At 43.1% G+C, this 72,089-nt stretch overlaps 3 protein-coding genes and 1 long non-coding RNA gene across 4 annotated transcripts; 3 read left to right on the forward strand and 1 right to left on the reverse strand.

Moving 5' to 3' along the window:
* Positions 1–10,092: 10,092 nt before the first annotated feature.
* LOC112554488 lies at positions 10,093–29,722 on the forward strand. Its single transcript, XM_025222270.1, has 3 exons — positions 10,093–10,365; positions 28,985–29,151; positions 29,689–29,722. Exons 1-3 carry the CDS (start codon positions 10,144–10,146, stop codon positions 29,720–29,722), a joined length of 423 nt encoding a protein of 140 aa, XP_025078055.1. The 5' UTR covers positions 10,093–10,143.
* Positions 29,723–34,606: 4,884 nt separating this feature from the next.
* Positions 34,607–35,774, forward strand: LOC112554671. The gene is made up of 3 exons (XR_003097283.1): positions 34,607–34,674; positions 35,127–35,306; positions 35,711–35,774. It is a non-coding gene; the product is annotated as an uncharacterized LOC112554671 (long non-coding RNA).
* Positions 35,775–36,591: 817 nt separating this feature from the next.
* Positions 36,592–41,480, forward strand: LOC112554672 (protein madd-4-like). Its single transcript, XM_025222614.1, has 6 exons — positions 36,592–36,742; positions 37,025–37,198; positions 37,612–37,732; positions 39,115–39,297; positions 39,792–39,951; positions 40,299–41,480. Exons 1-6 carry the CDS (start codon positions 36,645–36,647, stop codon positions 40,418–40,420), a joined length of 858 nt encoding a protein of 285 aa, XP_025078399.1. The 5' UTR covers positions 36,592–36,644; the 3' UTR covers positions 40,421–41,480.
* Positions 41,481–42,453: 973 nt separating this feature from the next.
* Positions 42,454–65,271, reverse strand: LOC112553968 (acetylcholine receptor subunit alpha-like 1). The gene is given in 10 exon segments (XM_025221513.1): positions 42,454–43,553; positions 44,616–45,284; positions 45,368–45,549; positions 45,552–45,682; positions 45,949–46,058; positions 47,424–47,468; positions 47,916–47,926; positions 60,129–60,502; positions 61,166–61,428; positions 63,823–65,271. Coding segments are annotated over 8 exon segments (1,662 nt in total). The 5' UTR covers positions 60,472–60,502; positions 61,166–61,428; positions 63,823–65,271; the 3' UTR covers positions 42,454–43,382.
* Between the last annotated feature and the right edge of the window lie 6,818 nt (positions 65,272–72,089).

Raw genomic sequence — 72,089 nt, forward strand, 5'->3', positions numbered from 1 at the left:
TAATTTGACAAGTTTCCCTGTTTCTCTCTCTTTCTTTCTCTTTCTCACGCACTTACCTGTGTCGAGCCAAGCTCTAGATCACTGAAATAGAAGAAAAGAAATATAAAAAGACCAAATACACGCAAAGTTTCTTTTAAAATGAAGAAATGTATAGCCCAAATAATTTTTCGTGACAGGTTGGAGATTGGCTGACAAGACTGCGCATTGTCGATCTGCCATACTGAACCGTGGGTGTTCGGTTTTTCAAGGGGACCACCAGCGGCGAATATATTCGGGTTAAAGAGAAGCAAAAGGGAAATGTTTGTCATCACACTACAGCAGAGACCAGCTGGAACTCTACAGTCTTTGAGGTTTAAAGATGAATACGCACTCGAACATCTCGTCTGGGCCACACAACTTGCCTTTCTTTTACTTAATTTTTCTTTATAAAATGTCCTCAACCTTTTTGGATTGCAAGTTCAGAGCCACCGAGGTTTTCACGGGATAACCTGGTTCAGCTTTTCATCTTTGACCGACTCAAATGAATCATCTAGTGCGGTGTACGACATTTTATTTATGTTCTAAGCCGCTAATACAATTTCACTTTTTAGGGTTCGTTTCAGTTAAACAATGCACTGTTTGTCAGCATTGTTTTTAATAATAGGAGAACCGATAAAAATTGAAATATAATGTTTCATCGAGTCAACGCTACGATATATCAGAAGCCAACATTTACCTTTTACCTAGCCAGCTATCTCAGGTAACCAGCATTGCCAAATACACAGAGATCATGGTGCCATTCAAGCAGAGCGTGGAGACGCTTGCATGTCTCTTATTGCTATGTACAAAAGCGTTAGTTGTTTCTGGCTAAAGCATACATCACTGGTTTCCAACGCCACAAATCATCTGTCACAAGTAATTTGTCTTCAAAGACAAAATCATTCAAGTTGTCCAAACCAACACATTTTTTTTAGTTGTGTGTGTGTCCTGATCCACAAAATGTCTGCGATCTCCAAAATCAGAAGCCCTTTATAAAGGTGTCCAAGTCCACAAAAAGGTCATTGATTTCCATAGTTACAAGCCATTTGTAGTTTCCAAAGTTACAAGCTCTTTGTGATTTCGAAAGCCATAAAACGATGGTTTTCAAAGTCATGTCATGTACGATGTCTCAAGCTACAGGTCACTTTTATGTCCCAAACACGTGCTATTTGTCCAAAGCCATAAGGCGTTTGAGTGCCAAAATCTTTTATCCATTTGTATCCAATGCCAGAGATCATTATCGGCAAAAACTTTTGTTTAAATTGACATTAAGTCATTTGTGCACAAAGCCAGAAGAATTGTTTTCTTCTTCAGTCACATGTCATTTGTGTCCACACTTACCCGGTTGATATATTTCATAACCCACACATCTCACATTTATTATAATCCTTGTCTATCAACACCTTTTACGCAGTTCTTTTGGATAAAAAAACTTGGGGGAATGGAGGACCGAAGTATTAGAAAGTGATTTGAGACGCAAGAGAAATAATCAAACGAGTGGCCATGCGCGGGAAAGGAGAGCGACCCTTTTCAAGCTGAAGAGCGCTGTTGGTGGTAAACATGTTGTGGAATGTAAAAGAAAAAGAGAACTGCTATTAGATTAACGGCCGGCAGTAAACAAGCTCTCCCTTGAAAAAGATACGATGGGCGACATTTATTTTGCGCACTCCACTTGCTGGTCTTGCCTCGGCACTTTGATACGTCGGCAGCTTGTTATTCCGAGTGACTCGGTGCTTTGGTGGGGAAAAAACAGTCGTGTAGCGTTTCCCTCCTGTTTTTTTTTCTGTTCTTTTTGTCTAAAGACGTCTCACACCACAGTCCCACCTTTGTATGCTTGGCTAATCAGTACTTTCCTTTGTCAGAATGCACAACGAACCGACCTGTAGGTCAGGTTTGAATATACAGTGATTGCGTGTTTTTCTACGTGCAAGAACAGGGCCTTGGAATTAGTTGTACTTTGAAGCAGCAATGCCTGTACATTTGTATATATGCGTACGCCTTTTTTAGATAATAGTTCTGAGATCAGTACAAATAAAGAAGTCCAAATCGCGACGCGCTTACTGTCGATAGATGCGCCTGATTAACAAAGTTTCCAATTTCCCATTATCTGAAGAACTGAGGACTTATGCTTATTATTGTTGATGTGTTTAGACTCGAAACTCAAGATCGAAAGAGGTCCCTACTTCAGACTGTACCTTGTACTGAGATTATTATTTGATATTTGATAAAGCAAATCCAAATAACAATGGTCTTGTAGGGCTGTAAATACATAGAATATGACGGTTGTCGTGAAAGGCAATAATGTTGTGACTTGCGTTGTGTGAACAGCTACTTTGTTATTTATTGTGCCACATTAAAAAGTAATATTTATATTATAATGTATATTTTAATAAAAAATATGTTTGTTTGGTACTATGTGTCTGTATATATTGTGTAGCACTTCATATTTGATGACGACGATGACGATGATGTGATGATGACGGCTACGACTTAGCGGTACATGGAGCTTTACTCTTCGGTAATACAGTAATAGGCCTCACCAGCCTAGCTCTGTCCCTTACATCAACAAAAAAAAACGCGAAGGACAGTTACCATTAACCCTTAACCCTACAATCATGTGTCAAGTTCCAGGTTCAAAGAGTGCAGTCGACACGTGGTCTGTAACCATCATCCGTCGTCTGATTGATGTTTACCTTTAAACACTCCTCGCCGCGCCGCCCACACAAAGGTCGCCACCACACCCGGTCCGGGCCGTGCAAGATGGATTGTCGGGTGCAGCGAGATTATCGGGCATCTCCCGACCACACGCTCAACCCCATCGCACGAATTGAAATCTTAGCACGTGCAATACTGCTTTGGCACACTTACCTTCCCTCACCTCCCCTCTCCCCACCAACCATCACCCACACAGCCTTTCTGTCTCCTCCTCCATGCACCTACCTGCCCCACTCCCATCTGCGCCTTTTTTTTTAATCGCCGAAACCTTGAGTTCATCCACGATCTAAATATACGTCCGTGGTTCATCTTACCCCGACACACGTGCGCTCGCAATTAGTTAGATCGAGGCAGTGAAACTCGCCGGCAGACGGCCATAGACTTTGCTGTAATTATTCTCATGAAAATGACGTGAAAAATATTGTACACTGGTCTCTAAAACAGGGACTTTTGGTTGCTAATTTAATTTATTTCTTCATAAAACTGTTTCCAAGAGAACTTAATTTCACTGCTTCCAGATATAAGAGAGAGTGATGTCCCTTCGCCTAACTGGCAAGAGAGATTAGCTCTCTCAGTCGCTTTTCATCTTTTTCTGCTAATCTGAGTGAAGTCTTGTGTGCATAATTAATCTGTGCATCTATAAAACAATGTCATATATTCCTGGTTAATTTGTGTCTGCCGCCATATTTCTTCTTTTCTACGCTATTTTATTTCTGCTGCCACGTCAGCGCCATCTTGCCTGACATTGTAGATCTGTACATCAGCAGTGTCAACGTCAGGCTGATTCCTTTTCTACAATTGCTCCAGAAAGTTTTGATGGTGAGCTATCACAGCAAGCTTCGTGCACAGTAAACGCAGGCTAACATTGTGCTCAGACTAGTTTGTGACCGTGAGACTTGTCATTATGGGACCATATATTTCTTTCTGCAAAAGTTAAGCCACTCCGCCAAAGATTAACAGTTGAGTTTCCATTAAAAAAAATCGTTCTTACTCTCAACTTCTTTTTAAAAGCAGAACTTTATTTAACTTACCGAAGATTTCATGCAACGGTAAGGCTGCAGACCGCGTATGTATTTGACAATTATTTTTCGTTGTTTTCCCGATACTCTTTACTTTCCTTCTTTCATTTTCGTTCTTCCTTTTTTTTTTTCTTCCTACCCAGATCGACTTTTCTCACCATTTTTTTGCCTCGTCAATTTTTGTTCGTTTTTTCAGATTACTTTCTTCACACGGCCTCAGGGTACATCGTGATCTGACGGAGCAAACTAAAACAATGTGTTGCATACTTACGGATTTTTCCCAGTTTGCGTGTTGTGTACAGCTGCCCATCTTGATAAGCAGCCATCAGTTATCAAGTGGGGAAAAGGTAAGCTGTGTGAGCCAGGTTCGACAATGACGACCTCTGTAGCTTTGTTTGCTAAACGTGCTATCAGTCGGTTGGTCCATCAGCCAGTCAGATGGCAGGTGACAGCAAGGAAACACTCGGCGCTAGGTCAGGTAGTACTGGAGGAAACTAATTCCTTTTATCCTTGCCAAAAGTTTATGCTCTGACTACTCAGAGGTATGAGTTCCACTGCTAGAGATGGATCTGAGGATCTCTGTACATCCGGTGTTACCATCAGTCATCACTGAGGATGTAACCTATTTGTAGACCTTACCTGGCATTCACGCGATTGCAGTAACAACGTACTTTCTCTCGTACTCTGTTTATCAGCCCAACTTTTGGCCTCGTTTGTAAAATGTTATGTAAGGAAATTATGGAGGTTGGCCTTTTTATAGTTATGATTCTGAAAAAGGAGGTTGCCATTTACTGGCTGGTATGCCTTGCTGGCCTATGGCTGCAAAGAGTTTTTAAGAGTTCTAAGGTGTGTGTTTTATCATTTGTTTCATCGCATATGCTGTTGATAGATGTGATGGATGTATACGTAACTAGTATAACTAGTCTTTCTCATAACTGGATTATGTTTATTGCAATTTGACGCTGTTGAGAAATTACTTCCTCAAATGTTCACACCCTTGCTGGAGCTATGATCTTAAAACAATAAAGAATATATATATATACACACACAAACAAATGACACAATCTGTTGCTACTGGACGTGTTCCGATAGCGCATACAGACTGACTGATCTTTCAAACTTCAGCAAACAGTAGCTCAGATTTTGTTGTCAACAGAATTAATTTCCCAAAATGTTTTGTTAGAAAATTTCATGCAGAATTCCGTATGGATATAGATAAGCCCTTAAAAATAACGAGAAAAAATATTTTTGTCTTTTCTCTCTATATGTGTTCGTATATATATATAGAAAGAGAGTTTATATGGTGCTCTATTGCCGATCCCAAGACAGCTGTAGTTGAGACAGCACATCTTGGTAGTTCACGCCGAGTTAAGAAGGTAACCATTCTATAATGAATTCGCCGTCCCGGTAATTCTTCAAAACCTATACAGCAAAGGACAGGTTGAGGAGCCTGAACAAATATCACTCACTTTAGACTTTTGCTTTCTCTTCTATTATTGCATCTTTAATTGATGATTTTACTAACTTTTTTGGGAGAGGGTGAAGGTACACAATGTTACTTTTCATTAGCTCATGTTTATAAACATGTCTATATTATATATGCATGCAATAGCAATATAAATCAGCGGCGTTGTTTATAAAAGAGCCCTCCACCCTCAAATGTCTTCCACTACGAAGTCTTCAAACGCCTACACGGACAAAAAAATCCAGATTTTTAACGTGAAGCACTCTTGTTTTAAAAAAAGAAGTCGCTTATGATCTGACGAGTGATAACGTGCAGGGGAGAGCACTAGTGCGGCGCTGTTGATATATAATTTATCAGGCATGACAGCAAGGGAGGAAACCCGTCACCCTGAGCCGGCGAATGGAGAATATACAGTGACGCTCCTAGTGCAAAACAATTTCACCTTTTATATTTTAAAAAATCTTTTGGTGTGTCTACGGGTTTTGCTCACATGTATTGCCAGAACGGATTGAGGTAATGCCGAGGCACCACCTATGTGCATGTGTGCGCGTCTGTGTTTGTGCGTGCGTGCGTGTGTGGGTGGTAGGTGAGTGTGTTTGTGTGTGTTTATGCGAGAGAGAGAGAGAGCTGGTGATGGATTGAATGTTTTATTTGCTTGCTTGCATATTTTACTCACGTGCACGTGCTTTGTGCGTTGACCAACCTGAACGGTTTGCGTGGTTTTTTTTTTTCAGATATCAGTAGATAAAGGCGATAGAAAACTAACCTCTAAATTTTAGCCTCTATATTTGTTTTCGTCTTCTAAATTTCACCCAGCTATCCACACCAAATTATCTTCGTTACAACTTTGGAAATACGGAACATCATTAGACCATACATGAAAGTTGTCGTCTCTTCAGACCAAACGTTTGTGCCGTACTATTAGCAAAACTGTCTAAACAGCTTCTTCTTATGGTAGTAAATATCCAAAGCTTAGGAATTTTTCAACATTAAAATCAAAGTCATTTGTCAACATTTAGCTCCATAAAATGTGATCAAGAACTCATATAATGACTAAAGGCCATCCTTGAACGGACAAATGTTTAACCACGTTCAGCAAAGATTTCGCATAACGATTCTACAAAAACTTTACCAAACCTTCGTCAAACATTCATCCTTATTTACCCAGTTAGGAAAGGACTTAACAATCAAAAAAGAAAAACTCTGTAATTATTTTTTTGTGCCGTGATATCGCGATAACATCAATACAACACTTTGGCCATACTTCCGCAAGGAAGTTGAAAAACAAAGCGAACATTACGTTATCCGACCCGAGATCAGAACCACGTGTTTCACTTTCCTCGCGCCGGTTGTCAGACCCGCCCGTTTCCAAGTGTTTTTTAGCGAGAAAGCGATGAACAGGTCTCTTCGACATCTACCCCGCCCACCTCTTAATCATGACGGTTTTACCCGCATGCGCACACGCCATGGTTCCTGTCACGCATGCTCTGGTCCTCGGAGGGTTAGCGAGTGTCTGCAAGTTTAGCAGCAATGGAAGTGACGCAAGAAAAGGGAGGAAAAAAACCAGAAGAGATTGTGGCAGTGTTTATGTGTTTACGCAGGCGTGGAGTGTCCGCCCCACCGCTTGGGGGCTCATCTTCTTTGTATATCTCCCTGGGAAATGGGATCCGGAAGAAGAGGGAGGCTGCTCGTGATAAGTTATTGTTAGCGATACTAAGTGCCGTGTATTTTAGTACTAAAGTCTTGATTTTCAAGTTTGAAAACATGGACAAACTAAACTCAATTGTTTCACTGAGCATTGAGGGGGCGGGAGACACGCAAACAGAGAGAAAGAAACTGAGGGAGGGTAGAGTGATCGGTGGAAGCAATGCATGACATCTGTTTAACAACTTCCTTGGCTACTTATTTTTACACCGTTCATTTATTCATTTGAGAGAGAGAGAAAGTCGTGTGTGTGTGTGTGGTCCATAACTTTCATATAGAATGGTCACCCAGAAAATGATCTATCCATAGCATACAATTTCTTAATTGCTTGCTTTTATTTATTTCTTTCTTCATTTTATTTTTGTTGCCTGTCAATCTTTTAATCTCTTTTTATTCCTCTTCCTCAGACACACACACCATAGAATTTATTGAAAGAGGAGTTAACACGAAGGAGACTAGGAGAGAGAGAGAGAATGTGGGAGAGTGCTAAGTGTCGACCAGAGTACAAAATCAAAGAAACTTTCCATTTACATCAGACCAAGCTCTCAACCCTAGACATCAACGGCGAGTGCGAAAGTCGGCTGGACTGACGGGCGCTACCCAACGGGGCTCGGCATCAGACATAAAGGTCCGCCATTTCTTTCAACTCTGACCACACACAGACAGACATGACGTCATCACATAAATTAACCCGATTGGGTGAGTCTTTACAGTACCGGGTAGCAGAATATCCGGTGTAAGCAAATGTCGTGTATTAAATAATCTGTAATTATATATATATATAAGATAATAGTTTTTTTCTGTTTTCTCTTTATTTGATGATGATGATTGATGATGATGATGATGAGAAGAAGAATTCGCCAACGAACCTGCGTTTGAGGTGTTGTAGAGCAAAAAGCGTGTAAGCCACACCAAATACTGTGCAGGGTTACAGGGTCATTGACAGCAAACCATTTAAGAAAGAAAAATTCTCTCACAGTAGAAACTAAATCCGTGAGGCGGTGACTTTCTTGATGAATTTATCAACAGCAACCCGACTCTACCATCTCTGTGTAGAAGGGGGGAAAACGGTGTGGTTTCACATCGCTGACTGTTCATTTGTCTCTCAAATCATGCAACCAGCTGCGTTAGCAGACATATCTAGCCATATCTTTATTTTCATAACAGACACTCAATGCTAGGGTTTATCAGCAAGTGCCGGGGCTTGTACATCCAGAACACGTCTTTCATCTCGGTCTCTGCAATTGCAAAATAGAGCGTCTTTTCATCGCACCAATGGTTGTCAACATCGTTATCTTTCGAAAACCCTCAAACACTCAAAATATTCAATAGAATACTACTTATTATGGTGATATATATTGTTTACATCATACAGCATAAACCGTCTAAGAGTTTAGAAAGAAATGCAGTCGGGAGAGACTGTGACATTTGTGGAATAACAAAAAGGACAAGAGACAAGGGATAACACCTGCGAAATAAAATCGTCAGGTGTCACTGCCGGCAACCATGAAAACATTCGTAGGGTGAACCTTAGGTGTTGTTGCTAGGTGAACAGTTGAGGGGCGTGCTACCGCCGGCCCAGCGATAAACACATTCTGACGACTGAAGACCGTTGGCAGGTGCAGTGGAGGCTGATATCGTCTGTGCTTCTTTGATAAGGTCGATAGCCACCATCGAGAACGGTGGTCTTCGAGAGCTTTAGGCTAAAGGTCAAAGGACGCGAGAGCGTTGTGGCACTCTTGTTGTGTCTAATGTGCATCAAATCCCGTTGAAAGTGCTTCGATGAATGAAGGTTTGATCGCACGCTCATGCGCACAAGCACACACGTACACAAACACACAAATAGCGCATGAATATATTTAGCAAAGCATGTTAAAGCATAAGTCTTTTCATTTCTGTCCGAAGAGAAGCAGAAGCATTGACTTATGCTAAAAAAAAAAAAAACCCCACACTTTCAGTGATATTTAAATGAGCGCACAATAAATATTATTCCTGGGAGACAAGGAACCTACAATATTTTATAAAAAGTATCTAACATTTAGCAGTAACATGTCAAGAAGTGCAGAACTTGCACCTTCATGATGTCAGCACAGCCATCCTGACGTTAAGGCTACCATATTGAAACAAAGGCTACATTAAAGGTAGGTTAAAAGTGGCTGTGAAAATGCCAACCCTTTGTTCTTGAGAATAGAAGTAAAAGAATCACTTCACTTAGATCACGCCTTAAACCCAAGTTGTGTGCAAAGAGACGGATGGCTTATTATGGGGGAATGAAGCGAAGGGATGGGGGCGATGACTGCAGTGCACGGAAGGGGTGTCGTCGATCGGGGTGGGCGTTTCAAACGGACAGGTGCCCACCCTTTTTTATTCACTGGCGAAAATTTTTATTAACCTCGACCCACCCATCAGGAGGGAAGGGCTTGCGATAGCGCTGGGTTTGAAGGAGCTCGCGGTTTCAGCTGCGTAGTGTTTAAGGGATTACGTGGCAGAGGAATATGAGAGGATTATCATAATGCACCTAGCTCCCTCTAGTCCAACCCCACCTCTCTTATGCACCACCCAGCCCACCCCGCCTTTCAGTCATTCGCACCAGCGCGCATGCAGGTCCCACCCCATCCCTGCCTATGCACGAAAGCTGAAGAGATAGACCAGGGGGCATAAAATGTGGGACAAGGGGAGGCGAGCGGGGTACTGGAGGAAGTGAGGGGGTCCATACCGAATCCAGACACGGCGACTGCCTTTTATTTCTGGCCCTTATAAACACCGCTACTAGGTTCATCTGGAAAGTCTCTTAATAACACAGCCTGTCTGACGACTCTCCTTTCTCCCTCTGTCTGAGACACAAGGGAGAGAAGCACCAAGAGTGAGTAGGCTAAAACAAGATCAGGGGAGGCAACTAGTTAATAAAAAATGATGTGTGGACAACGCCTCCCTTGTTTATAAAAGCCACAAAAATAGGAAAACAGCTTCAAGTTGAGCGATCTGTTGGGAACACTTCACATCAGCAAACTGTTCTTGTCAGAATCTCGCTTTCAGCCAACAGTCCGATATTCGGACAAACATACGAAAGGATGAAAAAATAATCTACAAATATACCCTTTGTGTTCGCGAAATATTAATAAAGAGAGCTTATTGCGTTTGTGTGAAGACATTATTCGTCTGTGATTCCAGCTGCAGACATCAAGACATCAGCCACTCGTCACAAATCTGTTCAGTCAACTGATGCTGGAAGGTCTGAACGATTTAATGTTATCCACGGACATTCTATTGCCAGCATCGTCATCGAAGGCAGCAGCTGTTCGTTGCCAAGGATCCAAGGACGGTATCATGGGGAGACAGGATCGTCTGCAAGCTGTGTTTTGTCTTGGACGCTTTGCAGGAATTCTGGGACGGCGTCGCCTGACGGGATGTGCAAAGCGAGGGCTGTTGCTGCTTCTGTTTGCGGTGAGTAGAATCGTTTGTCGAGTGTTTACCGTTTGATGTCCGGAATAGCATTTTGAAAAGTTTCGACACAGCACTTTGCCTGCTGTAACTATTTACATTTATTCTTCTCCCACAAGGGAGCAGGAATATTTTTCTTGGTGGCGTAAACGGGAATCTTTTCTTATTGGCTCTGTTTGAACGATGGCTTTCAAGATGTTTAACCCCTTGTGCATGCCACAATGGAGAGAGAGAGGGTAAAATAATAAAAGACAGTACCGTGAGGTTGCGAAAGTGAAGTAATAGAGATTGCACATAACAAAGAGTGATTCTGTATGTGAAGGTTTTGCGAGTTTACGCTGCCTTTCCTTTGTTAACCCTTGGAGGAACAGCAGTGGCATAGGAATTAGGGGCAAAAGGGGAAGCCTTCCCTCTTCCAAATAGACAAGAATGAGAATGTTATCCATTGTCACCACAGAGTACCCCCACCCAATTGCCAAGCAACTTCGTTCTCCGATGTCAGGTAGCCATATTCAACAGATTTCTGACCTTCAGGCCTGACTTAGTGATCCCATTACACTGCTGAGGTTAATACGTTGATTGCCGAAAAAAAAAACCATCTGACACATTTTTGCCAATAGAGTAGAATCTTCTGTGACCTGGTATCAGGTCATGACATTCTCCCTGTAATATCATTACAAGAAAACTGATGACAAACTGCAATATTCGTCATAACTGTCACTGCAAAGGTCAAAGATAAACGCTGATCGCTGCTTGCGGTTGCAGACATTAGTGAATCAGATCCGCTAGACGGACTTCAGAGAAAGAAGTTCAGCTCGTCAAATTTTCCATGTTCCCGATATGTCACAGAGCTGGAAAGATGGAACCGCTTGTGACCTAAAGGGGGATAACTGTTAGGGACAATAGTATGATGTGTACGGGGAGCAGCTGAGGGAACAGGGAGGGGATGAGTATTTGAAGACCTCTGACAGAGACAAAGGTTTGTCAGTGGGGAAATGCTATAGGGTAGGTCGCGTTGATATTGAAAGGTGCACGACAGCGGGACATGATATTCCACTTAAGTTTCATTTTTTCAGATTTGCTTGCCATTAACTGCGAGTTTCCTGCCGGCTTTTCGAAAACGTTACGAAAAACGAAATCTAAGGGGGTCACCTCAGGTCGGAATCGACTTCCGTTTTCATGAATGGGCTTTTTTGGGAGAGAGTGAAGAGAATCGCACGAGTAAACGTAAACTCAAATCAAGCTGACAAGAAACGCAGTGTGAAGTATCCAATATGTCCCTTAGGACGATGTCTTCAATGTCTTATTAAAACAGTACATTTTTAAAAAAAAAATGAACTTAAGAAACAAATGCACGCGCAAGTTATTAGTGTGTATTCATAATAACAACACAAATAGTTTTAGCAAAATACTCACAAAAGATATGTAGAGGTCCTGACAGATTGGCAGCAAAAGGACTACACAAAATTGAACAACTGTATGGTTTTTCTGCTTGGCGTTAATTAAAAGGTAAAATAACAGAAGAGTATACACACAAGGACAACGAAGTATACATTGCTGGGACTAAACCTCAGATCACGTGACTGACTGATGATACTCGTGTAACACATCAGGAAACTAAGGATGGCTTCTTTAGAGCTGTTGGCTACATCTGTTTGCAAGCACAGTATGTTATTGTTGTCTTTCTCTGTGAGTGTGTGTGTGCGCCTGCGCATTTATTGCCATATCGCAAACTTATTATTGTATGTGTAAGGCAACTCATTGTAAAACACACACACACACACACGTGTGCATGCCCACGCATGGATGGTATCAGACTCAGACAGACTTCCGCAGACGCTCCTAAAAAGTACGTGAAGGATGATGATTAAAAATTCAGGCAACACCATTAAAAACGAAATGATATGCATCGCGTGGAAAGAAGATTGCCCATCAGTGCACACGAAACACGTTCCCTCTCAGCGTCCACTCAACATAGACTTATTTATTTTCATAGGTAAGATCAAGTTCTATCTTTTCTATATTTAACCTGTTTCCTGTTACAAGAATAACTACGTCTGTTAAAGGTGTCGACAAAAATCGGTATAACCCTGCAGCAGAGACAGAAGTCTGAGAAAATAAAACTCTCTTCAGCATCCATCTTATCTTGTGGCCGGTAAAAAGCTGTCTGTGCTCAGTGTATGACAGGAAATGTCCTTTTGACATTTAAGGCTGTTGTGATTACTCCTCACTTTATGGGAGTTCACACTGCTTTTTGAAAAAAAAAAAATTTTTGAACGGAAACTGCCGATTATTAATATTATTGGTAGGGAAAGGAAGTCGGGGATATTTTTTTCGCATTAATCTCAACCACAGTGGATTGTTTAAGCATGTATAACAAGCTGATTCTTGAGTCAATATTAAGCAAAGAGATAGGTACATAGAAAACAGTTTCATCCTGAAAGAAAAAAAAACTTAAAATGATGTAACTAATTTTAATTAAGTGATAAAAATGGTTTCAACGAATTCAACTTGTTAAGCTTTATTTCAGCAAATGTATTCAATTTTGTTTCACAAGACTTCAGACTGACATCAAAATATGTTGCATGATGTATTGATGTAAGGTTTTTATAGAAGAACATATTTTAATCAACAGCAACAGTACAATCTCAGGCAGAAGACATGCACACTCACATATTAAAGCATACAAATTCTTTCATATTTATCAGCAGTGGCTGCAACTATTGAACCCTGGAGTATTTTGTTTATCCCAGTAGCAGGACCAACAACTGGTCATGTAATGCCACCAACAATGTGGTAAACAGGGCAGGTTGAGAACATTTTGGCTGAATTCTGCAAATTGTCCAATTTCTTGAGAGAACATGCGAGAGAAATGATTTTTCTGCTGGCCATGCAAAAAGAATATTGCAGAAGTTGAGTCAAGCTTCATGTTGCTAAAGATAAACAACCTTACTGATAAGGACATGTTATCAGCTGTCTCACTCTCAGTCTCAACTGTTATACTGAAGGTAGACTTGTAGGTGGTCTACAGTCCCAGATAACCTAAAGGCTCCTTTCTGGCTCAGACAAGTTTTTAATGACTAATCTGATTTAACAGAGCTTACCTAATGTGATACATAAAATCCTACAGAATGCATCTTCTGAATCAGGCGGGAGACATTTGCACTGATAAGGCTGCCGTGTCTGCCACTTCCTTCTTGTGTTGACAACAAGTCTTGCCTTTTTCAACTGTTTCCCAGCAGCTTGGGTAGTGTAGTTTCCATCCGGTGTTTGCTATTTATTTTGCATCCAGTCATAAAATAAACCACCACCATTTGGCAGATAAAAGAGTAAACATTTTTGTCATAATGTAGTGATGTTCAAACGGCAACAACAACAGTCTACAGATGTTGTAAAGCTCACAACAGCTCCCTTAGATTGGGTACCTAGTTCAGGCATCTCATTCTAGTCAGAACTGTGAGCCCGTTGCTGTTCCAATGAGTGTGTCTTCTAAATAAATTATTGTCCATTGGTACCATCATCACCAGAGAGAACAGCTGCTCGACAAGCGGTAGTGGTGGTGGTGGTGGCGGCGGCGGCGGCGGCGTTTGAAAACAGACGCCAAGCGAAGCACATGCGATATCGTCTGCCGTCGCTTGCCGCGCCGCTCTGCCAAGCGGCAACTTCAGACCACAAGGGCAAGTAAGCGGAAGAGGTGAAGAAAGCTGGTAATGCTTATCATTGAATAAATTATCCGCTCTGCTTCCTTCAAAGCGGAACCTCTTGGGGGTAAATCGGATTTTGATTTGTTTCACGTGATCTTTGCCCCTCGTTCTACTAAACTGCAGCTGATCTATTCTCCCTGGCACAGAACTTTTATTGTTTTGTTGTTGTTTAGTTTTTTTGAAATGCCTTAAAACTTGCTGCCCAGAAATCGTTATCGCCTTTACAACAGCAGTACAGGAAGGTGTGATAAGTGCCTTTTATTTGCACTTGTTGTCTTGGGAGACTTTTTTCTCGTCTCTCCTTACAGCAAGAAAAGTTATCTCCCTTTACCCGTTACATGTAAAGCATGTTTTGTGTAATTGTTCCCCTTTCCTTTCTCACCCACACAGCCGCTACTGGACATTTTGTTGTGAATAGCCATTGAAAACGTAAGTCCATACACTATTGTATCTACACGCACATAAATTAGTTCATCATAACCTAGTTCCTTAACTGGCTAAAGCTAACAACGAAAACTCTGAGGCACGCAATTATCCCCCCTTACCCTACCCCTTCCCCTGTCTGTGGATGGACCTAAGATGTACCTGATCCAACGAAGCCCACTTTTCTTCATAACCCTCCCCTTACACGCTCGTTCATTTATCTCTCTGTCTGTCATGCACCGCGCCTGCGCGTCATTCATTATTCTGTCCGTAGCCTAAACACCATAAATAGATGTATAAATTCTCATTTAATTGGCACCCTTGCTATATTTCGTATTCATTAAAAAAACCCTTTTTAAATCTCCACCCCTCCATCCTGTTTGTAAACCTTTTAGCCTAACAGCAAGGTTAAGTAAAATTACCCGGATGTCACATTAAGGTCACGATGCTCGTGGGAACTCAAAGCTAACTTGGTTGCCCCTACTTTTTAGCCATCCACCCATCACCTTGTTATCTTCTTGCCTCAATACAGCCCCAGATTGTGCTCTTGCATCTTATCTTTTGCGAACAGACGTCTGAAGATGCCGAGCCTTGTAGCGAGCCATGCCTGTATTTCATGACTTCCTGCTACTCTCTGTCTTCCTCTCTTACAGTCAGCACTTCCAAACAAGGAGACTTCAATTAAACACGCAGTAAAGGTAAACTAAAATAGAAGGTTGGAAAATCACGCTCCGTTTCAATTTATCTACTTGAAGCATATGCACTTTATTGACTTCGTGTATCATTCCATGGAAGTGTATAGATGGACTGATGACTGTCTACCGAGACTAACGCTTAGCCTCTTGCGAAGCTATCCGCTGTTACATATCCGCGAAGACGATCAAAACAGACCGAAAATGGACCGCAACGAGACTTTTGATGTTAACAATATAATTACCGTAAGTGATTGCTGTGTCTCACTATTAACCAAGTTCTTGCCTATTTAGAACACAAAATTACTTAATTAATCAGTTTGAAATCTTACTAATGGAATTATTCATTGTTTGAAAAGAAAATTAATATGGCGATCAAAGATGTTCTCATGCATCACTCTGGTCTATCGCTTATGTGAAATCTGTTTGTATGGGTAACTTGGCTTGGCTGTCCTTGTACACCTTATTATGCTTAAAGTGAGCAAAAACAGTAAAACCATTACATTTTAATGCACTTTTCTTCAAAGTGTCTTGAAAAAATATAGGCTTTCGATGGGTTGAAGCTTTTACATTAACCGGCCCATAACATAATGACAGCTGCTCGCCACTCGTCTCTGTCGACACACCTGCCAGCAGAAGCGTAAACAACTCCAACCCTAAATCGAAACATTTGTCTCTTGCTGTGTGGCATCCTACTCGCGGAAGTAGGAGCAACCTCCTGATTGTTGTTAAATCTCGCCGACTTCTGACAGTCATTGTCGTTCACAAAGCCGCAAACTTCGTACTGACTATAGCCTCGTTCTAGTAGCCAACAGGAAAAAAATCGTCTGCAAGCAGTACAGTGATATAAGTCCGTGTTCATTCATCACATTCGTCCTTTGTGATTTTAGGGGATGATCTTTTTTTACATAGCTCTCCTTCATTCTTAACAGTCGTCTCAGTCATCACTTCAAAGGACGAATGGGGTACAACTTTTAAAAATAATTATTAGGTTTTTAAACATGAATGATAATTGTGTCTCAGTATGCCTCCTTATATAACATATATTGCAGCTCTCCCATTGGCTGTAGCCTTGACAACGTCGCCGTATTCATGCACTATCCTCACGTCTTGTTGCTTACATACTTTTGTCCATCGTGATGGTTGCAAGCGTACATTTCGAAAATGCAAGAGGAATATTCGTACTGAGCTTCACCCAGTCATTATAAATATTGCATCCCACTTTGTGTTTATATTATTGTTTACCGTGGCACTGCTACTCGTCCAGATCGTGCTCGTGGTTTCTTTTCTGTTTCAGGTATTGACTAATATTGCTTGATTTATTGATTGATTTACATAATTTACCAGTTTTGGTATTAAGCTGTCTGTCTGTCTGTCTCAATCTCTATCTTCGTGAAGCGATAGCTGTCATTGCACGTAGCACATTTTCATCTCCTGCCTGTTGTTGAAAACGAGGCTGAGGCCGGAGTCCTGACCACTCAGGTTACGATGACCTGCACACATTGATAAGGAAAACACCGCCATCTGACAACCAGTCCTCATAGCATCAGTCAGATCGCCCAGACCTTCCTCAACAGCAGAACAGCAGAAGCATCTGTCAGCAAGAAGCAACCACCACCCACCATGCACGCAATGCTGGAGGCAGGTTCCCGTTGACAGAAAAACATGCCATGCAGCCCTCCTGGCTCTCAAAGATGTCGCTTAGCCTTTTCTGCCCCTAGGCCATCTTTGGCTTTGGAATGCAGGAAGAACTTTTTATCTTGTGGTGGAGAGAGTGTTCTTTATGCGGAGTTCTTGAGCTAGAACAAAGAGGTTGAAACTGAGACTGATTTCCAGATTGGGAGTCATGTTTCAACTTCTCTCCCTCATCCCATCTTTTTCCTACATCAGTTCCCTGAATACCCTTAAATTTACATCAGTTCTCACGGTGGTCTGAGGTCAGTGACTGAAAAATGTTGCGACTGTGTCATTGAAGCCGTTGGATTGGACCCTTGCAAAACCGGAATACATAATTTGGCGAGGGCGCGGACACAGACTTCCACACACACCCACACAGGCTTACTCAGGCTTTCAAAAAGGGTGCAGTATATTATCTTTTAAAGCATTTCGTTACAAAGATATCAGGATTGAAATGTGCATTTCTTTTAAACCAAAATGTTCCAGATTATCAAGATTCATTTCTAAGTGCGCACCAGAATACGAGTATGTTTAAAAAAACAGGATTTCGTTTCTTTCCGATGAAAAAAAAAGATGTCCTGAGGGCATTTTCACGGATCTGTAACAGAAGCCATTAATGCCATTAGACTTGCTTTTCCTTTTAACAGCTTTGGGGCCAGATGCAAAAACGAGCTAAAAAAACTGTTAGCGGCTAACAGTCAAAAACAGCTAATTTGTTTAAGAACTTTTAGCTGATACTAGGCTTAGCATCCAGCTCGCATGACCACTGATTGCGAAGTCGTAAAATATCAGAAGCAACCTCTTAGTCTGGAACTGACCAAATGCAAAGAAGTTCGAAAGAGACTTTATACCTTTCTCTTGTTTCTGTAGTCCTTATTTACTTACTTTTTTTTCTTTGTTTTCTTGTTTAGCAGCCAATCACGAGCGTTCTGTATCTGCATGGACATTAAATCCCGTTTTAACTGTGACCTCTACATTTATCAAACTTTTGTCACGTAGGTGAAAAGCAGAGAATAAAAGATAGACAGGGGACCGACTGCTTAAAGATAATGGTTCGAAGTTGGCAGAGAATAATGCCGAGGCAAGGAGACAATGACCTTTTCTTGCCATCCTCAATCGTGCGACAACAACCTCGAGAGCCGCAGCAGCACACGCTTGCCCCAAGCAAACACCAACTCGTCCCGTGGCCTGTCCGGACCGAAGTTGTCAGAAAGGAGGAGGATGGGAGGGCCTGAAGATGGGGGAGCACAACGGACCTGAGTTAGGGGGTACAGTCCTGCAAAAATGCGTTCGCAAATAGCTAGGGATGACTGTACGCTCCAAACATTCGATGGCAATTGTAGCCCACCATCCACAAGAATGCTTCCTTGTTTCAGTTTCTACTTTTAACTCTACCCTGACATTAGTGCAATGCCAAGTTTAGTAGGATCTCAGCATCAATTACTGGGTGCTGACCAACATCTGGGCTTTATTTTGAAATTATTGTATACTTTAAAAAATTATTTACTGTTCTAGAGTTACCTTGAAGTATTTCGATAGGACAAAAGGAGTGAGTTAAAGTTCTTCAATAGTTAGGAATTTTTTTTTTTAATGTCGAGACTAAGAATAGAGGTGAGTACGAGATTTCCCCAAGACTAGCTGAACATCTTCCCTTCCTCTCTCTTTGGCTTTGAGGAGGATACCGAGGTATAAAAATCATTATTCAAAGAAATTTTTTAAAATCCATTTGGAACGTAAAGCCAGTAGTAAAGCTCGGATGTAATACATAGGCCACTTTGTGGGTATTCGTGACAACACAGGATACATCTTGTCATTTAAAAAAACTATCGAGAAAAGTGATGGCGTAGTGGAAAGAGGGTTGTTTACTCTCAGTTATATTATTATTAGTATATCGCACTGTGTTCAGCTTGGTGATTTGAAGACATTTTACACTCTTCTGGACCTTTAAGTCCTGGATTGGATCCGTAGACACAGGGATCACACGTAGGTCAGGGAAGCACAATCTCTTACAGAGGAGCATTCGGTGGGGTCTAGTTTGGAGGGCGAGATGAATCCCTCGTGCAGCATCAGTGACAACTGATTTAACGGAGAAGGGGGTTGGTAATGGTATGTGTGACCTCCCTTGTTCACATTCCGCGGTCTAGAGACGATGAACCTGTTACATCTGTCTCTAAGGCAGCTAGACTATGGGACTACATCCTTTGTCATGGATAGAGACGTAAATATTTCTGTTTGTTTAAAAACCTAGTATGACGGAAGTTAAAGTGACATTCATGTTTTCATCCTGTTATTATTGACTCCTTTCTAACTCAGACAGACCCGAAAGCTTGTTATATATTCGCGAAAGTTGCTGTCTTCTTCCTGTGTACACAGCCTCACAGCTGTGAACTCGGGAGCTACAGAGGGTGCGGGAGAGATCAGAAAGAGATAAGACAGTGTCTGGACTTGAAAGTGTTAAATGGCCATTAGTGACAAAGAAAGGCGGTGAAACAAGTCTTTGGGGTTTTCCAAACAGGCCGGCGTTGAACAGAGCACTGCGTGGTCTTTGTCAATGAGAGATTCTTGAGTCTTGGAGATTCCGTGTCTGTGTGAGTTTAAAGTGAGTAGAACTAGAGTGAGCGACCTTTTCCATCATTAAATGTTGGCTTGCAAATCCCCACAAACCACCTTCCCTTGATGCACAGTGGCTAAGTTGCTTTTTTTTTCCTATTAAAGACTGTGGACCTTAAACTTTGTAACTCTCAGCCAACTCACACACACAAATAAAAAAGAAATAAGGCAATAAAAAATCTAAAACAAATAAAGAAAAAAATCATAAAGGAAAAAAAGCCATAAAGAAGAAAAATAAATATCAAAGACGAAAAAAAGGAATACTCACCGAGCATGAAAACAAAAACATCAAGCAACGGGAAAAAAACATCAAACAACGAGGAAAAAACATAAAAGAAGTACAAAACTATCAATAATCAAAACAAAACAAAACAAAAAGGTGAAATGAAAGAAAACCACAAAAGAACAGGGAGAAAAATGAAAGATAGGAGTTTGAACACAGCATTACGCGCCCTCTTGGTTTGCTGGAGTGACAGGGGCTGGGTGGTAATAAAAGTGGGTGGATACAGGGCCTGTAGAGTGCCAGTTATCTCAGTGGAGCGAGGCTTTTGTGTGTCTGTGTGCTGATGGTGGGGTTTGATGTTAGTTTTAGAACAAGTCTGCTCTGCCGCGCCGGAAGTGACCTTGTTTAGTCGCGCCCTCAAAAAATGGGTGTGAGAGGGTCTCTCACCGATCTCTTATTGTGTGTGTATGCATTCGCGTGCTCGCATTTACCTTCTAGAACTACTAGATGGTGCCACAATGGATTTATTGCCTTTCTTCCCTATTTAACTCTTTTTATTTTCTGTCTCCGTTTCTTAATGAGGTTATTCTGACATCTTGTTCAAGAAACGACAATGAAGAGTTTCATAAGACGCTGTGAATGTTATCAAACAGAGCTTCCTGCTAGTCTCACATTTCCCTTCAGGAGATGCCGCCCCCGGTGAGTGTGTGTTGCATGAGGTAAATATTAATCATGGGTATGAACATTCAGGGTCTAATTGCACATCTCGAGGCGAGATCACTACAGACTTAGCTGTCACGTGATCGCCGCAATCTTGCGAGGGCTCTGGAGCCATTTTCATGAGCGTCTCCTAACACCCATGCCGGCCATGAAACACTGTGTGCAGTCTTATTTTGTGTGCATTTTACGTAGAGATGTACAGTGATGTCAACAAAGGGAGAACTATACATTTCATGTGAGTATGTTACAAAATATTTGGTATCCTCTAGTGGGGCAGAGAACCACCAAGGTTCACTGAAAGCCAGTCAATAGAAAGAGCATCTACTGACGGTGAAGCTCGCTGATTGGCTGCATCAAGTGCTTCCGGCTACAGTCGAGTTGCTGTTCGGATGAACTGATGAAACCAAGCGTGGCTGCCCAGAACACTTGCCGGCAGAACACAGCGGCTCCCATTACCACACCACGTGACGGGTTCCCAGGACAATAGACAGGACAGTCCTGGCTTGTTGCTGAGAAGACACGCGCACAATCACGTGTGAAGCTACCCAGAAGTCTGCTTGATTTGTGTAGGCTTTTATCTCGGAAATTGCACCGTGATATTCCTGTCGGGGCACATTAGTGTTTTGTAATCTGCCATAGAGGTTGTGAACCCCAGACACATGGGAGGGAACAGAAGGCAGGCACACACACACACGCACACACACGCACGTGCAGACACAACGAGAGAAAGGAAAGAGAAGGGGGTACGGGACGAAGTGAAGAGGGGCAAAGGTCAACTTTACAAAAATAAAACCTTGCAGCAGACAAAGGTAGGAATCGTACACGGAGGTTTATAGCTCATGGTGGATGCGAACCTACAAAAAAAGGGAGTGGATTGCAAAAGTGTGTATGTCGGGTGGGGGGTAGGGGGAGGCTAAGGCTTCCCCCGCCAAGAAGCGGTCTGCCACTTAGTGTTTCCTCCTTAAGTGTTTGCTTACAAGGGAAACAAAAAAGGGTTACTGAAAGGATGTTTGTGGAGAAGGCCTGGTATCGGCTAGAGCCGGACCTGTTAAAAACTAGTCTGGGAGGAGACCGGAGGCTTGGAGTGGGATGCCGTTTTTATGTTCATTACCAGGAGCATGCAAAGTCGTTACCCGACTTCACCGTGAAATCGACCTTGACTATAAAAGGTGTTGACATTCGGTCCACCCCTTTCCTTGGTAAAAGCTACCTGTCCACTCTTTTTAATTGTACCCTGACATGTACAGAAACCTTCGTACAAAACACGTGCAGGATCACGCGTGAGATGTACTCAGTCAAATGGCTATCCTGTGTGTGTTACTCATTCACAAGAAATGTTTTGTGTGCGTTAATGGTAATAATAACAATAATAACAATAATAACATAAAGTTAATTTTATAATCTCGACCCAATGGGAAGCTCATGATGCTTTTTAAGAAAGACATGAACGCAACATAACACGCGGACGTGTTGTCTATAGAAGCCGTGTGAGAGAAAATATATGTTGCCAGAAGTTCCTCCCAATTTATTTGGAAAGACTGCAATCCTTACAATAAAAATAATCATTACAATAATCAATAAACTTTAATCCATTAAACAATAACACAATGGCTATCCCGTGTGAGTTAATTATTCATACAATCTATCCCATCCTCTGTCTTGATATGTTGCTGCCGGAACTCAGAGGTTGCTGTGGAAACTGTAAGTGAGATTCTCAGATGCTAGCAGAAAGCGCCATCGTCAGTCTGAATTTCTGTAACATCTGACTGTGCACGGCTGGCAGTATTTACTATTTAGTTAGACTCCGGTACAGCGATTATGTCAGTTATGAAGCTCATGATCTCCATTGACAAAGGACTTGACTCGCAAAACCTTCGACTGAAGTAGGACCAACACACCTGCAGCAAAAGCCATCTTGGAACATACCGAAGACATGCTAAACGCGAAGCAGTTCTCCCGAAAAATAATTAAATCGTCGAAATATTTCCCCTGAACTTATATAACGAAGACTGTTTATTTCAAGCACCTCCTGGAAGTGACTAGTGTTCAGGATAGTAAACAACCAATCGTCGGTAGTTACATTTTCTAAACAACGGTCATGTAACTGCAAAGGAGACGTCGGTCGATCTTGCTCTCTCGTGAAACATTTTATGGTTTGAGTTGAAAAACGTGAGAGGACCACAGGGTTGGAGGTTGGGAGGCGTGTGGGTGCGGGTGCGGGGTGTGGTGTGGTGTTGGAGGAAAGAGAACCCGCCAGACTCAGGTGTGATCACCTGGTCCGGTATCCCGTGTCGGCGAACTTCAAAAGAGAACCAGTTTCGTCACGCGCGTGAGAGGCGACACGCGACTCCCGTTTCGTCGGCGTGTGCGTCGTGACTCGTGCGGAAGCTTGACGAGTTGTAATTCGTGACACGAAGGTGGCAGTCGGACCCCCGAGATTGGATTCCCCAGGACCAAAGAGAAGCGTTTGTTTGAGCTGCGAACAGCTCGGGATTATATCTCTTCTCCTTGTCGGCATCTGGCGTCAGCAGCCACTGGCCATCCACGGCCGCCTGCGGACGTACAGAGGACGTAGTCTACGCTGTCGGAAAAAAGATGACAGTGAAAACACATAGACAAGAGAAGAAAGCTAAGACAAGTGAACAAGGATTACAAAGAAATAAGAACAAAGGGGAAGAAGGAAAAGGAAGACTAAAATGCACGAAAAAATAATGAAGAAAACACGTCAAACAAGAAAACGAAGCACGTAACAAAGAGAAGTCTCTTTCTTCCTCCCTCTTCTCTCTCTCACTTTCGTTCACTCACTCTCCGGAAGATGGAGGTTTCAGGTTGACCTACAAAGCGGCCTGCAGCGTTGGCGATGAGGGTTAACGACCACGAGCGGCACTGCTGTTCCTTTTTGCATGCAAAGGTTACAGCTCGACACTACCTCCAGCCTCCCTGTGTGCGCCCCACTACCCTTTTGTCGGGTACGCAAGGGGAGGACCTGCATCCTAGCTGCATGGTACCCCCAGGCCATGACCTCGGTCTGCGGAAATGTGACCCTGCAGTGGGGGAAATACAAAGAGTTCGCGTCTGGCATCTCTCTGTAGCATCCTCCCTCCGGCCACGTGACTCTTGTCCGACACTTCTGCCCCCACCGCCGTTATCGTCGTTGTCTGGTCACAATAAAAGAGGATAAAACTCAGCTCATGATTAGTTTTGCTTCTGTAGAATGAAACAGTTGTATACAAATTTCTGTGATAACTAACAAGATAGATAAAGGAAAAACTAGAACACTCATACCCTTCTTCTGATCGAAGTCTTCACAAATAAAAAACCAGCTGAGAATTTTTTTAAACTTTCACACTGGTGTGCGAAATAATCAGCTGACGAGATGCACACCTGCACCATTGGGCAAACGATCACAGGTATCGAATTTAAAATCCTCAGGTGTGTCTTCATATTGTTGCGGCTCAGTGCTCCACTGGGGGTGATTAGGAACAAGAAGTATCTTCAAATGGTTATAGGTGTCCTCCTGGTATGTTAATCACTGCCTGTTGCTAATAAATATTTTTCAACTTTAAAATATACCTTCAGATTTCAATAATAATAGGGTAAACTAAACTGACGATAAGCGAAATTGCAGACTTTTGACTACCAGTATGTCTATGTGATGACAAGTCTCTACATTGTCTCTTATCTCACCGAAAGTCTTCAGGGACTGTGTAAGTTAAATACGTGTCTGCTGCTTGTTCCCATGCCAAGGTGCAGGGACTAACAAAGCAAGGGATGAGGCAAGCCTAGAGTGAAATAACACAGGCTCACCCTCCCTGGCTTTCCATCATGAATGGGTTAATCGTTTGAAACTTAATTCTTTGCGACCTGAAGGAGGTCTAGTCCCGCCCTGACGTTGATGCCCAATTATCTGATTCCCTCGCCAAAGAATGCGATGAAGAAGTGTTTATTTCAGTTTCTCATACGCCTGATCATCTGTCAGACATCGAGAACCCGAGGGAACTTGAACCGCGTCCTCCGTCGCCACCAGAATCTAACCGAAGATTTGTTTGCATTATAAGGGCGAGTGTTGCGCCTTCTGGAAGCTTTCTTCTGAATTCCTGGAGGAGTGGCGGGCGCGCACATATAATTCAGGAGGATCGAAACGATCAAGTATCTCTTGTCTTGAGTTGGACACCCACGGGGAGGTGTCTTGGGGTCATGATACTGTGGTTCGGGCAGACTCCTGAAGTGAGATACGGGAAAATGATACATAGTGAAAGAGAAAGGAAGTTTTGGAATCTGCACTTGCTCGCCCAGACATACAAGCAGACACACAGATAAAACGCACTAAGGGTGTGCACAACACATCTTGCACACTTACATCCGGGATATTTAGATGCGAGGTTTTAAGACAGACTAAGATTTGTTCTGCCTTTACACTCGACCATGCCCTCAGTCTAGTTAACTTTAATTATTTTACTAAAGCATTGTAATTAAAATTTTTTGCAGTCATTTATCTAAAGTGCTTGCCCTGCCTTTGAAAAGTTGTCTCCCTTTCTCTATGAGCCAGCGAGCGGATAGGGTGAGAACAGATGTGTTATCGCCCCTTTGGTCATTACCTCTTTTCCTAGAAGTAAAGAAGAGGGCATGCAAGGATGCTGTCTGATACTATTATTCAAGCATACAAATATAGATACAGACGTAGACATCACACATTACATTCGCCATCATAGGCATTGTATTTTTTGCATTAACAAAATTATGCAGGGTTGCGAGGTTGGGTATCTTATTTGTCTGCATTGATGTTACAGGGTGGGGGAACTATACATCTCATCCTGCTAAGTGTTGTTAGTCTATATGCTTACGCAGAATAGTTGGATGTAGGATGGCGGAGCTTTATATCTTCTCTAACCATGTATACCCGAGGGTGGTTTTATGTACCTTATTTGTTTACCCGTGGGTCTGAGAACACGGGTGGTGTACAAAGCATAGAGTCACGTGACACGCTCAAACAAGCTGTAACACCCAAGAAAACTAACGAAAATCTCCTTCGCTGCCTGGTTTTAGTCCCTAATAAAATACTTATGTGCCAGTTCCCCAGCTTCCGACGTACCCCGCTAACGGAATAGAGGAAAGAAAGATGGTGGTGGTGGGGGAGGTGTTGTAAAATGAACTCAACATCTGTGGTGCAGATGTGACAGGTTTGGTTTGTGTTTAATTAGTTTGTCGTGTGTATAAAATGCTTAACGTAAGGAGAAAAGGTGCAGTCAGTGTTAAAGTCGAGGGGAAATAATCGCGATAGAAATTGTTTGTGGCAGGCAGGGCATGCACTGATAAGCAGGGGAGGGAACTCGTAATGTGTGCGCACAGTGTATAACAGATTCTCCCGACACTCGTGGATCATTAACGCTCGTACGACGCAAACCAGGAACCTAACATCACCCACATAATCAGGGGTTAAAAAATGTCTGGAATGCTAAGAATGTAAGTAGTAAAGAGGAAGAATAGAAAGGTGACCTCTGACACCTCACTTTCTGTATCACTTCAGGAACGAGTTCAGAAAGTTCCTATCGTCGGGGGTTAAGGGTGGAGGCGTACGACACCTTCATGCATACTGCCACAGGTTCAAACGACCAGGCGGCGGGCCGGCGGTTTGCTGTATCCTGGGGCCGCCCTCCACCAGGCAGGGTAAAGGGGGCTTTGCGCTTGCCACCAGTCACTAATGGGTCGAACGAGAAGCTCCTCCCACCATCAACCCTGTTTCATTTTACATGCTTTCCTCCTCTCTCTCCCCTTGATGCTTCACTCACTCCGGTCCCTCCTCCATTGACCCCCAAGTCCTGTTCTCTTTTCTGGTGGCCACGGGTGACCATGCTACTTCACTCGCAGTGCAGACGAGCAAAACAACGGGTCCAGGGTCACTGGTAACAGAAGATTGCCAACCCACCTCTCAAACCCTGTGCTCGGGTCTCTTCACATCATCAGGATCTTTGTGTCATGGTGTAGAGTGCTCTTCAACCCGTGCAAATGCACGTGTGTTATCAGGGTAAGAGATACCTGAATGGCCTCCGAGCATCTGTGGAGCAGTGACACGCCCGCTGCCAGGCTCCGTGTCCTTACGATCTACCTTTGCATCACTGACGATTGACGAACGAGGAGGTCACCGGTGGTTTTTGTTTTGTTACTGCCCCTGTCCTGGAAACAGAAACGACGGCGGATACTGCAGCATGGATAGCACAACGACTTATGTCTTCCTAGTGGTAAGGAGAAGTTTAATTGTTTTACATGTTGTTGTCGTGTTGCAGTTGTTGGTAAGGATTTTGCGTCCACTTGTGTGGAGGACTTTACATCTTTTCAAGAGTAGTAAAGGCTCAACGCTTAGGTTTTTTTTTCACATTCTTTGTTTTGGTATTTTCTGTGTACTATTTATTATGAGAAAAAATGTATTCAAAATGCTGTCAACATCCCCGCAAACCAGTTCTGATTTTCTTTTTGCAAAATGCAAAACAGAAAAATTTTATGCTGTTCACAGAGCAGTCTTCGTTAGTTACGTGGATCAGAGTCGACAAGGAATGTTGTTGAAAAGCTGTGACTATACACACTACAAACCTCGTAGTAACGATGCCAGCTGTCTCTTGATGCACAGTTGCTATGATAAGCTACTTTTTTTCCAATTAAAGACCGTTGACCTCAAACTTCGTAATTCTCAGCTAACACACACACATACACACAACGAACACTATTACACGCGCGTGCTTTGTTTCATCGATAACTTGTAACCGTTTGGTCATCTGTGTTCTTCCCGCCTTCCTTCTGCTGTAGCAGTGGTTGCGCTTATTGCGCCTGCCCTCACCCTTTACTTGTCTTTTGAAGTCTCAGGTAACTTCCACTCCCTTTATCTTTGTCTACTTCTGGATTGAGGAGGTACGACCTGCGGGAAGATGAATGAGCAGAGGCTGGTGCTCTCTCTCTTAACAATAGGGATAGTGTGAGTCAGACTCAGCATCAAAGCACTTGGACTAGCCTCGTAAGCGATATCTCCACAACGCTCATTAAACAAAGAAAGAAATAAACTCGTAAAATAAGTGAATAAAGTTGGAGTGTCTCTTGTTATTAGCAGTTAGCCATTGTTTCCGTGGCCAAGACTATCATGCTAGTAAAAAGAATTTATGGTGACAGTTTGGAAATCGTTCGCTGCGATAGTAACAGGCGAACATCTTTTGACAAAATAAACAGAGAACTGACGAATTGCAGACTAAACCTTTGCAGCATCTTGCTGCATGGACCTTCTGGATCTCTCTCAGCTTCCAGTATACTGTCTTTAGCGACAGAGCATGGCCACCAATGTGACGTCATATGATCACGTGATGCCTGCGCATGCCAGGGATGTACTGCATGCCTTCTATAGGGCTGAACCTGTGTCGTGTCCTCTTCCGAGTCCTTCGATTATAAACACAACTTTGTCCAAGAATTAACACCATCTTGAAACTTTTCATTCCCTCATCACATTGGTTGCCGTAACGACTAATGAGGTCAGCAAGGTGCTTGATTGCCAATTTGCTTGTTGAACACCTCATTAGACGTCTTCTTTACCACAGTGTTCGACTGACGGAGGAGCTCTCCGTGTGCAAATATTTTAAATTGTCTCAATTTCTCTTGGCTTACCCCTATCCCCACCATTAGCTGAAATCGGTACTGTTATCGTTCATCGTTTTTTGCGAAAACACAAAATTAATAAATGTAGAGAAGAAACTGTAGATATAAGATGCCATGGAATTGACAAAGGTCAGCGTAAAGGAGGGCATCTAAGAAATATACTTAATGGACCTCATGAAAGTGAAAATTGTTTACAAGAATGCAGATGCTTTGACGAGGTTAACACAGCTCTGCGGTTGCTAGGCATATAAGGCTAGGTCACCGCGCCTTTATAAGACGTGAAGAAGGTGAAAAGGTCGCGAGGGTCACAAACAAATTCTGGGTCGAATCTTCGCGAACCCTTAGAACTGTAAGCTGTCCTGGCCACGTTTCCTACACTGCGAATGAAGGCAGGTCGGCATTTGTTTACAGAAGCAGCTGTGTGCTTCTCGCGGCATCAAGGGGACTAAAAGACAAATTGTTTACATCGGGATCGCTTGATAATGGAGGGAGAGTGCAGCGATAATGATGAAAAGAAAGAGGCGATAAAGCGGCCTGAAAGCCGTTAACCTGTTGGTTGATGGACTTCCTGACCTGCTCATGAACCCGCCGTCGCCTGTCTTCTGTTTGCGGTTAGGTTTTAGTAGACTTTTGTAGTCGCTAGGAATCTTGTTGCTAGGCATATATTTGATGAGGTTTGCGGCCTTTGGCTTTTACACACGCACACACATAGCTATCATAAATAATATATTTTTATTTTAAAATGGTTTGTGCTTTTATGAGTATTACTGTGTTATACTTTCTACAAAAACTCCGCAATGCATAGTTCATGGCTTTCGTGTGTTTGTGTGTGTGCACGCGTTCGCTTTGTCTTTTTACGCATGAAAAAGTTGGTCGGTCAGAACGGGGATAGTGCATGTTATCAAAAGTGTCATCGTTGAGCTTCTGTTTCATCACAGGTAGTCATGGCGACAGCAGACTCGTCCCACCCGAGGAGCAGCTGGAGTGAGTGGAGCCCGTGCAGCAGGTCATGCGGGACTGGAGTCTCTCGCCGCGTGCAGTCATGTGGACAAGATGACAGTGACTGCCACGCGAAGCTGTTCAGTACAGACTTTGCCATCCACAGGTACTATACACACTTACATGAAAAGATCCACTGTTACTATCTATATTTTGTGACTGCTAATTTCATGAAGATGTCTACTGACAATGCCTTTACAGAGCTTAGAGGGCGTCTCACGGAGAATGTAGTCTAAATGTGCCCCAATATGTACACCAATTAAAAAAAGTATCGTATACTAAAGGTACTGTCCTGTAGAAAATGTATTTGAAAGAGACAATCCAACGGACAAGGTGTTCCAGGCACGTAGAAAGGTGAACGTAGTCCCACGACCTTAAAATGTTGTCCAGGAGTAGTCCCGCGGACAATGTCAGCAACAAAAGTCAGGTGTTAGGCTGACATGAGAGGTCATAATTAAAAACAAAATGTTTTCACTTCGTCATCGTTGCTAAAATTAATTATGGACGTTTTGTGAATTTTGATTTCATAGTTTTATTTTCTGACTTGTTTGAAAGATCTTCAGGTCTTTGACAGGTAATTTTCCGGATTGTTACCCTACATGAAGGTAAAGTTACTAGACGATTTGTTCTGGATTTTATTCAGGTTTGTCCGTCACCCACTTGGACCCAAACGGTGATGCGAAAAGTGCTGCGGTGGTCCAAGGATGACTTATCCAAGTACCCGCCAGCAACATTGGTAAAGCCGGTGTGACGAAGCTTGGAAAATCCCCGCCTTGATGTGTGTTCTTCACAGAACAGACCAGCGTCCAGCACGTGCCAGCTGTCGGATACAACGGTGCCTCGAGGGAACCCTGCGTGCCAGCGAGACTCACGACCGGTCCTGATAGCATCATGTTGGTGGGGTAGCAGTCAGAACAGTGTAGCGTTGTGACACACTCAGCTGAACCTTTCTCACCTTTGCAAGTTATCAAGTTGCCACGTGCAAGATTCGGCTTTGCGATTTAGCTTCTGACGCCGCACGCAGTCTCCCATGGCAAAAGCATCGCAAATGTTTGACACGTCATTTTAAAAAATTAAAAATATGAGAACGATCAGAAGATGACCTAAATCTAAAGAAGCCACTGTTAAATAAACCTTCTATACCAAATTTCTTGTTGCATTCAGAACGATGCGACAACATTCTTGCTCTATCAGACTGTGGACTATGTGGGATGCTGGGAGGAATGGACAATCCGCTCTCCTCCCAGAGCAGGAGGATTCAGCAGTCACCAACCACGTGGAAGCTGAAAGCAAAGTGGACCCGTGTGCTCGTGTGTAGTAAGGAACACAGCTTAAGTTATCTCATCTCTAATCCACATTTAATAACTTTGAACAACAGCACCTTTCACATTTTTTTTCTTAACCAAGCTCAGAAAAATGCCAATCTAACGAATAACAGCACTTAGTATATCATTGCTTGAATACAAAATTTCTGTTTTTCTCTGCTGCAGAGTTATTGCCAATTACACTACACAATCTTTTTAACCTGTACGTCCCAAAAGTGCATGCAGGAGCTCAGCCAATGTGCGTAATCATTCTATACCTGGCTATTGTTCGTGTTGTCGCTCCGGGGTGCATGCTTGGGTGTGTGCGTGTATGCGTGTCCCGGCGTGAGCAACGAGCGTGCGAATGTCCCGGCTGGCATGCCTGTGTACACGATGTGTGTTTTTGTCGTGTGTGTGTTGGTGTGTGCGTGTGTGCGGTGTCCCGGCTTGTCTCATATTCCTGTGCCACGTGTGTGCAGCGTGTCCAAGCGTGTATGCTTGTGTGTGTGACGTATTTCCGTTTTAATTCTGTTAATCATTGTGACATACAGTCTGACACAGAAAAACCGATAACAATAAACCCAGCAGCATAACATTTCCAAAAATCGATAGGCTATGAGGGCATGTGCATGCATGTTACAGGGTTAACAGTGAAGCACGTGTATGTCGTGTACACAGTGATTAGTGACACATGTGAGAGGAAGACATATCTATGTATGTTTTTATCTACGGAGCTGTGTTTGTTGGTCTGTTTGTCAAGTAATGACATACATATTTTAGTGTAAGTGCCCGGACATTTTTAAGTTATAAAGTTAGAATAACACACGCTGGCCTCTGGCTAAAGTATAGGCTTTAGTAGAAGACAGCATGCTGGATTGAAACATGAACATTCATAATATTAGTTATTTCAACATCACAAAGGGGTTTTTGCGCAGACAAAAGACGGGGCAACCCGCCAGGTGTATCGCAAATGAAGCAACAGTGAACAGTCAGTCTGTCATTTACTGGCAAGAGTCAAGACAAACAACCTGAGATGCTCTTTTTCCCATGCTCAAATAGCGGCAGGGTGCGCACAGCTATGTCCTTAACAAACAAGAATGCGTTCACATTCACAGCTTCTTCTTTTTTCCTTTTCATTCTCCTGGACTCGACAGTCCTCTTTCTCTATAGTTTCGTCGGCTGCCTATTTTGTTTGTGTTTCCTTTGTCATCTTTTCTCTGTCTGTGTATAATTGTATTATTGCTCAGGCGATATAACAACAGTGTACTTATATTTAAGTGATTTGAAAGAAAATGTTAAGCTGTTACTACTGGTCTCTACGAGAATTTTTGACACAGCTCAATCTCATATCGTTGTCTCAATCACGAGCCCCACTTCCGGAGCTCTGGAAGGCGACTTGCGAGAAATAATGAATGACCAGATACCCGAAATTCCCACGTGAGTTGCAGTAGTTTTCTTTTATTAGTTTCATTTTTAATTCCTATTTTTCTGCTTAAATTCGCTTGTGGGTAAACAAATCTTAATTCTGTTAACATCATCTCAATGTTTCTTCACCCACTGAATGTCAGTGGTCTGATGTGGGAAAGAAAAGAATGCATTGCCTGAGTTCTATAATTATGGCACAAAATTGTTTTGTTGACGCTCTTTTTTGGTGAGATCTCTTGTTTTTACTTACATTGAGCATTTAAACGTACTACTTTTTCATTTTGCGCAGGTATTGCACATGATGCAAATGACTAAAACATAGACATTGTTCGCGAACAGTTTAAAAAAGCAGGTTTGCTTCTGCTTTCAGTTGTGCTAAAGGGGAGCAAATCTCTATAGAGTGCAATGGGTATATTATTTATTTCTAACCGACAGATAACCAGATGGTGATGGAGCCGAAGGCAAGGTCACGTGTGGCGCAACTCGGCCTTCCGCACACGTGACGTGACTCGTGCAAAGGCAAAACGAGCGGAACCAGGCGAGATGACCACGCTGCAGCACACATCAATGCTCTCGTAGACCTCTTCACCTAGGATAGTTGAACAAACGACACAATACTATTAATCGTATTTGTATGTAAGTTTATTTCCCTTAGGTTATCTCCGTTTGCGATTATACAGTGCGCAATCGAGATAATATTTACATGCACTCGCCCACCACACGTAAGAGCTACCAACAAACACCTTCCGTACAAACACTTGTACACATAATTGGTTAAATACGTCTTTTACATGTCTCTCCATCTCCGCAATACCCGGTATAAATGGAGAGTGTGTACAGCTTATCCAACTCCAGTGCTCATACAAACTTTAGGACACGAAGAGAGCTTGTGAAATGCAAGTTCAATCGACAGCTTTAGCAACATAATATAGTTTTAACTTTTCATTTTGTAGGTGGAAAGCCTACCACGCATCAGAGAAGTGGGGGGGCCCCCCCATGGCCCTTCGTTAGAGGTGACCTCCCACCTGCGAATCCCAGTGAAAACAGTCTGCAGATCTCAACTTCCGGTGGCATCAAGAAGGCTTCTCTCAGAGTAAAGCAGCCGCACTTGTGCCGGAGGTAAAACTCTTTTACTGCAGGGTTAGAAAGTGAGCAACGGGAGAGTTTACATTAACCGAGGTTTGCTTTGGCTACGTTGATATAAACAAGAAAAAAAGAAACACAACAAACAACACAACAAACCAAAGAACAAAAAAAGATCAAAAAAAGGAAACAATGTTACAAATACCATACATAATACAACAAAACACATGGATTGGAAGAGAAAAAAAAAAGCAACAAAAAGAAACAGCCAACAACAAACAAGAGAGAGTCCAAAATAATAACAACAGTTAAGCGGCGTGAAAAGTGTGGTCCGTTCACGTCATAGAGTGCTGGCATTTGCGCACGGTAAACGCAGAGCAAAATCACTGTCCCTCCGAGAAAAAACCAGGTGGTCTTCGTCCCGACGCAGTGTTCGTTCTCACCTGCGCAAAGACCCGCCGTCATCATGTTAGCAACTGCCAACAACAGTGCCCTGGTCCTCTCCCAGGCTGAAGTGAAAAAGAAATTGACAATCATTAAAGGAGTAGAAAACCTCTTGACATACACAAATTTTTTTTAAACAATGAAACAAAAAAATTTCGCACCTTGTTACCCCATTTCCTTCGGGAAGAAAAAGCGAGCGGAAAAGAAAAAGGTAAAAGACACAGAGCGACACAGTAGAGAAAACAAAAAAACCCCGCCAAATGGTTTTAACCCAGCCCTGTACAAGCAAGGCGCGGCAAAAGTACCTCTGTGTAAGACACCAGAAAGTAGGGCGCAACTTGGTCTGGACACAATCTTGTAGTTCGGTAATAAGACAGGGTTTCCCCCGTTTCCCATTTTGCCCACAGGGAAACGACTCCATAACTACGGCCCCAGAAGGTCATCTCCCTGAACATCACACAGTGAAGAGAACAACGGGGAGCCGCAACTCCCTCTCATACTCTCTCGTCTCCATCCGGGAACTTTCCTCTCTCGTCTCGCCTCCTCCTGCAAGACCCCTCTTCCCTCGTCCTAACCTCCCCCATCCACCACAGTCTACTTTCGCAGCCGAAATTTAAGGCGCTGCACGGAAGATGCGCTTGTTCAAGAAACTGGACCCTGGTTTTCAGTTATAAGGGTGTAATGACCATTTAAAATGTGTGGCTTTTTTTTTCACTTGATTCTAAAACTGGATTCTAGTATACATGCGTGAGCGACAGGTGCGTATCTGTTCACAGTTTGGCGGGTGTGTACGTTTGTCAAAAGCAACACGCAGCAGACATAAATAAAAACAAATGAGAGGGAACTGTGTTGTATTGCCACTTTCTTCTTCACTCTCCGGATTAATTTATACATACTAAAAAATCCAGACATGAACGATTTTAATTTTTGATACCTTCAACTGCTCAAGAAGTTTTCTCCTCAATTCATACTTTTATTATTAAACAACATAAAACTTTGATAGCAGCGAGAGATTAGGTCTGTGACAGATGCCCGCTTGTATGCGCTGGAAATAACTGAAGATAATCACCCATTACCTCCGCGCTTAGAGCTATTCGTGACTTTAATAAGGTCTGCCAGATCGCTCATCACATCCAGCAGTAACTTTACCAGCAGGCGCAAGTGTGACTAACGGACCCTTGCAAGCAAAGCTTGTGCGGCAGGAGTGATGCTGAGATGCGCTCGGGATGTGGTAACAGGAAGAAAGTAAGGGGGGGCGTGTGTTCGTTTGTTTTTGGATGACTTCCGGTGCCCTGACCCCCGCGGACGAAGAAAACTTTGCAAGCGCTCACTTACTGTCCAGGCCTCGCTGGGTGACCGGACCCTGGACGGAGGTCAGAGGGTGTAGCTAGCATCTGTTCATTGGTTACTAGACTGACTGAGATGAGATTAATTTTGTCTCTTTCAACAACTAATGAGTAATATTTGCGAGATGGATGTTTTGGGAGAGAAATTTACTAAGCAAGGAAATGTAGAAATTAGTTGGTGTCCGATTTCTCTGATTAAAAAAAAAAAATCATTTAATACTAACTGGTCTTGAGTAGTCTGAACTGAGTTAAAAGATAATCTAAATGATTGAGGCGGCCACTGCAGAGAGATGATAATCAAGCAACTTGCTTACCTACCATTTATGATGACGGGTATGCTGTAAATTGACAAGAGGGTAGAGTGGTAGACGATGATAGATGCTAAAGTACGGGTACGCGATTGTTTGCACGAGTATACTTACCGGTAGGAATAACCTTTTTCTCTTTTTTTTTTTTTCTTTTCCCTCTGACACCCGCAGTGCTCGAAAACCTGTGGGGTGGGTACACAGAAACGCACTGCCCGTTGTGTCAATGAACCCGTGGAGGGCAAGGAGGTCAAAGTGCCTAGAGTGGAGTGCCAGGGGCCCGAGCCTGTGACGTCACGCAAGTGCACCGTTGCGGACTGTCCTGAGAAAACGTCATCACCGCCTGTCATCAAGGTAAAGAGATTATCGGACGGACAGTCAGACGAGAAAGCAGACACAATCACATAGAGTGACCTTACTGTGCATTGCCTGTTACAATCTCTCACAGGAGAATATTTCAAGTTAAACAGTCCACCCGTATGAGGGATGGCTCTCGTGATTCACCGTCATCCGGCGGCCTTAAAATGTGCGGGCTAAACAATTGGCCGACATTCGTGCAGAGAACGCACCAGGCGCCCATTCATTCTTAATGAACAGTGGAGGCCTTACGTGAGAATGGAGTCACCTAGTAGGTGGTTACGAGAAACAAGACCGCTACCATGTTTTCCATGAATAAACGACCCCCAGACCTGACAGTTTTATAGAACCCTGGTTCACTCGGCCCAGACCTATAGCTGACGGTCAGCAACTCTGCGCAGGCGGTGAACTACACCTTCACTCAGCTGCCGACGTCTCTAAAGCGACAGGCATGCTGGTTTGGGACAGGCAAAGAGCCCAAGCCTGTTGCCAGGGTACAAGTCCTGACTACACTGGGTTCCGCATGCCGGTCAAGAGAACTACCGGACCGCGCCCACTTGAATCTACTTGGAGCAGAACTCAGAGGTGGTGCCAAATGTGCGGCAGCAATCTCCGCGCAGCCGTCCGCGTGCCGTGACATTCAACGGTAACCTGAGGGTGAGGTCGCGTAAGGTCAAGAGGATAATATGGGTGACGGTCACGGGGGGTCAAGGGAGGGAATCAGGGTAAACCATTGAACCGTCACAGGGTAAGGCCGTAGCAATATAATGCCACACTTCTGCTAAAGCCCCAGCCCCCCTGCTGCTTCACCGTTCCTCTCGCCGTGTGATCAGGAAATCTCCAGGTAGTGCCATGCGGGTGATGTTCGGCAACTGGGGATACTTTTAAAAACAGGGAGCAATACATGGTGCGACAAACGTGAGCACAGTCACTCGTCTACTGGCGTAATGCATGGTTATGTGTGTTTTGCAGGCGGTTAGAGATAGAGTTAGGGTCCAGACTTTATACCTTCTTCCTATGTTTTTTTGTCTATGTATATTTTGTTTATTAGATCTTTTGGTTGATGTATGCTCGCGGATCTTTATTTCTTTGTGTGTGTTTCTTTGTTTTGTATTATTACGAGATCCTTTTATGTCTTTCATATTTTCCCGACAATATCTTGTATTTTCATTACATCTCTAGTCAACAGGAAAATAATTACTCACGTAGTCCTGAAAACTGACCATTAGTTACAAGCTTCCTTACAGGACCTTTAAAACTGTGTCTCAGCCCACATGATCAAGACACGTGCGAATCCACAGACTGACGCAGGGACCTACACCTGCCTGGCCGGGCATGAGAGCGCTGACGTCACCATCGAGTTCTTGTCTCGCGCTGAGGTCAAGTCACATACGTCACATTCAGCACTACCTGGCCGACTCCTCCTCCACAGAGTGAGAGAAAAAAGTGCTTTTCATGCGTAAATGTATAGTACCCAACGAAAGATTTCTCGGGTAGAATGCTGCTTGTTTGTCATGCACCAGAGTTAATTGGTTCTTCTTTTCTGAAAGCAGACTGGTTAGAAGAATGTATAAAGCCTGAGGAGATGAGAAGGGGAGTGTAGAGGTGTGTAGATATGAAATGAGTTGAACAGGTAGGTGGGGTACAGCAATTGAGACACATAGTAGAGGATGGGGGTGTTATAAATCATAACAATACTTTGACATTTGTGACAGTGTCACGTCTGTGACGCCCGTCGAGCCGCAATATAAGGAGGGCGTGGCTTATGACGTGGGCTATAACGTCACGAACCAGGTGGTCTACGTCAGCGGCAACTGGTCCGCGTGCTCTGTCACATGCGGTGCTGGACACCAAACACGTCACGTGACATGTACTCGCATCACTTACAGGTACAGTGCATGATAAGTATTTGTGTTGTGCTAGGAATCGTTGGCTGAGAGTAACACCCACAGTACGAGATAGAGAGAGAGCGCGCGTGTGTATGGTGGGGGGTTGGGTTGGTTGGGAGGAAGAGAGAGGACGAGAAAATAATTATCTATAAGCGTGTGAGAGAGAAAGAGGAGACATAGAATTGGAAGAGAGAGTGTATATGCGAGATGATGATGATGATGATGATGATGATGATGATGATGATGATGATGATTATTATTGTTATTTTTATTTGTGTGTCCACCCAAATGGATGTGTTCATGTAACCATGATATTCAGGGTCATGTATTATTTATAGAGAAATTTATGTCCGTGGTATTGTCCTCTTGACCTTATATCAGAAGGTATGACACATGTCGGTTTATTTGTTCAGGTACTTGAAACATCTTCCTGACAGCGAGTGCGAAAAAACTGGTCTCGTCAAACCTCGCGAGACCCAGGAATGTTCCCAGCAGCCAGACTGCCCTCAGTGGTCGCTTGGTAACTGGGAGAAGGTCAGCAATTTTAACTTGCATTCATTTTTTTTTAATCGTAAGCATCAGCACCAGACATTTAGAGACAAATATGGGAGACAATGGTTCATTGAAGTCAACGGGAATATCGAGAACGTTAGGCTAGGTAAGACAAACCTCACAAAAGTGTACAAACTTGAGAAGAAGGAAGTGATTCTCGGAAATCTGTTCACCTTTCACCTACCAAGCTACCTTCCCTTACACAGAGGCAAACAACTGCTTTTTTCTTTGTGATAGTTCGCGCCCAAAGAATCCATTGAAGCGAAAGAGGAACAACTCTGTCAAAATGATTGAACCCTTTCTGACGCTAGTTGTCTCCCGTTACTTATTTCATTCTTCCCTCCCCCAGCCAGCACCACTTCAAATGATCACAAAAAGAGTGAAAGAAGTAGAAGAAAAAGCTAAACTAAGAGAAAAAAAGAATTAAAATCAAAACTACTCTTATGAATGGCCGTTAATTTTTCCTCCATCATTGCCACAAAGTGCAGCAGAGAAAATCGGTGCATAGACGAATTACAACTGCAAAATAGATTACGAGTCTGGCCATGATATGCAAATTCACCGGCACTACCATCCCATGAGGAGAGCAAAACACTAATTAGGGCCGCCTTTCATTTTGAGCGTTTTGAGTGAATCATCGGTATGGCTAAGAAACATCGCGTTCTGCTTGAATGATGCGGCGATAAGGGGTCTTTGGGGGGTAGGAGGGGTCGGAGTCTGCTGCAGACGCAGGCTGTTGCATGCTGACATCCTCTGTTACTGCCAATTAACAAACCGTTTGCGACAGGACCGTGTGTTGCGGAACAGCTTGGAGGCTGATGCAGGGTGGGATCGACTAACGGAATAAGAACGAACGTGTGTGCAACTTCCCTGTGATCTCCCTTTCTGATATAACCTAATGTTCGCTGTCGGTTTTACACACACTCACACACGTTTGAAGAATTTTGGATATACTGGAAATCTAAAGCTGATTTGATAAAGCTTTATATTGGTACACAAATAAATAAATTAGTGAGATGGACGTACACTTTTCAATTTGCTTCCATGAGTAAATCAACACTCTTGTCTGCCACGAACATTTTCGTCTTAAAATCAAATCTCAAATTACTTCATACGACAGTTTTTGTTATTGCTATTATTGTTATTCACTCTTCCTGTCAATATGTATTAGTTTAGGTTTGTCTTGGGTAGAACTGTAGTGTCAATGGCTCTGTGGATGCGCATAGCCCACCTCCTCCCTCAGAATAAACCAGTTACTAACATTCACCGACCTTTGACCTAGAAAACGTAATCGTAGCTTCTTTTTATTATTAATATTATTGTTGCTCTACTACCATAATCATTATGGTTTTCTGATCATGCAGTGCTCCCTCAACACATGCGTCATGGACGGTTTTGCCGAGCGACGCCGACCAGTGATGTGCATGTACACCAACGGCAGCCTGGCGCCCAGCGGAGCCTGCGACAACAAGCATCGTCCTGAGAGCGCTCGGCGCTGCGTCAACATCGACTGCGTGTCACAGTGGACCACCACAGCCTGGACTGCGGTAAGGTGGTTACTGCAGCGTCAAGACATGGTATTGTATGCGTGTTCATGTGCTGCAAGTCTGTTGTAACATCTATACCTTCATTTTCTTTTCTATTTTTATTTCCTTTCCTTGGCAAGTAAGGCAGGTGTCTGGCACCAGGGGCCGTAGTTATGAAACGATGGGGGCAACATGGGAGACAGAGTTTCCGAAGTTGTAAATGGGTCTAGACCCCGCAGAGTTGGTTTTTACCTCTGGAGCAGTACCAGACCCCGCAGTGTTTATTTTACCCCTGGAGATGTAGTTATAAGGCGGTGGCAAAGATGCCTGAGATAAAGAAAGATGAGGTAGCATCCCTGGGATCTGAGTACCGACTGCCACCTTTTCAAACAAAATATTAGTTTATTCTACATATTCACGCTAACTCTGTTGTCTAGCAATTCTACTAACCGTCATATCTAACAGTGCCGCTAACTATCACGTCTAACAATACCACTAACTGTCATGTCTAACAGTGCCAGCCAAGCTGTGGAGAGAAGGGGATACGAGCTCGCATGCTGATGTGCACATGGCAAAGGACTGGTCTCCCGGCCTGGACAGCGTGTAAACACAAGGAGCGACCCCCAGCCTCCGAGGTCTGCAAGCCGCGACCTTGTCCGGCCATCTCCATGGAAGGTAGAGAAGGAATGGGAGCTCAGTCTCAGTCACTGCCTCGTTTTATTTTTGTTTCCACGTCTTCGTAATTGTAGTCAGATGCAAATATAGAAAAGAAATCCAGGCAGATAAACGGCTTTGCGTGCATCATTCCGACAGGAATGTACCACTGTGCAGTCTACACACCATTAGAAATATTTGTCTTCATTTGCTATCGCGTTCTAAATAAAGTCAGTATTATTTATTACTAACATGTTCTGCGAGTTCTTATCACTGTTATGAATCTTCAAAGTACATACAATTTTGGAAAAAGATTTTCTTTTAGTGGGGATTGGTTGAACTAAACGACAGGTAATTATTGCTTCCAGAATGCCGTGACAAGTCCCGATACTGCAGCCTTGCGGTCATGCTCAGAATGTGTCGAGTTGAAGACTTCCGGTACAAGTGCTGCAGGTCTTGCAGAAAGATGTTAGAAAGTAACCAGTCCTGACATCGACCTAAACAACCGGACACACAGCAACATCTTGCGGTCGGTCGCTAAACCATCTCTACTGGCATCCACAAATAATGGACCCACAGTATCCTGCCTTCTAAAGAAACAGTCGGACACATAATGTCTGGAAAACTTGTATCTTTGTGAAATCTGTACGAACGATCGCAAACGTTTGCCAACGCAGTAAGCAGCGAAAGGGAGCGAAATCGTGCCAGACACAGATAACTCTGTCCCGAGCAGCATCTCGCTCACCAAGTGCGATGCTTTCTCATCCTGTTATCCCTTGGAGATTTTCTTTTACTCATCTTCTCTCGGCATACTTACAGTTGGCTTGTTCTTTTGGATTATTTTAATGTCATCCTCAATGCAATTCATTTGTAAATTTTCGTATACCTGCTATTTCGAACAATTTATTGACTTAATTCGTGTTTGTTTATATTCATTTTACTAAATATTGCCACTGTGTGTGTGAGCGGGTCATCACTTGTACCTACACTATGTTCCTTACACTTTTTTCTTACATCCGGTGAGGAAAGTCTCAGACTGGTCATTTGTTGACCATTCAAACATGTGTTCGCTGATTAATACCTCTTAAGGTGTACTAAGTACATGTAACCAGTTTACTTATACATTGGGGCTGGAGGGAAAATGGAGGGGAGTTATCCATTAGAATGTGTTGGGGCATAGAATACTAGGCCTTGAAGGCAGTGGCACAGAACATACTAGACGCAGAAACTTCTCTTTCTGTGTACAGTATGTTCACGCATCATGAAAAATTTTTGTATGTCAGCGTGGTTGAGAAGGTATATTAGACGGTAAATATCTTCGCGAATACATGTGTGTGTGTGGATGCGTGAGAGAGCTCTGGGGTAAAGGGGGCGAGAAGAAGGTGGGGAGGGATGTGTCACCTTTGACCTTTGACATGCCATGGACGTTGAACCACAAATCTAGGCATTTTTTTCACACTGCATGATTTTTCTCCGCTCAAACTGCTCTATTGTTAAAAAGTATACAACAGAGCATGTTCGTTAAAAAGATAAATATTTTCAACAGGGTTTGTTTTCGCGTTTGTACTTATATAAACTGTGAGAATATTAATATATGTGTGTGTGTGTTGGCTATTTTAAGTGTAGATTATTGCTTCTGTTACTAGACAATATTGAACACGATTCAAAGTTTATTTGTACCAAACTGCACCCTGAATGGGTAATGTTCGCAGTAAGCACAACTGGTCCTATAGTACTGAATAACTGTGTGCATTGTCTGCTGGAGCTTCTATGATGACAGTCACGCCAAAATCCAATTTTCTGGAGTCTCAATGCCAAGGAATTATACTTCAGACAAATGGGACGTGCATACATACGTGTGTGGTGTCTGTGTGTGTGTGTGACCTACGAGACTTAGGTTCCTCAACAGTGAGTTATCTACATTGTCACAAATCTGCATCCGCCTGACCTCACGCAAAGCCTCAATGAAGCATAAACTGCCTGAAAAAAAATATGAAAAAGATGTTTTTGAAAGAACTCTCTAAAAAGAAATAAATAAAAACTGACGAGGTTAGGAGACACAGTGAGGCTTGAATAATTCGCTAATGTATGGGTGCACGTCTCCTTCCACACTCAGTGCACGGTGGATGGGTGTGATGTTTTTGCAGCATGCACGCCACTCTCTCCCGATGTATTAACTTCAAAAGTGGTTGAAGCACGATGAAGTTCCTGTCAGTGACCAGGAGATGATGTGCCCTGGGCAAAGAACCAGCAGAAGGTCAAGTAGTCTGCCTGAGGCTACTCAGCTTTTTGTTTTTGGTTTTTGTTAACTCGTTATTTATTTTTTTTTCTCACACAAGCTGACGCCATTATTTCCCATCTTGATAAAAATCTGTGAAATAAAAAACACAGCTACACGGTATGTGACTTTTAGCACGATCACAGGTAATCAAGGTGTAATGGATAACACCATTCTCATCTCTTCGGGGTCAGTCGCGATGAGAGAGATCTTGCAACATTAAAGCAGGACACAGCAAGCATGCATATGTAGTCAGAAGAATTTATTAACTCATTTTGACAGGTTCATCCGACAAATGAAAGAAAACATACACTCTCAGACTTTGAAAACCAGATAATGCATGGCCCAAAACGCAAATATATTAATATGAAGTACAAAGCTGTACCTATTAAATAGTTTGCTAATCTGTATATTTTACCCTTTGCTTGCAGTATCCAGGCAACAGTGTATACACAGGTGTCACAGTTCACAAACATCTGTTTTTATTTTAACTATGTTGATATACGTGTGTGTGTGTGTGTGTCTTTCAGCGCGTTGCATGCCTGTGGTTACTTGTTGTGGAGCTCAATCTTGAACTGATATTTGTATAAGAAGGGTTGTCTTATCCCAATCCTTTGCTCCTTCCACCCCAGACCCACTCCACTCTTCAGTCCACCATCTGTCTTATTAATAGAGAAAATTATTATTCGAGTAGGTATCACATAAGTAGCCTCCCCTGTAAAAATTGGACCAAAAAATCCCCCAGAGTCATTTCTGTGTTCGTTTACCTCCCCTGAGCATCATCTCCCTTCCCGTATCCCCCTCCCGTGACTGTCCCAGCCTCCGGTCCGTCGTTCTCCATTAGCAACGCTACCGCCTGTCCTATCACCACAGTCATCTACGATGCAACAACGCGACTAGATTCATAAGTTCACAGATTTCCGGAAACACAACACTTCCTTTCATTCACTCGCCGACACCTCTCCTCCTCAGTTATCTCCCCGCCATGGTTAGTACCTCGCTACCAAGTGTCTCACGAGCCAGGGGGAGGGAAGAAAGCTTGTCGAATCGCTCAGCACACCGAGTTGTCTCTCCTTGGAAGGAAATTGGTTTCCGGTCCCAGTACGGCGTCGGTGTCCGTCTTCGTGACGTTTTGACATCGCTCGCCTTCTCGCCGTGGTCATCAACAGCTTGATTAATACTGGCACGTGCTGTTCAGGTCCACGAGGTCCATATGCACCCTTGCATCGTTGAGAGAGGGGGCGTACAGGAAGATGCTGAGGGTACCGCCGAAACAGGCGGTTGTGAAGATGTAGAGAAACAATCTGTCAATCACCATGCAGATGTACTTCCAATCGCGTTCCTCCTATTACATAAATGAAGAAGTTTAAAGTAGATAGGTGTGAGTAAACGTATGCAACCACTGGTCCAGGTTCCCTGCAAAATTGTACACCTTGAAATGTTTTAAGAAGTCATATCGAGCTCACGAAATAAGCACCACAACAGTCGAAGAATTTGAAAATAGCAGCTGATAGCTTGCGTCTTCACTTCAGTCTGTCACACCTCACAGCCACACACACAGGAGAAGCACAGGTTATTGATAACAAACTTGAAGGCGATGCTTTTTTTAGAACTTTCAGCTCTTCATTTTTTTTTTAAATAGGGAAATAATAATAATAGCCTTTTGTCGTTCTTCATGAATATGCTGTGTGCTGGAATTGCCATTTGGGATGCTGGCATACTTAAAACTCCAAAACAACCAGCCACCAATCGCCAGTCCAGCTTAAAATGCTGCTTACCAGACTAGTTTGTGACAGTACTAAACAGTTGCAAAACAATTTTACTCCTTCTGGCTCTTGGTGTAACATTAAAGTTTGGAGAATATAACTCTCCATAAATAATACCGACTGGAGGAGAGTTTTGTGTAAGACTACACTCAGATATTCAGAAAATAGTTGTTCATCTTACAAAAAAGGATCTGACAACCTCTCCAAGAACATTTACTCATCATTTTTATTTGTTTACCAGAAATCGTTTTGTTCACGCAAAATGTGTCCAGTTTCACCAACGGGTACATACGGGTAGATGGGTGGACAATGGAGAAGTTGGGAGCATTCAAGGTAATACATCTTGCTTACTAGAAAAAAAAATGTCCACTCTGGTAGTTTGTGCAGTCAGCACAATCGTGTAAATATTGGCTTATTCAGAAAGTTTGCTTGGCCCTGGAAATATTCCTTAGCTGCCCTGCAGAAATGGGTACATGGTTTAATCTCTAAAAATAAAGAAGGTAAAATGAAAACATTGAGCTCCGTCTCCATAACACACAGTCTTCTGTTCTCGTTAAACTACTAACATTCTCTGAAACCTCTTGGCTATGGGACTTCTGATCCCTACCTTTTATTTACAAAGTGTAAGAAAGAATACTCACCGACAAATCCTTGTCGCCATTTCGAAGATGTCTGGCGATGAACTGTACGCCTTTCATAGCTTCCAGGATTTCCGAAGGGAAGCGGTTGACGTCCATGGCGCTGCACGAGGCCACGGATTCCCCAGACTCGTGCCGTTCTCGCAGGTTCTCGTAGGCGCCCGAGTCCTGCTCGGGAGCTGCTTCACGAGCCTCGAGCCCGTTGACGGTCCTGGGGCTCATGGCGGCACGCCGCTTCTCCAAGTCCGGCCGCTTCATCAGCAGCGCACGCGGCAAAATCTCGGTGAAAATTCGCCGCACCCACGGCGACATGATGTCCGTGCTGGGGTGCTTGAAGTTAATATGCAGCGAGTAAACTGTCAAAAATATAGACGCCGTGACCACCAACATGATGAACAACAGGTACTTGCCAATCAGCGGGATGACCAGCGAAGTGGGTGGATTCATGTCTGACAGGAGAAGGAAGAAGACAGTGAGAGCCAGCAGGATCGAGATGGACAGGGTGATTTTTTCGCCGCTGTCGGACGGGAGGTAGAACACCAGCACAGTCAGACAGGATATGGAGATGCAGGGCATGATGAGATTCAGGGTGTAGAACAGGGTACGCCTCCGCAGGGTAATGTTGAAAGTGATATCCGGGTACGGCTCTGGGCAGCAGGTGTAGTACTTTACCTGTTTGACAAGACAAAAGACATCATCACCAATGGCAACACTTATTTGTGAGACTCAGAAAACCAAACAGAAACAACACTTGCCTTTCGACGGGCGGTGACATTGATGACGTCCCACTCCACGTTGTAGTAGTAATCTTTGAGGTCGATGCCTCGCAAGACGATGTAATGATCTTGTTCGTTGACTTGAGTTCCGTTGCACACATGCTGCAAGTCCACTTCGCCACCATTGTAGGTCCATGTCCCAAACTTGAGGAAGCACTCTGGATATCGAAGGGAAAGTACTCGACGTCTATGGGGCAGTAACTCTTGTAGATGGCGGGGGGCTCCCACACGATTTTGCCGTCGTAGTAAACCGTGGCCTTGGTCTTGAGAGTCACCACGTAGTCGCCGTCAGCGCTGGCACGGACCAATCAAAATGCTCGTATTAGAACCACGAACTAATCGCTGGTTTGATCACAACGACAGACGAGTTATGAAACCTTCATTATAAACATGTATAAATGCGACATTGTTTCTGTTTAACAACATCATTTTCGCTGGTTCTACTAACACCGATTAGCACTGGTCAACATTCACTTGGCCAACACTCACTTGAGTATCACTTGGCCAACATTCACTTGACTACACTTCACTTGACTAACACTCACTTGACCAAAACTCACTTGTTGTACAAAACGATGTCTGGTTTCCACAGACTGTCGGAGGGAATGTGAAGTTTTGTCACGCCACCATATTCACTTGGGTCCCACTTCAGACGGCCGTCATACCACTCCTACAAACCCAGCCACCCACACACCCACACATAAATATAACATTTTACATATTAACAAATGTATACAAGGACTAGAAAAATACTCTACACACACAAGGAGAGGGAGAGAGAGGTAAACACAATCAATATACACACACACACGCATGCACATATACTATGCATATAAGAGCATGCGCAAACATTTATTTCTTGGAACGGGTGGGGTGGGCCCTCCCTTCCCTTCCCCTTCCCCCACACGCTTATTTACAGTTGCACGCGCACGCGCAAAATGTTACGAGAAAACAGAGGTCAATTACAGTTAAAAAAGGTCATCACTTTTGTCTTCGCGAAAGGCTACTTCCGGTGCCACCTCCACCACACACCAGCGGAAATTAAGAGCTTTCAGGCTAAAACCACACCGTGCCTCTTTGATCAGCCGCCTCCATTTGATGCTCTTTTCTTCCATTTCGCAAATGGCTGGCGACCCTTTAATATGAAAACAAGAGGACGGACTGCAATCAGTCTCGCCATTTCAATGAATACTGATGTTTCCGGGTCTCTGGGGTGGAGGGTTGTGTGGGTAGGGTGGGGACTTAAGGGTAACAGGGGGTGGGGTTGTTGTACTCACCAAGGACAGTGAGAAGACGGGAAAAATGCTTCCCCAACAAACCTAAAAAACTTATAGTAAAAGGGCAGTCCCCACCACCTACCCACGGAAATACCAAATAAACTACAAAACCTTTCACCCGTTTCCATTAATATCTGTAAAGACTGAACTTTTAAAGAAAATCTGTCACCTAAATGCTACTAAACTTGATAGATGACTTGCCAACTTGATTCATGACTTAGTGGAGGCTGGGGGAGATGAGTTTGGCGGAGGAGAAATCAATGGATGTCAAGTGTTGTCAGCATGTCTTAGACCCTGACCAGGGAGGGCGCCAGCAAGGGCCCACAGCTTCGACCCCACACCGATGGCAATTAATCAAGTCAAACTGCTCTTCGTCAAGCCAGGGAGGGAGACTCCACCTGAGTAAGTGTGCACGGCGCCCACAAAGTGATGTTTGAACTTCAATTTTTTTTTTATTTTATGGACTTTCTTAGGCTCTTGATCATTCTTCCCAACCCGACCCCTAATTTTTCTTTTTTTTAACCCCAAACTCTCTTTATATGTCATTCTTTTTTTCTCACATTCTGTCTCTAAACCACTTCAATGATTCATTGACTCACGCACGCACGCTCACATAGTTCTCTTTTTTCTCTCTCTCTCACGCACACAAAACTAATTTCGATGACTCACCGACTAAATCATTCAAGCACTCACAATCAAGCACGCACGCACAGATTCACACTCACACACACAAGGGCCAAGAAACAGATGTTCCCTACCTGTCTCAGCCAGACGCTTATGGTAATGATCTGATTCTTCTCATCCTGAAACAGAAAAAGCAGACGACAGTCAGCCACCAGCGTCAGGACACAATGGCGCACTGATTAATTTCATGCTTAAGCATCGGCCGCCAAGCGTGGCCCTTTGAGATGTAGCCAAGTGGTAGATCACCGCCGGAACCCAATTTCCCAAGATATTGTGTCCTCACGGAACCGACGCCAGATCTCATCTGACGAGCGTAAGTCGTTTTTGACGATGACTGCTTTAATCTGTGGTAGACAGGGCGGATGTAGGGTGTGGAGGGAGTGTGTGTGGGGTGGGTGGGGATGAGATGAAGATGGGATGGAGACAGTGAGCATCCAACACGCCAGACAAAACGTGTTGGAAAACTATTAGGTCTAAATCGTCTCCAACACAATATGATGCGGTTCTCCTAGCGGATTCAATGTATACTGGCGTGTGTTCGATGTCTGACTGAAATACAGCTTCACAACCTTAATTACTTCAACGCCAAGGATGCAGACGGTCTTCAAAACGAGTCAAAGCAGAAAAGAAGCATCCTTCCACGTCAGACACCAAGATGTCTTCTCGTCACCTACTACCACAACACCCTACACACACTCGCCACCCCGTGCTGTCCACTCCACCCACTTCCCCGCCACAGCTGGTCAGGTGTTTACAGCATCCCAGTCCTCTAGCTCCACAGAAGCTTCAGGTCGCACAAAGCGGGGACATCTTTTCGATTCATCATGGATTAGATGCCAGGCAGGCGGATCAAAAAAGGTTTTAGGAAAGGAACCGATGGAGGGGGCTAAGGGGTGTTGACAATACCGTGGTGGGAAGGAGTGCAAAGGTCGGGAGAAATCTCAATATTGCAGTGTCAGTTTTAAACATACCCAGTGTTCGTTTCAAACATACCCCAATGTCAAACATATCCCGATATGTGTTCATTTCGGTGAAGGTTTTAAAATGACATGAAGCAATGGCTTGGTTGACTTGGTCGGCGAGATCACTGAGATGGACGGAGCGATGATTTTGTGCGTTTAATAAAAAAAGAATGAAAGAGAGAGAGAGAGGAAAGAGAAAACAAATCTGCTGAATGTTGTGAAAGATTCACACAGTGTTGGGTTTGAAAACAAACGCAGTCTTCCTTCAGATGGGAAGCCAGGGTACCCTCGCCAACCTTCAAGGACGCATTCCTTTTCTTGGTTCGTTTGTTCATTTCTTTGTTCCTTTGTTCCTTTCTTTTACATATTTGCTTTCTTCCTCTCTTTCTCGAAAGGGGAAGTTAATGTAAGTGATGGAAGTGAGTGAATGTTTGTTATCATTCTTTTCCCTTCTTATTCGACATTAAATAGATAGACATTCTCTCTCTCTCTGTAATTTATCATCAGCTGCAGTCGCTGAAAGTCAGCAACTGTTAAAAGTCTAACTACCCTAAGGTTGTCTCAATAAGTTCTATTCTCACTTAAAATAAATGACTAAATTGTAAGTGGCACAGATTAAAACCTAGAAAGAAAGCACAAGGAAATAATTAAACATCAAACAGAAAATAAAGAATGAACGGAATGTAACCCTAAACCCTTTCTTTCTCTCTTTTCCCTTAGTTTAGGAAGAAGGAAATTAAGAAGGAAAGAAAATCGAAAAGAAAGCTGTATTGCTCGCAGAAACGCGTTCTAACCAAACAATAAATGATTAATAAAGCAAAGCCGACAGACAAGCAATCATTGTTTGGATGCCAGACCGAAGTACTTCCCAAGAATTACGGTTCTTGCCAATCATGCGAGACTAATACAATCCCATAATGCCACGGCACCAAGTGAGGCAGTGCACGCACGTGCGCACCCAGCGCTGCTGTGACTGGAGCATCCGGGTCCTGCCCTCCACCCGATGCTAGCAGGAACCTGTATTTGTATTTCAGTTCTAAAAGGAATAATATTCTCGAAATTTCTCTATAGGCCTGCGTTTCTTACAAAGTATGATCGCGTCTACAATAAATTTCATGTGACTACAAATGATAGCAAAGGTAGATAATAGGTCAGTACCATGCCGCACCCTGTCAGAAACCACGCAAAAGAAAGAAAAATCAGAAAAAGAGGGGAGGTAACAGAGTGGGCGGCAAGGGGAGAGAACCGACTGCTGCGTGAATAGCATGGCGGGAGGCTGCACGTGATGGCGGCTGTGGTGTTGATAGTCTGCCCCTGCTGGTGGCGCCTGCTGGCTTATAATGGACTTCGCACCTCGGGGACCGTTAGCGGCGAACACAAGCCAGACGCCCTCACCTTCCGCCGCTACACCTTAGCGGATGCTGGGCGTTGTTGCCAGCGGTGAGAGATGCTGAGAAACCCACCGACTGTTGCTGCTGCTGCTGCAGCCATTTCTTTTCAGGAATCACTGCTTTCATAAACCATTCACGAAGTCCTCTAACAGACAAGTAGTAAAATAATAATAATGTCGAAAATTGTTATTGATAATGATTTATTACTTTCCCTTAAAAACACTTCACCTTCAAGACAGTTTATAGGGTGATGGTTGGTTGAAGCATTCAAAGAAAGAAAGACAGCATATGATTGTGGCATCATTCATCTGTACAAACAGAAACTGATACCACTAAACAACAGACACAACCCAAGATTGTCACTACATGTCTGTTTATCTTTTCTCAATCACCCATCCTTCCATGTTGAAAGAAGCGCGTGGGCAGAACATCTGCCAGGTAAGAATGAATCCACGCGCGAGAGAGAGAATCAGGTATGCAAAACATTTTATCAGCACATACGGCCGAAAACAGGAAGATATACAGAAGAAAAAAATGAACTGATACAAGGCCGTCGTAAAGATGGATGTGCACATGACTGATTTCAGACGGGACTCGCTCTCGATGACTATCAAGAGGCTGGAACTTCCAGACAAGCCGATACGGAAGCCTTTCATGGAGGTCACATCTTGACCTGCTCCCTGTCACAAGCCGCGAGGCAACTTCTTGATTCAAAGGCGTCCTGCGCTCCATTGAAAAATCACGCCCCCCTCTAGGCGCAATAATTTCACGATGTAATTAAAAATAATTAACGATGACACTTTAAAAAGTTTCTACACAGCACTCTGAATATAATCAATTTCCTTTTGAATATTTTATTTTAAAGAATGTTTGAACACGAAAACAAATTTATGTCGGCTTGTTTACAAGTGATAATAATAATGACACTAAAGAAGACGAAATACTTTGGTAACTCATTCTTTCCCACCCGTAATACGCCTTACAAAGGGGTACTTGTAGATAAAAATAAGATCATGGTCGTGACAAGGTTTAGTTACTTTCCAGTGACGACGACTATGGTGATGATGATGATGAGGAGGAGGAGGAAGAGGAGGAGGAGAAGGCGCACGACGATGGCGACGACGTCATCGATGATGCTGAAGATGAAGTGCCAGGCTCAACGCTAAACGCAGTCTTTGAGCACGCGCCGCATCCACACGTGCGGTGTCCAAGAACAATATTTTCGCATCCTCTCAGCCGCCCTTGCCTCAAATTTCTATTTTTATTTTTCCACGCGTCCTACTGCGCCGTAGACCGCTCGTCTCGCGAAATGCACGCGCGTGTGCCAGACTGCCTCCGGTCCCTCACTTCACCAGCACGTGCATTGAAGCATCCTGTGTGATGGTTAGCTACAGCTGATCTCCGTTTTAAAGAAAAAAACAACAAAACCAACAACACACAAACAATTGGATTCGATATCGCCTGAACCCCTACATCTGTCATTTTGATCGGGAGGAAACCTTTCACGTTTCACAAGTTAATAAAAAAACAACATTGTTGGAATGTATTGAGAAAGAAATTGTGGGTCGATGTTCTTTCGGAATTTTCATCGTTCTCTTTTTCTTTCTTTCTCTCCCTGAGTTGGGAGGTAAGATGAATTTTCAAGCCCATCCTCCTTTGGCACGATCTGAGGACTTTTTCCCTCCTGCACTTTAATCCCTGATGTTGTTAAGTGGGAAACTGTTCAACCGCCGCTTTTGTTGTGACTCGCAAAAATCTATTTTTGTTTTTTCTGGCGACGAGGGCAAAGTTTCGTGGCCGAGTTGAAGCACCTCGTCTTAAAGTTCGCTTATTTCTTTGCCAGCTTTTGCAAAGGATGGTAGAATCATTGAGCTTTCTTGCTGCTCGTGGGTGAGCCAGCAATATGCAGAGCACAAAGCAGAGAAGCTCGACTTTTTGAGCTGAATACATGGAAACGTGTTAAAAAAGGTTCGATTCCCGTGTGACGCAGAGTTTTTCCCTGGTTGTTTTTATTGTGGAATGAATACATATCTCTTTATAGGGTTAGGTAAGGTAGCGGGGATGAGATTGGGTGAGGCCTCTGACACCTCACTAACCAACCACCCTAAGGTCTACCTTTATCTCGAGTCCCTTCTTTCTTTCTGTCTCGTTATCTCCTCACTTTAAAAAAAAAGACATTTTAATACTGTTGACAGTTGTACTACCAATACAATTGTTATAATAAGCTAGAAAAATTTCAATTAACCAAATTGGAGTTTGAGTTCTGTTCTCATTTCTGAAGCAGACTTGTTCTCGCTGATAGTTTTTTCCTCTGTGTATACTTGTGTGAACGCGCCCATAGTGTATGTTAAAGTTCGGTGCAGCTGATGGAATTTATTCATGGAATCAATATGCATGGCCAAAGTTTGGTGCGTGACCTGACTCTCCCCAACACCAAATCGTTTGGTGAATTCCATGGGACCTCGCCCTCGCCGTCTATAATTTTGAGGAGTATAGCCTCCATCAAAGGACACATTCTTCGTGGAGTGCTTTTATTTATCTGGCAAACAGATAAGGTTCTGCATATAAATTATTTGCATACACAAGAAATAACACATTTTTCACCCAGGCTTTACTCTTTTGCTCTTTCTCTCTCTCACTCCGTCTCATGCTAGTCCACACAGTTCTTTGCCTCGTTCAGTGTCATGCCAGTCCCTTTCCCTCTCGAGTCCCTCCCTCTCTCTCACTCCATCAGCTTTAATCCCACTTCTGTCCACGCGCCTGCGTTCGGTCACAAGTGATTCGGCCACTTCTCTCTCACTAAAGAATGGCTTTACTAGTCGGATGTGACAGATGAATGAACAGGAAAAATTCAGACAGCTGCAAGGTATAGAAAAAAAAAACCCATCGTGCAAAGGAAACGAAACGACGAAGATAAAAATGAAAAAAGAAGAATTCGAAGGGATATTACAACAGGTGCGACGACGACAACAAAATAACAAAACAACAACAAAACAACAACAGCAACAACAACAAATCAACTCTCACAAGTCACAAAATGTCATGGTGAGCGTTATTTTTACTTTTCAAAGTAAGGGTCTACACAGATGAATAAACGGAATAAACACTTGTTTATTTGTTTGTTTAAGGCCATATACCAGGTTATTGACCTCCGATGATTTGGCTTCAGTTGAGATTTACTTTATCCTACCTAAGACGTCATTTACTTTACGTTATTTCACTATATGACATAATTTGAGTTTTACTTCATCCCACCTTCGACGTCATTTGAGTTTTACGTCATTCCACCTATAACGTCATTTCCACCAAAGCATTGTGGGTCTGCAGGGAATGGCGTGAAGGGTGCAGTACTGTTTTGTGGGACCCGGGACGATTGGTGATGGCGGCTTGTCAAACTGATGTACATATTATACGTATTCTATAAGTGTAGTTCATTCGCCCGTTGTACTTTTCCTCACTTTGTTCGCTTCTCCCTTTCATCGCCTCGCCATTTCCATACTATTGTTATCTTTGTTTGAACGAACGATTGGAAACATGAACACGTGTTGAGCTTTTTTGAAAACACGGTGTGAATAATTCATGAGGTTGTGTGTGAACGGACGTCGTGACAACCGGAGTAACACTTTGTACTTCTGTCATCTACGTCTGCTCTTGTTGAGAACTGTGTGCCCGTGAGGCATCTTTTCATGTTGCACATAGAAAGGACGCTGAAAAATTGTGTGTGTGTTCCACGTGTGAGCACGAATCTGTGCGTGAGAGAGAGAGAGCAAAAAAAAAAAAAAAAGACTCATGGGGTGGATGTGTTCTAGTTGTGAAGTGTGTACACGTTGATAATGTTGTTGTCATAACACGCCTCACGTGGTAGATAAATAAGATCGTTTTAAAAAAAAATGGAAAAAAAGACAAACAAAAAAGGAAACTACCCACTGAGAGTAGCGGCGACCTCACTCGCGTTATTAAAATTCTCACCTGCGTGCGGCTTCGATTTTCACTACACCTCCACATTTCTACAACATCTGCTTCTCGTTACTTGGCGCAGCAATATGCCGCAATAAAACTTGATCCTCCGCGTTAGTCTTGGCTCTCGGTGTACGCGGAGGAACACGCAAAGCGCAACAATGCCGCAACACGTGGCTCGCCACCAATCAAGAACGACAACCCGTCTGGGCGTGCGGGAGTTATCTGCCCAATGGCCGGAGAGTCAAGATTATTTAAAAAAAAAAATTCCAGTCAGGACATGAACATTCCAAATCTTTACTTAACCTTAGCGATGCATGTGATTATTCTTTTTTTTTTTTTTGCTAAGAAAGTGTGGGTTTCTCGAGTGAGTTTTTTTTTTTTTTTTATATATATTTTTTTAAGATAATAGTTATTTCTTGGTAACGTGTTTTTTTCTTAATTTTTCTTCAAGCGATGCTATCGGGACTTGAGTTTCTTTACATTCATGCGGTTTTGGCCCAGAAAACCTAGCAACAGCCAGTGTACCCAAATACTTAGTTATGGATTGAGTGGCATTGATTGCTGAGCCAACAGGAGCCAGGCCATCCCGTTACCCAGCACAATGCCGTGTATATTGTCGCTGATGTTTGCACTGAAGCTTGGAGGGAATCAAACGTGACCGACGGTTTGAAATAAGAAAAGCTCTCATGCAGGACGCAGCTGCGCGTTGCTGGCCTGTAATGAGTTTCATATACCGAGCATCACACGATGTATTGATTGTAGGAATCTGATACCTAGCAACATGTTGTGGTTTAATAACTGTGTACACATGTGATTTGAAATTTGATCGCGACAGTCCGTTGTTAAGGCAGTTAGAACATGTGTGTGTGTGTATAAGTATAGTGAATGCATGTATGCACTTTATAAGAATATATTATATATATATCAAGGCAAAGAGGCCAGAAGTTATTGGCTGTAAAAGTAGTAAAAGTAAGTCGTCCACTGTGTCACATGAAAGGAAAAGTGTAGCCCTCTACTTCACCATTCTTGATAAATTAATATCTACCATTATTTGGGAGACTTCAAGATAATCAGCCTTGGTTCAACCAACTAAAATATTTTGATAAACTTTATGCTTACTCTGCTCATGATAAAGCAATAAAATACCTTTTTCAACTAGAGAAACTTCTCATACCAACAGGCACCAAAAAAAGTCGTCAAAGATGCTAATTCCCCAAATCTTCTCAGTTCATAAGTCTTGAACATCGGAAGTTCATTAGACTTTGCTCACAGATGGCTTTTGTACAAAAGAGGTCTAGGTTGGTCACAAATGTCGGGTCGAGAATAAGAAGACGACTCATTAGCATAAGCTCACAGGTCTGGCTTTGGCTGACGTCTTTGGTACGAATCCCAATGTCCTCTGGATCAGTCTAAATATTTTCAGTTAAATAAATTCGCTAAAACTTTATTGTAATAAATAACAGCAGCTAAAACTCATGTTTGATTTGGACTGGCTTCTATAAACAGACCAATTTCACGAACAGTCAACAGTCATCCATTGCGATGGTGCGGTCAGCTGGCGAGACAGACATGGTGACGAGAAGGGAGCCGGCAGTTAAGGGTGGAGTGTGTTAGCACAGCTGTGTACACAGGTCTCCAGCACATCATGTCCAGACGGCAAAGAATGGAGGCCAAGCTAACCACTTTTGGGGGGTGAAAAGGGTTGGAGAGGATTTTTCACACAAATACCAGTGGAGCAAACAATAGCATTTATTTTGTGCCAGACTGTCAAACGCCAGGCTTCCCTAGAAGCAGGAGCCGGCGACCCAGACCCGAAGGAATGAAGACTGAGTCTCGTGGCAACCTCAGGCTCCAGACGTGACTGAGGTCTGGCTCTGACTTTGTATGATGAAGCTGAGTCAACGGCGCTTTGGACCTGGTGCCGGGGTAAATCTACATGGCGACTACCCAGTCAGCCCCCTGAGATACCAGACGTTACTTGTTGATACCTGTTTGCTTGTTTACGTAAACAAATGAGGACAATTATTGATTGGAGAGAAACTGATAGACTCTGAGCTGGTTCAAGGTTGAAGCCGACCAGCCGCCATAGAACTCGCAAAGTTATAATTATTGTCTCAATATCATTGATGCTTTGTCAATGTATATTCGTACTTTTTACATAACTCTGAATTTGTTCCGTTTCTTGAACTGCTAGAAGTGTTCGAATTTAAAACTGATGAGGTGGATGTCAACCTGTTCATGTCATATAACCGTTTATGTTATTGTTTAAGAATTGAGAATACTGTGCTTCAGATATATTTTTCTTCTTCTTCTTCCTATTATTATTATTATTATTATTATTATTATTATTATTATTATTATTATCCTATTATTATTATTAGTATAGTAGTAGTAGTAAGAACTTTAATTATGTATTTGACAATGTGGAAAAGCGTTACAGAAATCAATATTATTATTGTTGTTTGGTTTATACGATAATACAAGATTTCTAGATGGCTGTGTAGTGGCTTCAACAAGTTTTGATTTCAGCGTGCACTTGAACTCAATCTCTAGAAAGAGCTTTTAGGATAAATTAGGACGATTTGAACTTTTATTAGTTTGGCAAAGTGGAAGAGGTAGCAGAAATATTTGCATTTTGTGGCTACCTGCCTAACCTTAAAAAGAGAAAAATACACAGGTCAACGATGTGCAAAGGATGCAAATTTGAGAATATAATAAGCAATATGCTTGACAGTTCTGTTACGCGCGTGTTCACATGTGTCGGCCAGTAAACCGTTACCTGGTGTCACGTGGCACGTGCTAGAGAGGACACTGAGAACAGAACGCGCGTAAGAAAGCGTTGATATGTCGCAAGCTGACGCACAGCACCAGCTGCACCAGCTGCACCCTCAGCACCTCCACGGGGGGGACTCTAACCGCCTTTACTGTCTCTCGCGGTGTAAATGCTAACTGCGAATACTTCTACCATGTCTCTCGCTCTCCAAACAAACAGAAATAGCAAAACATCGTCCAAATTGCTTTTAAGCAAACGAACCAACAATTCTACAGATATAAACATTGTTTATGTTCATAGTTTGTTAAACGGGTATGTGTGGATCGAAAGAAAAAGAATGAAAAATAAGGGTGAACAGGTTTATAACTATTCAAGCTTTTGTAGTTGCTACAAATTGTAGGAATATGAAAAAGTTTGAAAAAGTTTAATTGCAACAGGTGTTTACGACACTTTCTGTCTTATTAAAAAATAAACCGCTCATTTATTCCTTTTTTGAAGATTTTTAAAATATCTGTTGCTGCAAAAGCTTGAAATTAATACCCATGGGCCAGCTGCCTGGGATATGTGTGATATTTTACTAAAGATTCGCTAGACTTCGACTAAGAGGGTTTGGAGATGAGGAGAGTTCACCCTGATGCAGTGGCAGGGATCACGTGACTATGGTCCTATCTCTACCCAGCAAAGTCTTCGCTGCACAGTGAGGGTCTGTGGATGGATGGAAGGTTCACCCAACACCCAAGTCCTGACGAACAGCTGGATGACATCAGTGAAGCGGATGAAGCAAAGCTATTATTTACACAGACGTTGTTTTCACTCATGATTTATATAACCACACACACACAATGTTCTGAAGGCCAGGGGCACAGTCAGATGTTATGGCAGTCAGAAGACATATGGGAGGAGCAGAGAACGTTAGAGAGAGGTAGAAGGATGGGGAGGATGTTTGAATCATGTGTGGTATCACTGTGTAACACTGTTGTATGCACTTCTTTTGTCAGCACACATCAACAGATGTTTGGGGAGCGATGGTAAACATGCGAGCTGTCTGTCTTACTCACAGCCAGGCCTGTATGCAACATTTACATTCCAGTTGGTGTGCACGCGTGCATGCGTGTTTCTGCGTGTGCTTGCATGCGTGAACGTGGGGTGAGAGAGAGAGAGACAACGATCAGTGTGCGCACATGTGTGAATTTGAGAATTTAGGGTGTGAATGCATGTATGTAGAGTGTGTTGGTGTGTGTGTTCAGGGTTGCATGTTTGTGGATATGCGGCGTGTGAGGGTGAGGATGGATGTGTGTTTGTGGATGTGTTTGTGCGCATATGTGTGGGTGGATGCGTACGTGTGTGTGGACGTATGTAGTCTGTAGTCTGTGAATGTTTGTGTGTGTGTGTATGGTGTGCATGTAGAGTGTGGATATGTATTTAGTCTATTTGCTTTTAGAGGTGTGTGTGTGGTGGGGTCGTGTGTAATGTGGGTGTGAACATGTGTGTTTTTTTTTTTTCGATGTATGCACTGAGGTGTGTATACGTAGGTTGTGAATGCGTGTAGGGAGGATTATATATGTGTGTGTGTGTGGACACATGTACGACTATTAGCAGGTGACACTTGTGAGGTTATGATGAAATCGATAATAGCAATATTGATTGGTGAGAACGGCAGTGAAGACATGACTCGTCAGTAAAAGGGAAAGCGATGATCAAAGGGTGGACTGGTAAAGGTTACAAGACCCGCCAGTTGGTAGAAAGTGATGATGACGATGATTGTGACTTACTGGTGAAAGCCACGATAGATGATTAATAAGCGGGTGGTCGGTGACACGTGATGATAGATGATTACACGACTGGCTGGTGAAAGTGTGACTACTGAGAATGGAAACATGGGGGAAGGAATTAATAGAAGTTCACAACGCACACACACACAAGAAGTCTATTCCATTTGAAATGAAAGATAATTGATGATCAGGAGGCGCTTTTTACTCCTCCTGTCATTTTCCTGCATTTCTCAGATGAGATATTTTTGTATTCCATGATCAGGAAATTCATTATCATGTTAAAGATGAGATCGCCTTCAACCTTTCATTCTAACCAGAAGATTGTAAACAAAAAAGATATAAAACAATGCAAAACATGCGTTACATTATTTGTGTGTGACTTTGCGTGATGAACATGAATCCACTCATTTGTTTGTTGACATATTTCTAGCTACCTGCTTATTAACTTGCTGGTTGTGAGTAAGAAGCCATTTGTCCTTTTGTTGTCTTTTGACAGTCTGTACGTGAGAGATTGTGTGTTCCTATTCAATCATCCTTTTTGTTTAAACTTTTCACCTTTTAATCCATAAATTAAATTGAGAGTACAGCTGATTTAAATATGTGAGCTCTCAATTATTGACTTTAGATAGCAAAAGGAAAAAAATATTAAACGTAAATTGCAGGATTTCAGTATTAAGATCAGAAGACCCCATAGGTACTCATGTTAATCACCCCTCAAGAAGATGAAGAACACAGATGAAGCTATGATTGGAGCAGTTTATGACCACGCTTCAGCTTCAGGAAAAAGAAGTTCGGATGATGCGGGAATGTCACGTGACGCGGACCGGAAGCTGTAAGGATCTCAGGCTCATTGCCCTCAAAACGCTGTCTCCCAAATCTCACCCTCCAATCCATTTTTTCCTTCCTCATCGCTGGCTGCTCCTCGGAATTATTTCCCTCGCCATGTCCGATGTTTTAGCAGCTCGATTTAATTATAGCCTGCAGATCATGAGACAGGATAGGAAATATGTCCAGTTCTAAGACAGTCCTCTCCCTCCATCTTTCCATCCCTCACATTTCCAATCGATCAGTTTCGATTACGTGGCCTTTATTCTGGCGCCATATCTCATGTATCTTCATCACAACCCTGGCACTGCTCGGTGTCTCTTCAAGGCATCGTATACAAGGTTTACTGTCTTCTTACAGAGGTCTTTCAGTCCACCAGAGGTTTACTCTTACAATATTGTCTTCTAACCTTACCATTGCTTGTTGTCTTACAATGATCTATCGTCATCAACAGCATGATAGTGATTTGTTATTGTATATGTACATCACCGCTTAGACATCCATGATGAAGAGAAGAAGGGGTAGGGGGATGATGTGTAATTTTCCAATGTAGTCTCAGTAACTAGTTACAAAAGTATGTCGACATTAAATTAACTCATAAGGAAAAAAAATGCTTCTGATTTTCAACTAATGGATCGACTTGGCTGGCTCTGCTTAAAGTCGACTCTGTAGAAATTTGGTAGTGGTTATAAGTATTTGAATCCCGGCCACTGTCAACGTCGGATATTTTTTTTTTTCGGTTCCCTGTGCTGCTTTATTTCACAGCTAAGGTGAGTGTCAGTCAATTTGTGCATGTCTCCTACTGATTTATAAGATATTATGAATTGTAAGATGGTTGCTAGGAGATTTCAGCAAGTTCTGTTACAGCGAGTGCATAATCTGTCCAATATTTTCAAATAAGTATTTTAATACAGTATTAAATTATCTTTCATGAAGCTCAACTGAACTTAAAATTCAAACCGCTCTCTTAAATAAAATACATCAGAAAATGTAAAACATATTAAAGAACTATGTCAACGTGATGTCCTGGCATTTTCTTCAGTTCAGGGAGGGAGAAGTCAGCGATAAAAATAAATCTACTCACCACATCCAGCACCTGTCGACAGCCTCATGCCCATCTTGACAGTCAGCTGGTGGTTCGGACCTCCGGCCGGCCGCACAAACTGGCTGTAACCGGTCATAACGTCCTTGTGCAGGCGCTTGGCGGAAGGATCCGGCTTGTCCTTGACCTGTTGAGCGACGACTGGTACAACAGCCATCATCACCACCAACAAACACAACAGGAAGGCGCACGACAACGACGACGACGGTGGGGGCAGCAGTAACAGCGACTTCCTCTGTAATCCTGAGGCTGGAGATCGTCGAGACAAGAGTCCTGTTCCTGTGCGACTCATCCCTATGTGGTCACGTGAGAGCAGGCACAGGTCCTTGCTGGCCATCTTGATGTCACAACCAGGAGCTTGGCTTGTCCTGGATGGAGCAAAGCGCAAGAAGAAATCTCGCGATAATTTGTTGGCTTTACTGAGAGCACGAACGTCAAACGTCGAGCCGCTTGCGCGAGCGACGATGCAGTGAATCAACGGCCAAAGGAAAACGAGACAAGAGTGCTCTGAAGAAAATCTTGTACAGTTATCTCCCTTTCCCCACCTGCATTTCGCGTCCTCTGCTCTCTTCCATTATTTTCTTTCTTTCTCTGTGCAGAACTAGAGGCGACAGTCCGTAACCTTCATCCCACACACTATTCCTTTAATGGTCCCCCCGATATTTCCCTCAATCTGCCGTCGACAGGAGGATGTAGCTGGGAGGGTGGTTGCAGCCGGGGATGGTGGAGGAGGGATGGAATTGTTTTTCGTGTTCGTCGTGCGAGGTTAATGCCACAGACCAACGCATGAACACACACATACACACACGCACGCACACATGTACATCCAGCAGTGAGCTAGCTAACAAGCTGTTCACTCAATGAAGGAATCAAAGTTAATCGAACTGCTGGAGGGAAGACGCACACGCACACACTCGCACGCGTGCACTCGCAAAGCGATGCCTGCTGTTGCCTGCTGGGAAGATTATTTATTTGTGTTATTTCAAGCTGTAATTTTGCAAAACATGAAAAGTACAAACGTCAAGTTTTACCTTTCTTTCTCACTTCTCTTCCTCTTCTTTATCCTACTCTTTATCCTCTCAGCTCAATTTTTTTTTTCAGCTGCAAGTTTTTCGTCTGAAGACTTGGGGTACGTCTTCAGATTCCTTGGAGTTACCTCCCCTTGCGTCTGCCGCGTTACGGACGATGGCCGACGGCGCAGAGGCAGAAACCACGGCTGACAGACGAGATGGAGAGAGGGGGGGACAACTCCACTTGGCAGGAAGAAGATGCGGCAGGAGGAGAAGAAAAGCTCCTGCAACAAGTAAGAACGCGTGCTTCGAGGTTCGAGTTGTCATAAACGTCAAAATTATCGACATTATTCTCCGAAATGGCAACTAAACGTCGATGTGTATTGCAATGAAGGACTGTTCTCTTTATTTTTTTCTTCTTCTTCTCAGTTTAGGCTCGTTGAGACCCTCGCTAACAAAACGAAGGGAACGCAGGGAGGAGAGAGAGAGAGGGTTTTCTAGCAACTTTTCTCATCTCCATGTTTGGATGCCACAGGGCCGGACATGTTAGTCAGCTGTGCGAGTTCGATCAGGGTGAGACGTGAAGTAGTGAGGGGAGGAGGAGTTGGATAGGGGTGATGGGAGGGGTAATGAAAGCAAAGAGAAGATTTGTGACTCAGGGGTTGAAAAGATGAGAAAGAAGACAGCGGAGATAATGAAAGAGCAAATAATGAAAACAGTTATATTTATGCCTCGCTTACTATTGTGTATAGACATGAACATACTGACAGATGTGAAAAAGAACTTATTGCAACACAAAGAAACAGTACATGACATTCGATCCGCATTTTTTCTTTCCTCTCTGCACGCCTCAGAGAAAGTGAGTGGGAAAGACATAGAGAGAAAAAATCTGTATGTAGATGGGTAGGGTTCGTGCGTGTGAGAGAGAAAGAGACAGAGAAAGAAAACACGAAAGAGAATGTGTTAGTGCCCGTATGTAGGAGAATCTGTGTGTTTGTGTTTGAGAATGTGAGCTGTGTGTGTGTTGGTGCGGGGCTATGTCTGTATGTTAATGCTTGTATATGCGTGCCTGCGTTCCCAACACACACACATACACACATATAAAGGTGTAGATGTGTATGTATTATGTGTGTATGTGTGCATGTGTTAGTTTTTGCACATATTTGTGTGTTTGTGTGCGTTTCCAACAGGGTGCGCGTGTTTGCATGTGGATACGTGTCTACCCGTCCACCTTCCTCTGTGTCGCGCGAGATTTCGCTAACAGGCCGAGATGCAGGTGGTTGATGTCTTCACCAGACTCTCAAAACACGGCCACAGCCCCTACCCCTACCCGAGAAGAGAGATCTCGCGAGAATTAGTTTGGATGATTTGCAAAGCTGTACATCAGGGCCCAGACAGGGGCCGCGCTACATTTTCAAAGAGAACATACCCGGTTCCTGCAGTGCGCACCCTGACAACAACTGCCAAGCCTGACATGTATGTGGCAACCTCCAAGACAACTGTAAACATGGAATACCATCAGAAGATGTTCCCCTGACATGTCACTAGCAAACTGAAAACTGACTTTTCATCAACTTCGAGGAAATGGATGCAGTCATCTGCAACCGTTGATTTACTGCCGCAAACGGGTATGTAATAGCAGCGTGTAATTAATGTTTACACAGGTACATTATGCATTAACTGTAAATTGACTTTAGTAGAAGATGAGAAAAGTTCAGGCACTAGGTAGGCAGCATAACAGGCAAGTGTGACATGACATGCTAATTATAGCGAACTATGAGTGGGACTAATTAGTCCTTGATAATCACCCACCACACACACACAGATGAGTCAGACACATGCACGTATCCCCATCACACACACACACAGAAGGGGCGGAGAGAGAGAAAGGGGGACTAAAACGGCTTAAAAAGTCGTTAATAATTTTTTTAAAAATACATGGAGTCTTGAACACTCCATCCTTTAAGAAACTGATTTATTAATAGTTACAAACGAAAATAGCCGACTAGATTTTGTAAAATTACAAACATATAGTCATCAGTTTGTATATGCAATCATCTGTAAATGTTTTTGCCCATGTAGAAAAAGGTTTGAATTAATAGAAATTAGGAGATATGAAAACCAATAGTCAGCAGTAGGACCTCTTACATTTAGTGAACATGGTGATGATGACATGGATGAACATGATGCAAATATTCTAGCAGGGTGCTAACTAAGGCTATATCACAGCAGCAGACCCTGGGGTAAACAGAATCCCCATGCAGAGAAAGAACAGCGTGAAGAGATGAGATGAGAGATGAACCCAGGACAGCCAACCTTCACTGCACTGATGACAGTGCTAACCGTTGCGCCACCGGAAAGCCCTGCTACGCTAAAGTTAGTGCTAATGATGATGATAATAATAATGTCAATTAAAAAGGTGATAAAACAGTTTATTAATATAAGCTAGTTTCTCATTATTTCCTAAACATCATGTCGATAAAGTCGATGACAATGATAATGATTTTGATGACGACGATGATTTGATGACGACGATGATGTTGATAACAATAATCGAGGACAACTGCAATGTCCATGACGATAGTGCAATTAACGATGATCACGGCAAAAAATGTTTCCATCGATTTTGTTGTTGTTGTTGCTTAAAGAGAAAGCGGTCAGAACGAGGCTACACCTACCTCCTCAGTCGCCACCAATGCCGAGCGCTGCAGACGTCTTCGCCGAGGTGCAGCAGCAGATGGCTACACTCCCAACTGCAGGAGCCGTCACCACAAGCCCTGCTCGACCCACACGGCTATGAAAGCTTCTCGCCGGAATTCCACCGCCAGAAGCTACACAATTATTGTGACGTCAACCACAACTTCCGCTAGGACTCGACGGAAATCCTAAAGACTCGGATCTGGCCACGAGCAAAGAAAGTTTTTTTTTTCCTTAACATGTTTTCCCCCTTCTTAACAGTTTCCAACCTTTTCTCGCTTTCTTACAAGCAAAAGTGAGCAGACGATAAAAGATGGCAGTGTGAGAGAAAGATGGAGGGGGTCGGGGGTGAGTGGGTGAGATGTCGGCGCGGAGGAGGAGAGAGAAACCCGCCTCCTTGAAACTCCACCTGCCGAGCTGCAAACGGCGAGTGCGTTGGGATACAGTAAATTTTCGCAGCAACGCGCCAGGAGCATCATGAAAGTTGGCCTTTTGCCTCCATCATCGTCTTTCTCGTTAAACAGCCGGGGCCTTGTTGCTCCCTTGTTGTGGCAGGCGTGTCCGTGCAGGTGGCCACTACAATCTGAGGATTGCGCTCACCCGGGATTTCATTACCGACAGGTGTAAATACCTGCAAGCTTTTGTTTTCAGGAGGGGATGGATGGATACGTGGCCATAAAGGTACAGCTTCTTTCATCTTCATACAGTATAAGTTCTATTTATTCATTCTATCTTCAAGCAAGGACACCGTATGGTCATGCACTACAAATAAATTTTGATACAAGTTCGTGAAAAATACACGAACAACGACGATACATGGAGAGATGACTGCTTTTAATTATTTCGAGTCGTGGATGATTTAAGCTAATAATTGTGGACGCTAATAAACCACCGTTTATTTCAGTAATTATTAGCAGTGAAGGAAGGAATAACTGTAAGAGCAAGAAGGAGAAATAGATGAGATGTTACAGTGGAAAGAAATGCATAAAGTATTGAAGATAGTGAGAGATGGAGAGAGAACAGGAACAAGAAAGTTGAGAAGTGTTGTAGTTTGGGTTTAGTTAAAGGTAGCATCATACAGGGATTAAAATAAAAGCACAAAATATGTGTTTAAGAGTACAAACATGCAATAGTAGAATAATGCATACAAAGCCAAGAGACTTTTTAGACTGTATATAAAATATATGACTAATTATATATTATATGTGTATCTGTGTGTGTTAGGGTGGGTGGGTCTTTTGGTGTTGCTTTGAGTGTAAATTTATTGATATATATATATTTGGGGTGTGGAAGACCCCCATAAAAGCAAACTAACATTTAATGAGATAATTAATAATGTTAAATTATGATTTTTAAGCTTTGGCAGTACATTTATACAAACCGACTGTAAAATAAAACTAGAAAACATGATTAGTCATATATATCTATCTACTGATGTTCATTCTCATTCAAAGAGTCAGTTAAGTAGGTGGATACCTGAGAGACAAGTCAAACCCTAACACATGTCTTGGTTTGAAATCATTTTCTTTCACCATCAACAGAGATGTAACTCGCTGATAAAGATTAACACGATAAGATGGCAGGAGCTGATATCATTTTCGATTTAAGCAAGCCACTTAACTCTCAAATATATTAAGATTTATTGCAAGAGAAAAAAAGGAATAAAAAAATTCGATAAAATTAAACCGGTTGCGAAGAAAAATCGAAAGAATTGTGAGAGTGAAGTGTTTTGATTGGCCTAGGGAACGCAAACTTGTCAATTAAAAGGCAGCAGATTGTGGAGGAGGGGAGTGTGAGGGGAAAGTGTGTGTGTGGGGGGAATCTTGAAGGTTTTCCTATAGAACGTGCTTCTGTCGTGAGGCCAAGACTTCTTTCTTTCTTACTTTCTTTTGGTCGCTTTGTCACGTTCACACACACACACATATGCACGCACACACGCTCGTTCACATGCACGTATACATACATATCTATACATGCCTTTAGGTATACACACTCAAAAGCATGCAGATTTGTGATAGGTATATAGATATTCAGACAGACAGACATACAAGAGGGAGAGAAAAAGGGGAAAAGGAAGAGATAAGTTAAAGAGTTTGGAAGGACAGAACGATGGAATTCTTTCCCAGGGATCGAAAAAGCTCTCAGACTAGCAAAAAAGATCAATCAGCATTTGCCAAACAGTCGGCAGAGTTCTGGCCAGACTCGCTCCGTCTTGGTGTTGGTCAATACCTGATGGCAAAGTGCAGTCTTTAGTCTCAACGATCACCTCGTGGACATCAGAGAACACCAGGTCCTTGTCTCCAGCCTTTGTCTCATGTCCAGCGGGCAAGATTGTACCTCTAACCCTCAGTTTTGACCTCGTCTTGTCATGTAGACCTCTGCAGGTGTCTCACACTCCGTTGATGTAGTTACAGGAGTATATCTGGGAGTATTTATTTCGTTACGTGATGACTACGTGGCCAACTGCCAGCGAATAACGACAACATTATATCCCGAGGTGAGAGATCAACCGACAGTGTTGTTGACAAATATTACTTTATAGTTATTATTGACTCCCAACTCTTTCGTCAGCCGTGGCCTTGATGATGTAAACACATTCCATGTACATGACGTCAGGGTCACGACCTTTTTCCTCTTCCTGTGGATGCCCACGTTTAACCAATCGCATCTCGTGGACGAGTTAGTATCTTCTATCAAATAAACGTTGGTTACCCAACAACAAGAACAACAACAATAATAATATAATAATAAAACAATAATAACAAAGAGTAAACATTAAATAACAATATCAACATTACATTTCAAATGTAAACAAGGTTGGTAAGGAACGAAAATAAACCTGTGCTTTGTCACCCCTGAGGCAAAACGTATGTTCTCAGCACGGGTCCATAATTATCTGCAACAAAAACAGGATCCTTGGGGGAAAAACACGAAAAACACATAATGAAGAAGGGTACGTGGATTACAAGAAGAATGCAATGTAGAGCTGAACTGAATCCAATTCGAAAAATGAGAGGCAGCTGTGATACACGTGGCACGAGTTACGAGGAACAGGTGGCTCACCATGCCAGCAATCATCGGGAAAAACACTTGGGAGGGTAGTAGTAGATTACCAGATTAACAACACTTAAAAGTGTATTAGCAAATTAGCGGAGTAAGACAATGAAGACAATTTGTGATACTGTGAGCGCGCGCGCGTGTTTGTTTGTGTGTGTGAGAGAGAGAGGTGTGAGTGTGAAGGAGTCAGGGATGGAGAGTCGGGAAGGAGTGAAGAGACTTCAAAGTGCGGTGAACTCTGGGACTTTATCACACGAGAGGAGAGATAAGACTTTAGCGCCCCGCAGACTGCAAGGAGAAGAGTTGGGGAAGGCGGTGAGAGAGAAAAACGAGAGGCAGTGACGAGGAGATTGCAGGAAGTGGCACGTTGTGCGCGCGCACGCGCCTGTATGTGTGTGTGTGTTATCTGTGTGTGTACTTGACTTGCATGCATACTTGTTTGTAGGCATCTCTTCCAAAAAATACGAACTAGACGGCCTCTCCGTCAGGCACGACTTGCCAGAAAAATGAAAGACGAAGCAGAATGTGCGTGGTGGTGGTGGTGGTGGGGTAGTGGGGTTAGTGGGTGGTGAGGGCAAAGAAGTTTCATCTGTGTTTGAAAAGTGTGTAGATGTAGGCGGTATGTGTGTGTTGGGGGTGGGTGGATAGGAGAGAGGAGGGGTGGAAGTGACGGATAAGGGGCGCTTGGAAAAACCCCCAGAAGTCTAACGTGTACTACGATGAAGAGGAAGCAGCCCCTTCCTCCCTTTAACCCCACCCCCACCCCAGACCGCGCGCCGAAAACACGCGAATTTCTTATCAGCAGCCAGGCGTACCCTGCACCCCGCCTCAGCGACACGTGATCTCTTGCTGTAACTACAGCGGCACGCGCTCCACCACCACCACCACCACCACCACCTACCCCGCACACCCTCCAGTCCATCGTCTGCGCCCTTCTCACCAAGTCTAGGCTGTTGCACATGCGTTTCGCCACCCTTATCACGCCACACGCCACATTTTTTTTTCAAAACACATAAAATAAAACTTCTAACATATCACACCTTCCTCCAGGCTTCTACCCCAGCCTCTGTGAAAAACGGAGAGAAGAGGTGAGTCTATTAGCAAATCTGTTAATCACAAAGTTTTTTTTTTTTTCTCTCTCTCTCTAAGCGATAGCAAAGTTTTGGTTGTTTTCCCCTCCCATGGTGCAAACCTCAGAACAAAATGTAGTTTTTATTACCACCCATTGTTACGCACGGGTGGGACAGTGTGGAGTGGGGAGAGAAAGAAAGAGAGAGGAGGGTAGTTCTCGCGATAGTCTCGTGTCTCCCCTAGGACGAGCACTGGAGGCTGCAGTCTTTGAAGGATGGTGTTTGCACCGACTGATTGTCGCAAGTCAGTTCAACTTTTGAAACTCCCTGACACTGCTGCTGCACCGTCGCTAGTCGAATAATGAAAGAAAATGTCGAAACTGATGAATTGTTTGTGTGAATGGTGAATCCATCGTGACTCCAGTAATCCAGCAGTTTTTTTAAATTATGTATTTGGACAGTGATAAACGGGTTTGAAGCAGATAGGTCAGAAAAATGAAAAAAAATTGAAAAGAATGTAAGAAGACATCCTTAGAAAGACATCTAGACAACAGGCAGACATAGAACTTGATAGCTAGTTAGGACAGAAGAACTAGACCTCTACACTGGCATCTACACCGACATCTACACAGAACAGAACAGGCAGACGTGTGGAGTGACATCTGGACACACAGACAGACGATTAAATATGCATATTGTTTTTAATTTAGCAAAATTAGTCCTTTAAAACCTACCTATCTTTCAATGTCTAGAAAGATGCTTAACGAATGGGCAAATGCGTAAAATTCTTTATCACAAGCTAGCGAACATACCGCCTCTATACAAATTCTACAGCAATATACAACAATCGAATCAGCTGATGCATTGTACAGAAAGAAAAATAAAGAAAAAATATATATAAAAAAATTAAACGGTTGACAAAAATAAAAATAAAAACACATAAAACAGAAAATTAACAAACGCACACACACACACACACAAACAAAAAAAAATACCAAATTTATAACAAAAAACAAACAAACAAACAAACAAACAGCAAAAACAAAAAGAAAAAAAGAAATAAATTTCTACTCCCCCCTAGAAAGAAAATAAATCAACTTTTAATTCCTTACAGAAAGACAGACCGTTGCACACGAAGTTGAATGGAGGACACGGCGCCTTGTTTCTCGGGTTAGTCACAGCACTTGACGAGTTCGCATCAGTCACCCATGGCTGGCGATCAGCTTTGCGCGTGCGCCGTGGGACTTTCCCTGCCGGCCACATCCGCTGCACTTCGTCTTCAGAAGTGCTCCATGACGTCACTGCCTTTAAGCTGGAGACTAGATGAATGGCCGTGTTTGGCCCAAACTGTGGCCCGCCTGGCACTACTTTCAACAGGAAGAGTGACGCAACGCTGGGAACATACACGAACAGTGACGTTACTGAGCGGAAGACGTGGACTTCAGTGTCCTACAACTGGTCCTCCCATCAAGTATCTTCAGTTTGCCCGTGTGCAGAGTACCTCAAGAACCATCTTCTCCTCAAACCCTTTGGTAGCTAAGTTTGTCCAAGTTTGGCAAAACTTTCAATCTCACTGCCATGCAAACACTTTTCGTAAATGGATCAAACGTCCTCCGTGTTTGTGTGGCTGTGATGGACCTGTCAGTGAGAACACGTTTTAAAAAATATTACTAAAGAGCCATTTCTATTTCCAAACACTTGCCCATGTTAAGGTCGAGCTGTCGTAGGATCGACGTCTTGCCCAAGATGGCTGCCGCTCAAGTCAGTGACGTATCATCTTCATTGTGAGCACACAGACGTTGGTGATGGACTTCCGGCTGAGCAAGGAAGCAGTAGGGAGAGACTATTTTTCTTGAAGAAGAAGAGGAAAGGATGGTCTCACCAGGACAGCTCCACTCGCGTTGAATACAGTCTTGATAATAATCGTGACCAGAATAAAGACTGCACCGATCAAACATTAAAACAAACAAACAAAATAAACCCTACTTGTGCCCACTCAAAATATTAACATTGAATTAGTCTGCCAATGGATGAGTCAGTCAAAGAGTAATTAGGTAGACATACGTAACACAGTGAGGTACGTCAGCCAATAAGTAATTGAGCTACTCTCAATGAGTCTGTCAATTAGTCAATGTGAAGAGCGTTAAGACGAAGACAGGTGGGAATAGTTTCAAGCACCCTAACAGCGTGTCAAGCACTCCAGGTTTTTGTTGGCACTTAGACAAAAATAGAAAAAAAAATCACCTGAGGGATGAAAGTCGTCTAGTCTCGCTAAATGTTGAACCTGCAGGCCGGCTTAACCTCGTTTCTGCCAATGAGTTATTTTTTCCACTCGCATGCAAGAATTTCGCTGATTGGACAAATAGTTGGGTGGTCCCTTCTAGCATCACGTGGTCTTACTTTTCGTGTAGGGAGCAAGCAAATAGGACAGGTCTAGGCCTGTGGTACAAAACATCAATAAAGACTACATTCAATGGTAGCGGTGGTCTTGTAGCGTTCCAGCCCGGAGACGCCTTTAGTGCCGGTTCGAAACCCGTGTAGGTACTTTACATGACCTTTCTGGACAATGCTAGAGGGCGGCTGATTGTCATTTACTAGCTTTTTTCTTTTAAAGGTCCTTGCTTAGCGAGCATCTCTTCATTTGCAGTCAGTGAGACTTAAATGAAGAATAGGAAGATGCAGTCACGTGCTGCCAAGATGGCTCTAACCTTCTTTAAATACATTATACTCCAGAACACAACTCCACGACAAAACTCCAAGTCAAAGTGTAGTCATTGAGTCTGGCTCGCCTGCTTTCAAGTTTCAGACACATCACCACGTCCTCACTGTTTGACACGAGCAGACGGAAGTGACGTCAGAAGAGAAGGACGTTAGCCGGTCGGCAATTTCCCATGGCGTTGAAACCACCATCCTTCATTAGCCTCTGTAACACTGCTACGTGCTGATGCCTGATGGTTCGGCTGCTACGGTTCCTCCACGCTCTCCTCCGCCAGGAAGGTTCGCTTTTTTTGCTCGGAGGCAGCAGCAGACTGGAATTCGATTTCCACCAAAGCATGTGTTACCGGTTCTCGTGAGCAAGGGCTGAGTCGGGAGGAAAAACGAACCTGAGGGTTTGGAGGGCGCAGCAGAAGCCTTGGGCTCCAACAAGGTGCTAAGGAAGTGCATGTCGAGAATTCAGAAAAGTAGGACCACTTCAGAGCAAAGGATGTCGGCTGAAGCCCAGACATAGTGTCTGAAGGGGTTTGTAATCACAGACAAGGGGACCACCAGGAGGGAACCAACACAAAACAACACCGTTCACTTGTGTTGCTTCTTTGAACCCACAGTGGCACAGTTACACTTTCAAATGCCAGACAGACCTTTTGGGAATAAAAAAATGTGTTGATGCAGATTGCAAGTAATTCTCGAGAACCACAATCTTTGAAACTTTAATTAAGTTTGTTATTCACTGAAACCATTTTCGTAGAAATAACATTTGGCAGCATTTCATTTGTTATCCTTATCTTTAATGGAAAAGTTTTCCCCCTTGACATTTCAGCTGTTCTAAATATAGCTTTACATATATATATATAGAGAGAGATTTTTTTTTTCTTGTCCAACAAATGTGTGGTCAGCTCCTAAATGTCAGCACGGTGTACAAGCAGGAGCCATCATGAAAAACGTCTTTTAAAATATCCCTGTGCTCCAGAAATAGTAACATCTTTCTTGAAAAATGTTGAAAAAATAGTAATATATAAAAGGAAACATGTTCAGGTAAAGTTCAAAGCAGGACCGTTTGGGCTTATTAAAAAGAATATCCTATTGGATAAAAAAATTAAAATTTAGCACAAGGAAAGGAATACTAAAAAATAGAAAAGTAGATAAAAAACTTGAAAGTACAGTTACATCGATTAATACTGGACAGAAGAAAAAGAAGAGGAATTGTGTGAACGAGAGAAGTACAGACAGGATCCTTGAAGTATTGAATCATAATTTGTTGGGTAGAGATATTAATAAATTTGAGAGATGGAATGTGAAAAATCTAATTCTAACATAATTTATATTTCTCTCTTCATCGTTCTCTAACTTGTTTACAAATCTTCACTTTCAGTTCTGATTCCTTTCATCTTTCTGTAGTTTCT

The sequence above is a fragment of the Pomacea canaliculata genome, linkage group LG13, assembly GCF_003073045.1.
Source record: "Pomacea canaliculata isolate SZHN2017 linkage group LG13, ASM307304v1, whole genome shotgun sequence".
In the NCBI taxonomy this organism is placed as follows: domain Eukaryota; kingdom Metazoa; phylum Mollusca; class Gastropoda; order Architaenioglossa; family Ampullariidae; genus Pomacea; species Pomacea canaliculata.

Coding starts and splice junctions, on each gene's coding strand:
- LOC112554672 (XM_025222614.1), top strand. CDS start 36,645: ATGAGAGCGCTGACGTCACCATCGAGTTCTTGTCTCGCGCTGAGGTCA. Junction 36,743..37,024: donor GCCGACTCCTCCTCCACAGA/GTGAGAGAAAAA, acceptor CATTTGTGACAG/TGTCACGTCTGTGACGCCCG. Junction 37,199..37,611: donor TGTACTCGCATCACTTACAG/GTACAGTGCATG, acceptor TTATTTGTTCAG/GTACTTGAAACATCTTCCTG.
- LOC112554488 (XM_025222270.1), top strand. CDS start 10,144: ATGCTGGAAGGTCTGAACGATTTAATGTTATCCACGGACATTCTATTG. Junction 10,366..28,984: donor TGTTGCTGCTTCTGTTTGCG/GTGAGTAGAATC, acceptor GTTTCATCACAG/GTAGTCATGGCGACAGCAGA. Junction 29,152..29,688: donor ACAGACTTTGCCATCCACAG/GTACTATACACA, acceptor GATTTTATTCAG/GTTTGTCCGTCACCCACTTG.